The sequence below is a fragment of the Vicia villosa genome, linkage group LG1 (assembly GCF_029867415.1).
Source record: "Vicia villosa cultivar HV-30 ecotype Madison, WI linkage group LG1, Vvil1.0, whole genome shotgun sequence".
Taxonomy (NCBI): Eukaryota; Viridiplantae; Streptophyta; class Magnoliopsida; order Fabales; family Fabaceae; genus Vicia; species Vicia villosa.
In genome coordinates, this window is record NC_081180.1 from 63,634,927 (window position 1) to 63,707,015 (window position 72,089).

The 72,089-nt window shown below is 33.9% G+C and overlaps 8 protein-coding genes and 1 non-coding gene across 9 annotated transcripts; 4 read left to right on the forward strand and 5 right to left on the reverse strand.

Moving 5' to 3' along the window:
• Positions 1-7,346: 7,346 nt before the first annotated feature.
• On the reverse strand, positions 7,347-9,895 carry LOC131607854 (phosphoglycerate mutase-like protein 4). The gene is made up of 7 exons (XM_058879811.1): positions 9,684-9,895; positions 9,511-9,589; positions 9,307-9,357; positions 9,099-9,209; positions 8,779-8,910; positions 8,031-8,106; positions 7,347-7,806 (listed from the first exon to the last, which is right to left on the reverse strand). The coding sequence occupies exons 1-7, from the start codon at positions 9,719-9,721 to the stop codon at positions 7,583-7,585; spliced, it is 711 nt and encodes a 236-aa protein (XP_058735794.1). The 5' UTR covers positions 9,722-9,895; the 3' UTR covers positions 7,347-7,582.
• Positions 9,896-14,471: 4,576 nt separating this feature from the next.
• LOC131607864 (phosphoglycerate mutase-like protein 4) lies at positions 14,472-16,084 on the reverse strand. Its single transcript, XM_058879821.1, has 6 exons — positions 15,899-16,084; positions 15,682-15,760; positions 15,537-15,587; positions 15,316-15,426; positions 15,019-15,150; positions 14,472-14,943 (listed from the first exon to the last, which is right to left on the reverse strand). The coding sequence occupies exons 1-6, from the start codon at positions 15,931-15,933 to the stop codon at positions 14,683-14,685; spliced, it is 669 nt and encodes a 222-aa protein (XP_058735804.1). The 5' UTR covers positions 15,934-16,084; the 3' UTR covers positions 14,472-14,682.
• Positions 16,085-19,615: 3,531 nt separating this feature from the next.
• On the reverse strand, positions 19,616-21,487 carry LOC131607874 (phosphoglycerate mutase-like protein 4). Its single transcript, XM_058879830.1, has 6 exons — positions 21,280-21,487; positions 21,098-21,176; positions 20,881-20,931; positions 20,621-20,731; positions 20,217-20,348; positions 19,616-20,138 (listed from the first exon to the last, which is right to left on the reverse strand). Exons 1-6 carry the CDS (start codon positions 21,312-21,314, stop codon positions 19,881-19,883), a joined length of 666 nt encoding a protein of 221 aa, XP_058735813.1. The 5' UTR covers positions 21,315-21,487; the 3' UTR covers positions 19,616-19,880.
• Positions 21,488-25,504: 4,017 nt separating this feature from the next.
• LOC131644217 (glutathione S-transferase T3-like) lies at positions 25,505-26,338 on the forward strand. The gene has a single exon (XM_058914664.1). It carries the CDS (start codon positions 25,505-25,507, stop codon positions 26,336-26,338), a length of 834 nt encoding a protein of 277 aa, XP_058770647.1.
• Positions 26,339-26,673: 335 nt separating this feature from the next.
• LOC131644228 (uncharacterized) lies at positions 26,674-27,498 on the forward strand. Its single transcript, XM_058914673.1, has one exon. The coding sequence runs from the start codon at positions 26,674-26,676 to the stop codon at positions 27,496-27,498; it is 825 nt and encodes a 274-aa protein (XP_058770656.1).
• Position 27,499: 1 nt separating this feature from the next.
• LOC131644237 (uncharacterized) lies at positions 27,500-27,913 on the forward strand. The gene has a single exon (XM_058914683.1). The coding sequence runs from the start codon at positions 27,500-27,502 to the stop codon at positions 27,911-27,913; it is 414 nt and encodes a 137-aa protein (XP_058770666.1).
• A 2,567-nt stretch (positions 27,914-30,480) lies between these two features.
• Positions 30,481-34,633, reverse strand: LOC131639618 (peptidyl-prolyl cis-trans isomerase CYP40-like). Its single transcript, XM_058910105.1, has 7 exons — positions 33,755-34,633; positions 33,216-33,303; positions 33,042-33,094; positions 32,292-32,393; positions 31,496-31,571; positions 30,922-30,959; positions 30,481-30,821 (listed from the first exon to the last, which is right to left on the reverse strand). The coding sequence occupies exons 1-7, from the start codon at positions 34,424-34,426 to the stop codon at positions 30,768-30,770; spliced, it is 1,083 nt and encodes a 360-aa protein (XP_058766088.1). The 5' UTR covers positions 34,427-34,633; the 3' UTR covers positions 30,481-30,767.
• A 4,563-nt stretch (positions 34,634-39,196) lies between these two features.
• On the reverse strand, positions 39,197-41,541 carry LOC131639627 (uncharacterized). Its single transcript, XM_058910117.1, has 3 exons — positions 41,109-41,541; positions 40,892-41,021; positions 39,197-39,774 (listed from the first exon to the last, which is right to left on the reverse strand). Exons 1-3 carry the CDS (start codon positions 41,490-41,492, stop codon positions 39,503-39,505), a joined length of 786 nt encoding a protein of 261 aa, XP_058766100.1. The 5' UTR covers positions 41,493-41,541; the 3' UTR covers positions 39,197-39,502.
• A 13,425-nt stretch (positions 41,542-54,966) lies between these two features.
• Positions 54,967-55,040, forward strand: TRNAN-GUU (transfer RNA asparagine (anticodon GUU)). Its single transcript has one exon. It is a non-coding gene; the product is annotated as a tRNA-Asn (tRNA).
• The last annotated feature ends 17,049 nt before the right edge of the window (positions 55,041-72,089 follow it).

Consider the following 72,089-nt stretch of genomic DNA (forward strand, 5'->3'; position numbering starts at 1 on the left):
AATGAAGGTTGCAGCTGTTACCACTTCCTCACTAAGAGTAGTCCCAGACAGTTTAGAAAAAAACCATATAAAGCACGACTTTACCGTGAAAACTTCGTCTTTGCTAATGTGCCATTTGTAAGAATCCTTGATACCCCGCCGAGGAATAACCTGCTCGATCATCTCCCTGAGGTCCTGCTGCTGCCTGGCAGCGCTGCCACTGCTGCTGCCAGCCGTGAGGAAGTTTAGATCCCACTGCCAGCCAGAATCAGTAAAGGCTCCCGCTGCTGCCACCGTCTTTCCATCATCTCTGTCCATCGCAAATAATTCAGGAAAAAGCACCATCAAGGGCCGGGAATCAGCCCAACAACCGTACCTGAACGGTACGTGCTGCCCGTCACCTAAGTTGCACATAACAGCACCTGTGAAATTTTGAAAAAGCAAAAGTTCAAAGTTATCGGAAATAATTAGATCTCGCCACCATATTGAGTCCGAGTTCTTGATAACGGAAATGTCGCCAATTAACACCTTCCTCCTCACATTTTCGTATCTAGCCTCTAGAATACTCCTCCAAACAACATTATCTTCCGTAAGGATCCGCCACTTCCACTTACTAAGAAGCGCAACGTTCAAAACCTCCACATTTTTCACTCCAAGGCCTCCCTCATCTTTTGGCTTACAAACTATCTCCCAACTCACCCAATTTATGGATCTTTTGAATTCACTTCCACTCCAAAGGAATTTTCTTTGGATGGCGGTAATTTCACTAATAACCTTCGATGGAGCTTTGTAAAAAGAAAGAGAGTAGATCGGTAAGGCATTTAGCACGGCATTAATCAAACACACCCGACCGGCCAAATTTAAGTGAATTCCCTTCCAAGACGCCAATCTATTCTTCAAGGCCTTGATCACCTCCCTCCACATAGAGTACTTCCTCGGGCTATCGCCCACTCTAACGCCGAGGAACTTGAAGGGTAACTTATCTACCTTGCATGAGAGAAAAGTGGAAGCCGCTTCAAGATACCCTTCTCCGACATTCACTCCGTAAAGGCTACTCTTGAAAAAATTGATTCTCATTCCCGGCATAGTTTCAAACCCCCTTAGAATCGATTTCATACTCCATAAGTTTGAAGTGTCTCCCTCTCCAATGATAATGGTGTCATCCGCGAATTGAAGCATGCTAACCTCCTCCGTTTCATTAAATCTGAAGGCTTGGAAATCACCTAAAGAGATAGCCTTGTTCATCAAAGCCGTGAGAACCTCCATCACCAAAACGAACAAAAAAGGAGATAAAGGATCTCCTTGGCGCAATCCTTTCTCCACTATGAATTCCTTCGTTGTGCTTCCGTTGATGAGAACGGACATTGCGCTAGAAAAAACGGTTCCTTCCATCCATCTTAACCAAGAGGTGCCAAAACCCATTTTTGATAAAACATAAGCTAAGAACTTCCAACTTACACGATCATAGGCTTTTTCAAAATCCACCTTTAACACCACACAATCCCTTTTGCTTCTTTTAGCTAGATCAAGAACCTCATTCACAACCAAGACCCCATCCGCTATACTTCTACGCGGCACAAAGGCCGTTTGATTACAAGAAACCAACTTCCCTACAACATTCCTCAATCTAATAGCTAGAATTTTCGTTAATATCTTATACATTTTATATGTAATTCAACCCATACTAATTTCTGATTGTTTTATTATATTATACACCCTCTTGTTTCTATTATTTACAAATTTCACTTTTTTTTTCTTCATTATTTGCATTATATATATAGAGACTAAATACATAAAGACTAAGTTCATTAATTAAATGAGTGAATTTGAACTATACATAGTTCGACTCGTTAGGTTCATGAGTCAACTCAATTATATATGAGATTAATTATATTGTTTTGAGTAGGTTTAAAGACTCACTCGAAATCTTAATTAGCCCTATATTTTCTTTTAATCTAACAGTTTTAAATGATAATTTATATTTTCAAGTGAGCAAAATATTTTTAAAAATTATTATACAAATAAAATCAACATCGTATAAATTCCAATCTTATTACTTTTATTTTATTTCTATATTTTTTATTTAAAAAAATATTAATTTAAAAAGTCAAATATATAAAAAAAACAGACTTTTAAAAATAACTTTTAAGTTGTAAATCAAGCGAGTTGAACCTAACGAGTCAAACCGAGTTATTAGTGAACTTCTAACGAGTCAAGTTTGAGCTGAAAAAGAGTTCGTAACGAACTCGAACCGATATTTGAGCTAAATTAAATTTAAAGTTTCTTTATTTAATTGAATGTGGATTGATAGTATTATTGTTGTACAAATCGATAAATTAGGACAAGAATGAGAAATAAAATCATCATCTAGATGCATTAAAAAGAGTGACATACTTGGTCACAAATCTTAAAGATACCATCAGAATACAATTAGATCATGACCCAAAGCGTGTAGATCTTTCTTATCTTTCACCAAAGTGTATTAGAGATGTGGTGTTGGGTATTGAGCGGATGGACCTGTCTGTACTTTCATTTTGATGCACCTTTAAAAAATTTAAAATGATCTCAATTTATATTTATTATTCTTCATTGCTTCTTCTCTTCTCGAGTATAGGCATCCATCAATAGGTGAGTGCCAATGAGACCTTTTAAACGTTAACTTCATCTTGAGGAACGACTCCTTCGGGATAACCCATGTCTTTAGCGAAACTTATCATCAGTTTCCTCATATACATCTCTTCTTAAGAAAGGTCATCATCTTTGTAAGCATACAACTCATTTTCCATCAGGAAGTGACTCTCGTTCCAGTACTTGGAAAACAATCTCTACTACAGAAAACACATAACACAACGCCCATTTTGCCAAGGACTTTGAAGGACCATGGTGACATTTTCAAAATAACGTGTCATAATTTTTGTTTATTTTTTTAATTAAAACTAGTTAACATATCACCACGATTGTATAAAACAACCATTGTTACACTACGTAAAGTTCATGGATTTAAATTTCAGCGCCAGTTGCCTTTTTTTAATATTATAGTGGCCGCTTTCTTTTTTATTTATTTTTAAACTCAATATAAACCAAATTTTAATATGGTTGCTTCAACCAACCGTGGTGATATATTTTACCTATCTATTTTTTATTTTTATAGTCCATGGTTGTTGGTATGGAGGCACGGGAAATATGGTTGCTTGTACTACGCATCTGCCACATATGGATACTGGTAGTATGACATAAACTGTGGTTGGTAGGATTGCGGGTTCTAAGATCCTCTGTCACCAGTTGTGAAAGCATTAGTTCCTCCCTCTTTTTTCTTCAGGAAATTTCCATGGAATTTTTTTGCATTGTTGTTGTTGGGTGATCCAGCAACACTGGCAATTTTACCATTCTTCAAACCTTGTTCAACTCGCTCTTCGATGGTAACCAAATTAACAAATCCTGAAGATATGATTTCGACCATCTTCTCATAAATGACCGGCTACAGCATGTCCATGAACATGCTTGTGAGCTCCTTCTCAGCAAGAGAAGGTTCAACCTAGACAGCTAGTTCTCTCAAGCGTTAAGCATACTCCTTGAATGTGTTCTTTTTTGTTCATGGTCATGGCCTACAGTTTCCTACAGTCATAAGCCACATCCATGTTGTACTTGTACTATTTTATGAATGGCTCATCTAAGTCCCACCAAGATTTGAAATAGTCCTTTGTCAAGCAATTATACCACTTCAAAGACGCTCAAGTAAAACTGTCTTGAAAGTAATGAATCAACAGCATGTCATTATTTGCATGGGAAGCCATTTTGTGGAAGTAAATATTTAGATGATCCTTTGGACAAGTATGCCCCTTATATTTCTCGAATTTAGGGCTTTTGAACTTTGCGAGAATAGTCAAGTCAGAGACCAAGCACGGGTTCAAGGTGTCAAAGCCAAAGATGGAATTTCCTTCCACAACCTTCAACCTCTTTTCAAGGACATTATATTTCTATTTCACCTCCCCAAATTTATTAGTCTTCTCTTGATCGCCATTATGGAAGCCATCAGCATGGTACACAAAGCGGTGATCATCGAAAAGAGTCTGAACCAGAGTGTGGGCAATTAGCTGTTGCCAAATATTACAAGCATTTACACAGTATGCTAAGTGGATAGCCCTACCCCATGAGCATTCTCATATGGAGGAGAGTAGTAGGGAGGTTGTTGAATAGTATATTCAAGGCAAATATTTTTAAATCGTATCCACAGAGATTGGGTGATATTACCGCCGTTCTATAGTTACTATCGCTTTAAGTTTAAGTTGTAACAAAGTTGATAGTACCCGCCGTTCTATAGTTACTATCGCTTTTCAAGAAGTGTTCACCCTCTATGAATGTTGGGGTTCTACAATAAAAACACTAATCGATGAGATCATTATTCTCTGGTGTTGATCCTCTTTGGCAGACATTGCCTGCAACATATCCATGATTCTATCTGGCAGACATTGCCTGCAAACCGTAGAATTACTAGTAGGAGCAATAATAGCTAAGAAAGTAGCTTGTTGTGTTTCCTTCAATCCCAAATACTCCTTATACTCGTCTGTAGAGATAGTAGTTTTGAATTCACCCTTTGATTCACAGTTTGCAGTGGTTTTAGTAACAATAGCAGTTTTGTGGGTAGCCATGTAAGTCAAAGCACCGATCTTGAGTGTGCCCATCTTTCCTACAATGAGTGCAATAAAAGTTACCTCTACCTACTCTATCACGTCCTCGACCATGTCCACGTCCACGATATCCATTACTAAAGTTAGAAACAAAAGCAGAGGACTCTGGAGTACTTGTATGAGTATCATCACTTGGTAAAGATACACGGTTGAGACAATCTATTAGTTCTTCTAGTGTAAGGATGATAGTATTTGTTAACACATGCTCTTTAATCAAACTAAATTCTTTAAAGAGGTCGTGAAGAACAAACACCGTGAAGATATTTTCAAGCTTTCCCAATACCTTTGTAATATTATCACTGACTAGCATAAGTTTGAGACCATCAATAGTAGACTGAGCACGGGTGAGATTTTCTGATAAGTCTTGATCATTGATCTGAATAGTAGCCAAGTTGCGGACCGACGCATAAATTCTTTGAAAATCGTTGGCATAAAGGCTCAATAGAATTCCAGAACAATGATATAAGTTGATAATCAGTGGCTTCCCAATCATATTTTATCTCTTTATCAATTTCTGAAACATTTTTAGTAAGATGGTTTGACAGACGTTGTCCTAAAAACCATAACTCAACCGAAGCATACCAATTAAAATATTTCTTATTACCATTTAATTTATTCATGGTAATAACGGGTGTTCCTTGAAACACAAATGAACTAAGACTCTTTTTGGGAGGATTCTCCTTAACAACACTTTCCTTTGGACTTAAAATTTCAATCATGATTTCAACACCAACAAATAACAAACTCTGGATCGCAAAAAAAAACACACAATCGACGGGTTGTATGTAAATATAGAGAAATAATAATGCACCAATATGTTGGAGGCAAAGAACTTGTCGAAATGTACCTTAAACGTGAGACCCACAAGCTGAAAGTGGTTCTAGTGCATACAGAAGACAAAACCAAGCAGGAAGCAACAAGTGTCGGAAGAAACAGGCGGCCAAAGGGTGGCGCATATATCACACGCGCCGGCGAGTGGGGCGCGTGAGAGATGCTATTGACGGTGCATGACTTCGTAAATTTGGCAGGTTGTAGATCAGGGAATTTTAACCACTGTAAGCGACTACGAGGCACTATTTGTAGACAACGGTAGATTTTAATAATAGTGACTATTGTACACCCAAGGGAAAAAATAGAAAAAAAAATAGGGTTTAAAACCTAGCTTTATATAAGGAAAGATTTGATACAATAATATCTTAATTGATACTACTCATAAAATTAATAGATATTGAATAATAATAAAACAATATCTCAACAACTTCTAACTCCTTCTGGGGTTTCCCTAGGTCAGCTTCCTAGTAGTCTACCATCATCTCCAATGCCTCATCTCTGTTAATCTGCCATGGTCTAACAGTCCCTCTTGAATTTTAAAGCATCGCGGTCCTCTAGAAAAATAAATCATCGCCATAAACTTCTTATATTATAACAAACATAATTTACAAAGAATGAATTCAACTAAATTTTACATCTCCGTCCCAGGCATGTTTGGAAGTATGGTTCGGGTAAAGAGGCATTTGTTACAAGTTCGACGGGCATCCTTCAAACTCCACGAGTGCTTTGGTGCCTCCTATGTCTGGGGCACCTCATGTGCCTGGGGTGCCTCTTGAGCCTATGGTGCCTCTGATGCATTTGGTGCCTCGTGTACCTCTAGTGCCTCAATTAGTTAAACTTGTCTCCTAAGGAAAGATGGAAGCAGAGATGCATGAATAGGTGACACTCGTCTCTTACAGAAATATGAAGGCAGAGATGCATGAGCCTCAAAAGGTGACGCCTCTGCATCAACCAGGCTAGAAACATCTGGAGATATCCATCTTCGTAATGTTCTGTAACTCAAAATGATGTGAATGGCGAAAATACACAATCCCTCTAAACATCCAAAATAATGCATTGATCATTAAAGCTACCTATCAAATGAATTGATCATGTAAATAACATGTATAAACTACCTATTACAAAACCTAATCCTCAATTTCTACAAATGTATATAGAAAATTATAAAAGTTTAGAAAAATAAAAAATTTACAAAATGTGAGTTTAGTTGGTGTTGAGTGAGCTCTTTGATCCACTTGATGTTGATGGAAGAAGCTTTGAAATTCGATAAATGATTTTGAGAGAGTATGAGTTGAGAAAGTTTGAGAAACTAGAGGTTTAGAGTGTATTTTCAAAAGTGATGAAGGAAAAGGGTTTGGCACCCTTTTTGATTAAACATAGTCCGAAAATGTGTTTCCCAAATATATACAGAAATGCATTTTCATCATTTTTTTTATATAGCCTTAGCCCTTAGGGCCTAATTCAATGACGTGTTTGGGGTGCATCTGAAAATGTATCTCCAAATTCTAAGTATATTATTGGTTTTTCACAAAGGTGGGAAAGTAATCTCTAGAATGTGTCAATCAATTCCCTTATTCTTTCCCCTTCAAGTGTTGACTAAAAGCACGGATCAATTTCTAAACCAGTTCGAAAGGATATTAACTCCGAATTTTCTAAGGCTACTAGAAACTTTTTTCAGCAACATCCAAAATGAGATATATTGAGTTCTACCCTGTCGGGTGTTTCTTACATAGTAACTCAGAAGATTATATGTACTCTTCGAATTTTGCAGAGCTTACAAATCTAACATTTCTTATGATAAAAATAGAGGAACACATATCTTTTAATCTATCACTTAGAATCAAACAATTTTGTAATAAAGATTGATACCCCATTGCCAGAAAACTAATAGTGTACAAACATTACACAGTGACAATAGATTTGCATGATAAGATACAAAAAATAAAAAAATCCCATTTTGGGAGCCAAATTCTTATTTATGATCGATCTCTGCTTAATATCCCTTTCCACTCTTTATCCAAACCTTAGTTTTACTATGATTGGGAAACAACCAAACTGTTGGATGGGAAACAATGGTGAATTGTCTATCCAGAAGTTTTATCACCCCCAAAACCAGACTGTAGAAATCCAGTTTGGCTCAAATGGCTAACATCACCCCACATTTTTAAGCTCCATTTATCCTCAACATCTAAGTGAAAAACACTGACAGATGTGTTGAGTACCTTCCCAGCAAACCCTCCATCCGGGCAGGCCCGCTTGTATAGGGATCTGATGAATCCTCCGTGAGTGACAACGGCTACTCTCTCCCCTACAATTAATACAGATAACATCGTAAAATCTGAATACTTTATGATTTAAAATGTTATACAGACACACCCATATACAAGTAACTAGCATTTTAAGAATCTAGCCTGGCAAGTAAGGATGTAATGTGGGGCACTGAATTTATTGCATAAACTATAAATAAGATAACAGATCCCAACAGTGACTATTTGGAAATCGTAAGGCAAAAGGACTTTCACATTAGCATACCTATATGCTTCGTGCCAATTCTAAGCAATGCAGATGTGGAGCGATCATAAAGTTGAACAAGACTTTCGCCGCCTCCCTGCACATAATGGTACATGGATCAAGGTTTTGAAAATGCAAAATTATAGGCATAAGCCATTCATTGTAATAATTATATAATTCATAAATCATACATCAGCTGAGTGACAAACACCAACATTAAACTTTTATGTACATGTACCCTCATTTACACGGTAAGAAGCAGGTATTAACCTTGACTTTTATAATCCCAAACCTGTTCTTAGTCATAACTCATGTGAGATTATGCCACAGGATCAGAAACACTTTAGAGTAGAAAGGTGATTCCAAGATACAAGCAAGACTACTTGACAAAGCTTACTAAATAAAGCAAATAAGACAACTACAACATGGATTAACTAAACAAGTACATAATCAAAATAAAGCTGGCTGCATGAGATTGGCTAGAGTGGATTGACAGGTCATTCTCAGTGAAAAGTGGATGATCATCTTATATAACTGATCTTAAAATAATTATATTGAGATCTCGGACCATGAAATTCCAGGATGAGTTTAACTGATCTAATTTCTAAATCTTCTTATTTATATTATACTATGTCATATGGTATGACATCTGCTAGCTGCTTCTTCAGGTAATGACAATGATAAATTCTCTGGACATGCCCATTGAAATTGAAGAATTTTCAAGTTGGCAGCCTAATTCAAACTAATATTCTTCACGTATGGTACTTACTGGTATTTCCATATCTTCGTTCTTAGACACAAATGCCTTGTATGCTTTGGGAGTAGTTTTTGGCAGTTCACTATAAACCAGGCCTTGAAGATCCCCTAGGTGTCTTTCCCGTAGGTCAGCATCCTTGATAACCTAATGTTTCAATTGAAGGAAAATATTGTTCAGAAAAAGAATAGGTAATAGATCACTTGTGCTACATAGTTAAGTACTTACGTTACGGAAAAAATATTGCAGGCATAATTTTACTTAATCATGAACACAAAGAAACAATGTTCTAGAACTGATATGCAACTTGTAGAAAAATGATTCTAGTTGCTAACCTCCACCCCTCCACATTTGGATGCAATTATCTGCGCTGTTTCAAAAGCTCTTTCGAGGTCCGAAGAATATATAACTGAGAGCTTGGGTTCCTTGGAGAGTCTATCAGCCACCTCAATTGTAAATTTTACACTAATTAGAACCATGAGAGCATAAATCAAGAAAATAAATAGAAATTAGAAAACAAATAAACAAAGAAACACAACTTACTGCAGCTGCTTGCTGTCTTCCAGTTTCATTTAATTCAACATCCAGCTGTCCCTGTTTACATGTATTAGTGAAATATGAATATGATCAGATCAGGGCCAGAAAACTCAAAAGGAACAACGAATATAAAAAGAAATACAGCATTCAATTGACACAATTCAAGATTCTGAACAGAAGGTGAAAAGATAAAAAGAAAACAAAAAGTACCTGGATTTTACTGATTGCGTTCCAAGCTGTTTCACCGTGACGTACCACAACAATCTCGGCGTAATTTGGACGAGGAGAGCTGTAACAGGCATAATAATACGAATTAGTTTGAGAATGATAGAGGAAATTTGAGTAAGAAATGTGGATAGGAATGATTTGATTTTGATAAGAACCTGGAATTGGTGGAATCGTTGATGGAAAAGTCGGCCATTGTGAGGGAGCGAGGTAGAGTGAAAGAGTGAAATGTGCGTGGTTTTGGTGATTGGAGGCGCAATGAAGAATAATAAAGAGGTGCGTAGAGGTTTTCTTCGTTTGCTTCCTCCTAGTGCGTTTCGCAACTGAACGCTTGCTAAACACGCCGGCTATATCACAAGTTCTCATTGGTCCCAAGAAAATCCATGGAATAAATAATGGTTGAAAAATAATTTACTTTGTTAATGTTTTCCATATATTGAATTTCATTTATTAGAACGCTTTTCTTAATATTTTTTTACCACAATAAGGTTTTTTTAAATATATATCCTGTTTTGCTATTAAAAAAAGGCCAAAATACATGGAGAACTACATAGGGAGAATACATGCATCTAGAACTACTTCAACCTTCTCATATAGCAGGATCTACTCTAGTGCCTCCGATCAGACCTTTGATATCATTGTCAGTTTCACAACCTAAAACATTGTTTGATTTCTAACTGTTACAAGCCAATCTAAGAATATAAATTGTCAATGAATTGTTGAACAGTGTGTATAACATCGTTTGACAATAGAATTTACGGGCGACAGAAGAGAGATTGTTTCGCTTTGAAGAGAGTATACACAACGCGCCTCCAAGGGGAAACACCGGAAAGGAAGCCCTTTCAAAGAAAAGCCAAGTTGTCGTCCTGAGCTAACCACGCTGAGAACAGACGAGACACCGAAATTGCAGAATCAACAAAAGAGCAAGAAACGTCAAACTACTCCTCGAAGCCCAAAGGGAGACCGAGGCAGCCATGCTCTTCTATAGGATCAGGTAGAGAAACCATCAGCAAAGAATTCGAACAAACATCCTTTATGCGTCTGCATTTTTTACAATAAGATATCGAAGTCATTGGAAAAGCCTCATAAGTTGAGTGAATCCAACGGAAAATGAGATCCTAACGAGCATGTGCAACCCTACAATGATCATTTGAACTATTCCCACCTTGACGAAGCTTTCAAGTGTAAACTATTTAGGCTAACTTTGACAAGATCGTCCAGACTATGGTTCAACGCTCTTCTAGACGGTATCATCGAGCATTGGAACAACCTATGTGAGAGCTCATCAGCTCATTTCATGTCCAAGAAAAGGCCGCCAATGACGGTAGCATAATGTAGGGAAGGAAGGAGAATTTGTGATCTTACATCGATCGTTTCCCGCAAGTGGCCGTGGAAGTTGAAAGGGCTGAGGAAAGTCTCAAATGATTGGTATTTAATAATGGCCTGATCTGAGATAACCCCATTAGACATAAGCGGGAAGAATGGAATGTCGTATCGTGAAGTAATTGTGGAACATGGCTCAATCTTTCCTCAACCTAAAGGAGAAGCTTAACGCCTGGTTCGACAACCCGATAACGGCTAACACTAATTGTGGTCTTTCAATTGGGAAAGTTTCTCACCAATGAAAAGATGAATCAGACCAAAGAATGTATGGTCGGTATGATAAATACATTCCTTTGAATGCATCACGGAAAATTTTGATTAGGACTGCACCAACAAAGAGTTCCAAAAAGGAAGAGTCTAAAACCCCTTTCCTGTAAGAGATTCATCTCGAACACACAAGAAAAAATAATGTCGCTTCCGCAAGGCAATGAACATAACACCGATGACTGCTTCCAATTGAAAGATGTCAAGGGTTGATAAAATGGGTCCATTATTTAAATAAGTGAAGGGAGGTAAGAGACAGACAGAGATAGAGAGAGGATTAGACAGACATAGAGAGAGAGAGAGAGATAGTGTGTGTGTGTGTGTGTGTGAGAGAGCGAGTGAACAAACGAAAGAGGGAGTGAAAGAGAGCGAGTGAGAGAGAGGGAGAGAGAGAGAGGGCGAGAAGGAGAGAGAGAAGTTACCAAAGGGCAAGTCCCCCTTGAAAGATGGGGATGTTTAGATTAGTGGAGAAAGAACTAGTGGTGAAGATAAGGGAGCTAGAAAAGGGAAGTTTAAATATTGCCGCTATCATTGTAGCGGCACCCCGGGAAAATATCATGTCCAAGGGGACGATGAAGAGAAAGATTATTGAGATGATGGTCATCCATAAGAATGAAGGAGGCACGTCAACCAAAACCCCTAACATGTCAACGGTGGTAGTTTGTGTGGTAGTATTATATACTCTAGAGTGTTTGAGAAGATGGGCCTCGAGAGGGGGAATTTTTGGATGTGCGAAAGGGAAGATTTGCATATGTTTAACTATATAACAACCCATTCCATAGGGGTATGTCGAGATGATGATATTTGTTGGCGAGGGAAGGGACGTCTAAACCGTCAGCTAGTAGTTTCTTGTGGTCCCATGCAAAAGTGTTTACAACTTCATTCTATGTAGACCCTTCACTGTCAACTTGGACGTTGTGGCCTCACTAGTCCACTTCAAGCTCGAACCGGTCATAGTCAATACTGATTTTGAATGGGTTAAAAGGATATATCAAGCATTCCAACAAGACTAAAGTGAGCCTATGCCCATGAAGATCAATATAGCATACCTAATCGGCCAACTCAAAAGCATGAAAATTCAACCACCTAGAAATGGCTGATTCAGCAAGATGAAGGACAACAAGAATAAATGACGGCTAGTCCACCTGGTTATATTTTGAAATTTTCATTTGATGTTATCCTTCGAATAATCAATTTGGCAACGACTTTGAAATTATATTAAATGTTGTTTTTTAGGATAATCAGTATTCTCACAACTTTATAATGAACTCCAATGTTAATGATGATTTGCATTGGGCAAAGTTCGCCTGAAAAATGATGTGAAGGTGTCGGAGTAATGGCCTTTAGAAGATGGTTAACGAAAACAAAGGGCAACTACTGCAAAAAAAGAAAAAAATCTCTTAGAGTTCTGCAAATTGAGAAAAGGGTAATAGTTACCCCGAAACTCTTATATATTCTTCAAGCAATTGTTCGTTACTCGACAACATGCGTGGGAAAATGTGATTACCAACGGTTCTGATCTCGCATCAAATTCTTCAAAATGCTCGAGTGTCCTAAGATAAAAAGGCATCATTATTTTTTCTAATGACAAAATATGATATATATATATATATATATATATATATATATATATATATATATATATATATATATTTGTGTGTGTGTTTGTGTGAGAGAGAGAAAGAGGGGATTAACTTAAAAAATAATTAAAGCAATAGTCATCGACACGAGAAATGCCTAGAAACCAGAAGAAAAATAGCTAGCCTAAATCAATGGGAAAAAATACAAAAAAAAAACAAATAAAAAACTACCCACCACATCTACGAGAGAGGTCTCGAACACAAGCGAACTTCAGCCACTCTACGAAGCCCCAACCAAAAGAAATTTTGATAAGAGTTCGGATCGCCATCCCAGCCATTAACAGCTCAAAAAACCACATGCAACACCGAGAATCACTTAATAACTCATAATAAGGTTAGAACTCTTGATCGACTATAGGTTTAGACACGAGATTAGGTCATTACTAACACTTCTAGAGCCACATGTCGCAACCCTCTAGTGAGGCGTTAGTAGTTACATTGAAGACATTTAATGTGCATGTTCTCAATACTAATGGCCTCACATATATGTCATACCCTCTTCGACCAAAGGCCGGACAAAAAGCCCACACAGCCAAAACCTTTATACCAACAAACAGGAACAAAAGCGTGGGGACAACTTTTTTTTATCGCTCAAAAGGCCCACATGTCAAGGCCCAAAACTAAGCACTACGAAGAAAAAATCAGAGCACCCAATTTACAGCTCCTGCCAATCTCCTATTGTCAGATATATAATCAAGAGTTGATCCGGCAAGACGTCAAATCAGGCAAGAGCGATTTTAACCGCCCTCTCTCTATGTAAAGGCCTTCACACGCCATGACTCATGTATTCTTCTCATTTCACATCTATACTACTTATCATTTATTCACTGACTTAGACGTTGAAGTGTTAACCTTACTAGTACACTCTGCTCCCCTCACTAGAAGCTCGCTCTACCGCACTCGAATCCTACTTCTTGATCAACTTTTTTTCCCTAAATGTAACATATACAAATCATTTTAGGATCTTATGATAATGTGTAATATGTTAAGTTAGAAACGTAATTTTAAAATTAAATAAATCATTTTTAAATTAATTTTAATTAAAATAAAAATAATTTGTATAAATTTTTATTAGCATGTTGATTTTGTGAATGATGCTATGAATGAAATTCATTAATTATTTATATATCTATAACATTTTTTTATGGGTCATGCTAACATGTGCCCTAAGGGCACATGTTAAGGATATTATAATTAGAAAAAGTTAAATATAATTAAATGCAATAAAGTCAATCTTAAAGTTTCGAAACATTGAATGCACAAGTTCCAAAAAAAAAATTCTATAAATATCTCATTAACTTGTGTCATTGGGGCACATGTTAGCTTTTCCCTTTTTTTTATAAGTAATTGGATTAAATGAATAAAAGAAAAAAAAAACTTATTGATACTATTATTTTATGGATAACATTACTTTTAAGTTTAAAACAACATGAAAATGTGTTTACAAAAGTTTAATGTAAAAAAAAAAGTTAAATATATTAATAGAGATTAATAAAAAAGAAAGAGAAAAAAAAAAGAGTTAGTGATAATAATAGTATCTGAAGAGGATAAAATATTGTAGATACTAAGAACCATAAAATATTTATTTTAAACTCAAAAGTTATAGAAAAAAATATATTAGAAATACTAAAGACACAATAGTTATATAATAGTAAATATATAAATAGATAATAAAATTCAGGCCGCACCTGAACTTAATTGAAACTATATATGAATAATGGGAACCTTGGTCATATTTGGTAAAACCACTATAAAAAAATTATATTTTGTGTCTTCCCCCATTCCTTATTAACTTTGGATGGAAATCAACACACATTACATCCCAATTGAAAAATCTATTACCCTCGACATTATACTTATTGTAGAGAAGTTATTTTTTGCTCAAATGACTAACATCAGCCCACACCTTCAAGTTCCATTTGTCCTCATCATACAGATGAAAAACACTAATAGATGCATTGTGTATTTTCCCTTCATAATCATATCCATTTACACAAGCCCACTTGTAAAGTATTTCGATGGATGCTCCATGTGAGACAACAACAACTCTCTCCCCTTTATATTTTTTCCCAATTCTCAACAATGCAGATTTGCAACGTTCTAGCAGTTGAGTAATACTTTCTCCACCACCCTACACATAATTGGTAATTATGAATCATGTGTGCTATGTATAAAGCATTCATAGTTGTGTATCCATAGTACTTACCGGAATTTCTTGTTCTTCATTCTTGGACATCAAAGCCTTGTAACTAATGGGATTAGTCTTTGCTATTTCAAGATGAGAAAGTCCTTGAAGATCTCCCTTGTGTCTTTCTCGTAGGTCAAAGTCCTTGACAACCTGAAATTCACGTAATACTTTCAGGCACCAATAAGTGAGATATGTTACATGAATCAAATTCCGCCATAATATTTCATTTCACACAACTGACAAAACTATATTATTTATATGGCATAATTTTGGTAAACTATATTAACTTTTACATATAAAAGTTATCTATCACACCTCTAGTACTCCACATTTTGAAGCAATGATCTGTGCAGTTTCGAAAGCACGTTGCAAGTCAGAAGAATATATTGCAGAGATCTTTGGTCCTCTGGATAGTTTATCAGCCACCTCCATTGCATAAATTACAAGAATTGGAGTCAGTGAAATAATTAAACAAATCTAAAGAGTCAATTTGGTTTGTATATAAAGAAATGAGTGATTTCAACAGAAACACTTACTGCACGTGCTTGATCTCTTCCAATTTCATTCAATTCAACATCCAAGTGTCCCTGTTAAATTTACATATATATATAGATGTATTATATATGAATTGAAAATTGAAAATTGAAAAATGAAAACAAAATTTCATGATGTGACTCATACCTGAACTTTTCTTTCAGCGTTCCAAATTGTTTGACCGTGACGAACCACAACTATTTCAGCATAATCTGGATGAGGATAGCTATAACAAACATCCTTTTACAGTTTAGTTTGATGACTAATTAGTTGAAGAATTAGGAAAGCAAAAAAAAAAAATTTAATACTAGTTGCATATTATCATCACAAGTGAAACTTGACCAAATTGTGAAATGAAAAAGACCTGGAAAGGGATTCGGTGATGAAAGACTCGGCCATTCTGAGTGGAGTGACGAGTTGAACTAAGGTCGTGCTTTGTTTACAGAAACTAGTTAATGATATGAAGCGCAAGAAAGGACAATGAATTGTGATGCACAAGAGAGGAAGAGCAGGTTATGGTACAGTATGATTTCCTTGTTGTTTCGCTTTTTTGTATTTTTAATAACATACAGCTCACTGCAGTGTATTCTATATTTTTTCGGTTGACCATATATTTTAGTATAGAAGACTTGTGGCTATATATAACAACTCCTTTATTAAATGAAAAAAGAAATACATGTTAAAAGACTATAACAAATGTTTCACTGAGGTCAAGTATGGTAGTTGGAAAATTATTATTATTTCTGGGAATGGAAAATTATTATTATTTCTGGGAATCAATATGTGTCGTGGGTAGTCCTTGTCCGCCTCATTTTATTCATTGTTGGTCTAATAGTCTTTTCAAGGCACACCCGAAGGAATTATGCTATGGTCTCGAGAAATTTTATTAAGAGAACTTAGCTTCGTATAGTAAGATCCAACATTATTCTGAATTTTTTGTTGTAATTTGTGGTGATCGTTTCCTTTTATACTACTTACTTGATTATTTCTTATGCTAACGATGTAACACTCCATACATATAGATCTAGAATAATATGCAGCAACATTATAATATGGTACATGAAAACATCCAAAAGCGGAAAAATGACATAATAGATCGTATACAGTACAACTCTAAGCTCATAATATATACAAAATAGATGTCTTCAAGCAATGCACAACAATAAAATAAGATTTGATATGGTCTTCCTTCCATTTTTCCGTCAACAGTATGCATCACAATTGAGAATCCCTTGACTACCTAATATAAAAGAATCAATCACACAACAAAAAAAAAACAAGTACGCAGACTCGTGCCCGCGTACGAGGAATCCAGAAGTAGTATCTGCCTATCAACCTAGGTTGCACAATCACATCCTTAGTGAGACGCGAGTGCCTAGCGCCAACAGACTTGCACAAAACTACTACACGATGAGTCAGATGAAGTGATTGACACCTACTTGGCTACACAATCTCATCCGTGACGAGTTAACGAAGTGACTTCCTATGTGGCATCACGACCCCGTCAATCATCTTTACGTAGGTGGGTATCTCAAGTGCGAAAACGCCTACATGACTGCACAAGCCCATTGAGCGAAAGCCTAGTGATATTACCTATGTGGCATCATTATAGGTGAGTTGGAAGTGATGTGGCCTACATGGCATCATAACCCACCATCCTAAGCACGCTGATGTGTTAACGTCAAGTGGTAAATTCCCTTGAAGACCCTCACAAACACATCGCAATGGTAGCTCGGGTGTGTACAACATACCGATAATGCCGATGTGTTAACGTCAAGTGGAAAACGCCCTTTAAGACCCTCACAAGAAAATCACAACGGTAGTCTAGCAGAAACTAAGTCCATTAATACTAGTGCCTTACCACCTAGTAGCTTAGGTCTACTTCGATTCAAGCATACATCACAATCCACATCCGAGCGTTCAATCGAAACAAACGGGAATCAAGCAAATCAATATCACATCACATCATGTATCAATATAATGCATCATACTAAGCACACATACAAGTGAGGCATAACAGTGATCACATTATAGCATTTATCAACTCACAATACATCACATTAGTTGTATTAGACAAATGAGGCATTTGGTTTGCATCACGGAAAAGGAGTTGCACTTAAGAGAATGAATTAGAAAATTCTGGTTAGGGGAGTTCGTTAAGCGAGATATAGAGAAGTCTCAATGAACTCAAATAGAAGCAAACCCAGTTCTAGAACTGGGAAGTTTGCTAAGCGAAATAATTTTGCTAAGAAAAAGTCATGAAACTCAAAAAAACATGAACTTTCAAATATACACGATAACTAACTAAACCACAGCCATGCATCCATTTTTTTTTGATATTTTTTAACATGCTTTTAGGATACAAGTTAGCATTACTTTTAAATTATTTTCCATTTAATTAAATTTTATTTAATTAAATAATTAAAGAATTTAAGTATCTATACTTTTATAAGATAGATATTAAATTTTGATATAACATATTTTTTTCTAATTTTACTCTTCAATAAAAAAAATTCAATTTTGTCCTTTCTTAACAATCAAATAAGGATGTGTTTGTTTCAAGTTATGAAATAACATTCCTTTGGAATCATATTCTAAGGATTCTTATTCATTCTTATTCCTATGAATAATATTCCTATTCATGTGTTTGGCTAAAAACAAAAATTTTGGGAAACATTTACATATTTTATTTTAAAATTATAAAAAATAAAAATAAATATCAATGTGAATACTAGTGGGAAGTTGTAGTTAGTTAACTTTATTCCCATGAGAATGTTGGATTCCCACCCTTTATACATAGGAATAAGGGTCTGTTTGGTAAAAATAGCGGTTGACTGATAAGTTAGTTGATAGCTTATAGTTTATAAGTGATGGCTGATGACTGATAGCTTATAGCTTATGGCTGATGGTTGAGACTGAAAACTGATAAACTAATTGAAGTGTTTGGTAAAATTAGCGGTTCAAGTAACTTATGAATGTAAAATGACATAAAAGATATTTAATACGTAATTATTTAATTTGAAATTAAAATAAATTATAAAGGATAAAAATGAGTTTATGCTAAAATAATAAGGATAAAAAAAAGAAGAAAAAATGATAAGCTATAAGGTAAAATGATATTTGAAATAGCGTCTGGAAAATAAGCTATAAGTTTGTTAAATATGCTTGGATCTCAACCCCAAAAGCTAGCTCAAGAGGTGAGGTTGCTCTCACATATTTATACACCCAACAGTTCGGGAACTTTAGCAATGTGGCACTTCAAACAAACTCTAACAAACACAAATACCAACTTCAACACCCACCCTCACGCCTAGCATGTAGGCCTGGGTCAAATGCCCACATTGCTATTCTTAACCCGGCTTTGATACCATGTTAAATATGTTTGGATCTCAACCCCAAAAGCTAGCTCAAGAGGTGAGGTTGTCCTCACATATTTATACACCCAACAGTCCGGAAACCTTAACAATGTGGGACTTCAAACAAACTCTAACAAACACAAATACCAACTTCAACAAAGTTAGTGATGAAAAGACTGTTATCAAACAAGTTTAAATTATCATATGAACTTATAAACTATAAGTTATAAGACATAAGTTCAAGATTATATTTTATCAAAAAGAGCATAAGTATGATAAAAGTCATGTATAAAATAATTTCTAAAAATAAAAGGTACCTGAAAATAATTTTAAAAAACTTAAAACAAACATAAAATTATTGTATTTCCTATGTCATATTCGTAAGAATATATATATATATATATATATATATATATATATATATATATATATATATATATATATATATATATATATATATATATATATGTATATATATATATAGGGGATGTATCAAGTAGGAGGAATTTTTAAATAAGAGATAAGAGGATGCAATCCTAATCATTGAATTAATCAAGAGAGAGAAATTAAATTATTTATTAAAATATTAATATAATTATTATTTATCTCTCTTGATTAATTCAATGGTTAGCATTGAATCCTCTTATCTCTTATTTAAAAACTCTCCTACTTGATATATTCCATATATATATTCTATCCACAAAACAAACACGTCATAACTTAATTTTTAAATAATTGAGTTTTTCTTCCAACAACTATTCTGTTTATTGATAAAAATAAAAAGACAGCTACATGTCCATCTCGAAGCTAGTTCTTTAAATAATGACAATAGTTTTACTTTTAAGCATAAAGATACAAAATGCAAACAATTTCACATGATGCAGGTGAATATATAATTAATTATTGACACCTTCTAGATATTAGTAATATTTTTGTCTCTTCCTTCTTGTTGTTACTAATCTCACCCTCCAAGTGTTTGGAGTGCAGAAGTCAACATGAGCTCAGATGACTAATATCAGCCCACAATTTCACAACCCATTTGTCATCACCATATAAGTGAAAAACAGTGACAGATGCATTGCGTATATTCCCTACATACTTTCCATCTGCACATGCCCATTTGTAAAGTACTTCAATCGATGCTCCATGAGAAACCACAACAACACGCTCTCCTTTATGTTTTCTGCCAATTCTCAGCAACGCAGATTTGCAACGTTCATACACTTGTTCAAGACTTTCTCCACCACCCTACACATAATTATACTATGCATCAATCATCAAAATTTTCAAACAATGTGAAACTTTTTGTTTTAGCTAACTACTTACTGGTATTTCTTGATTTTCATTCCTAGATTTCACAATATTGTAACTTATGGGATTAGATTTTTCTGATTCAGTGAAAACAAGTCCTTGCAGATTGCCCATGTGTCTTTCTCGCAGGTCCAAATCCTTCACAACCTAAAGGAAATTCAATCAAAATTATACACTATTATTGAAACCAAATATTATTCTAGCCATATGACATAAACTTTAATGAGTAACAAAGATGCGTGAATAAGTGGGATGTTGTGGATTCAAACTCGCATCTTTGCACTACGATGTCCTGTACACTTACCAATCGAGTGACAATTTTTATGCAGTTCTTTTAATGAAAGAAACTACACCATTACATATTTTGAATTCATGAAAATAAACATGAAGATGAAAGATTCAATTTTTTTTGTTCAAACCTCTAGACCTCCACATCTGGATGCAATTGTTTGTGCTGTTTCTAAAGCTCTTTTCAAATCAGATGAATACACGGCTGAGATCTTCGGTTCCCTCGATAGTCTATCAGCAACCTTCATGGTAAAATTTAAAACAATATCATTATAGTAAAAAGTTTTACTCGTTGGTTCATAACAATCATCGATAAATATAAATTTTAACTTTATAAAAATTAAAATCAAACCTAATTTGGTTTTAATTATAGCTAGACGGAAGTACTTACAGCAGCTGCTTGCTGTTTTCCCACTTCATTCAATTCAATATCCAATTGTCCCTGTTAATTTATATTATACAAAAATGGAATAACTTAATCTAGAAGAAAACTTTAAAAACAAATAATAAAATATATTTACATAAGAAACAAATACATAGATAACCTATTTCATATTAATTGGTTTATATTATGAAGCAGATTTTCAAAAATAAAATAAAAAATGTACCTGGCATTTTCCTTCAAGATTCCAAACTGTTTGACCATGACGCACCACAACAATCTCAGCAAAATCTGTATCGGAATAGCTATAACCAACATCATCTTTCAATTAGTTTCATGACTAAGAAATTTAATTTGCAAAACATATAGTGATGATGATATATGAAGAACACAAAGGGAAGAAGAAACCTCGAAAGAGAATCGGTGATGGATGAGTCAGCCATATTTTGAGTGAGTTATTGGAATGACGAGTTGAACTAAGATGCTAAAGAAAATTATGTTGGAGAAGCCTAAGAGGAAGAAAAACCAGTATATATATGTAAGTTGTGAATTTTAATATTATTGTTGTTGTTTCATCTTCATTTCCTAGTTGCTTCTCTTTCTTTCATTTTTAACAACAATGGAACAATCATTACTATAATCTATATTTTTTGGGTTGACATTATTTTATAATTTCTTAGGAAACTTCAATTATATACCAAAGTCCAATAAAATAATAAGTAATTATGTAGGTCAATATTAAATGGTTGTTAAAATTTAGAAAGTGGGATAGATGTTATATATTTCTTGGCAAATCATAGTTGTTAAGAATTTAAATAATAAAATATTAAATGAGATGTAAATTTTCTTCTTCTGCTCAAATAATTTAATTGTTGATTTTTTAATTGTTTTTTCCTTTCTTATTTTTTATTTATTAATTAGCAAGCTGTCAAGCTCTACCATATTAATTGCCGATAATGAGTTTTTGAGTTTGTTTCGCGGTAAGTTTGAAGTTTGTTTCGTGGTTGGAGCAAGAGATAAATGATGAAATCACAAGGAAAGAAAAATGTAATGAAGAGAAATTTCTCATTGACGTAAGATGAATTTTACACATTACTTGATTACATTAGAGAAAATTCTCATGAATTTTACACATTATTTGATTGCGTTGCTTATTGATAAAAAAAATCTTAATCCTCTAATGGTGATGAGGATGACAATGATGAATTTCTTTACGATGAAAGTTATTTGTTTAATTTAGATGTGGAGAGTACATCTATCAACACTATGGCGATCAAATCAGTAGAAGTCATTAGTACGAGATTTAGGATGTTAAAATAGTGTAATTTTGCCCTTTTGATCATATGTTAGACTATATAGTGACATTTTAAAGTCTAGAGATCATAGAATCTTTTGTGGAGACAATTGTCTCAGGAGACGCGTGTCATATAATCTCATTGATTTTATTATCTGGTGGCCTCTAGATATCGACCAACTCTAATTTATTGTACTTCTAAAGAGTGGTCGTCTCCTATTTTAGAAGCCCCAAAATACCTTTCTGACAATTGTCTCAAGGGAAACATGTTAGAGGATTTGTTATCATGGTTTCTAAGGCCATCTCCAACGGCTTTTTTGTTGGGTGTCGTACGCCAGGTATCTAAAACATTGAAAATTAAATTCTAACACGTAAGCGGGCCGTGCAAGTGCAAAGCATATTAAAATAATAATAAATTTTGTAGCTGTTACTCAATGTTCCAATGAAATTTAATATATAAAGTAAAATTGTGAGACCAATATGAGTTCTTTAGAATTGTACCATTGGAGTGGAAATTGAATGAATTATTTTAAGATGATGTGGCTTAATAGGTCCCACAAAAAATCTAAAAATGGGTTGCACCATTGAAGATGCTCAAAGAGTCAATTTGTAGTGTAACCATCTTTTGGTCTATTTTGCTTTAAAGACTTGAGTGACTTAGTTTCTTAAAGATTGGGCTTGGTTTTGTTTAAAACATGTGTTATCTTACTTATACTATATGAAATAGGCATTTCTTTCTCCACCTTTATACTTTTTTAGGAATCTCGGGCGTAATTTCTTTTTTATCCTCAAAATTCAAAGATGCATCTTCGAACGTACTATATTTTGTATTTTTTAGAGGTGTTTTCGAATATGCATCTCCGAATTTACCAAATTCACTTTTTTTTCAAAAAATTGTGTTTTCGAACATGCATTTTCAAAATATTCCAATATTTTATCTTATGATTTTTGAAGATGTATTTATGAAATAACTCAATATTTATTTAAAAATTATTACATTAAAAACATTATATAAATAAATAAATTATTAATTAATGGAATAAATACAAACCGCAACTAAAAAATGGTTGAATCAGAATGCATTAATTGTAAAAAAATTATTTGATTTAATTGATAATTTCGGAATAGAAAATTTGATTTAATAGATAATTCTATTCGTTGCAATTTTTGAATTCTTTCATTGTGATTAAAAAAATTATTAGATTATTTTAATATATTTTTATTATCAGTAGCAAAATAGTGTGGAAATTGTGGAGTTATTTTTGTACGACTCTGTTTTGGGAGGCGAGATGGTGTGATGAAGTTTCTTTGAAAGATAAATATTTGGAGTTATTTTTGATTTCTTGTTTGAAAAAGGTGTCGGTGGCGGATATATATGGATGGATGGGGAAATGGTATTTGGAAGTGGGGAAATTGTGGTATTAATTCTCTTCTTATAACCGACTCTTTCCTTAGATCGGTTTTTGTATCTTTCCATAATTTCGTTGATGGGTGCAGGATGGATTTAGAGTTGAAGGATGGCATTTTTTGGGATCAAACGACGGATGAATCCTTTTCGGTTGCTTCTTGTTATAGCAATTATGCGAGTAGAAATATTCTGTATGGTCCGCCAAATAAAAATGATATTGCTTTAGCCTTGATTTGGAAGATGGATGTACCTTTCAAATTAAAGCTTTTGGTTGGAGGCTTTTTGTGAATAGGCTAGGCTACCAACGAAGGATTTATTGGTAAATAGGAAAATTGCTTTGTCTTTGAAAAATACTAAATGTGTTTTTTGTGGTATTGATCCGGAAAGTAGAGATCATTCTTTCTTCGGGTGTAACTCGGTGGAGTTGGTGGGGAGGGAGGTGGCGGTTTATCAAGTTTCATGATTTGCTCCCATTTTTGTAAAAAAAAAAAAAAAAAAAGTGAAAGAAGGAAAAATATGAGTGATTTGGTTAGCTAATATTTTGTTCCTTTGATTAACTAGGAATGGTATATGCTTTAGAGATGAAGGTTGGAATGTGAATAATACGGTATGGGGTATAAAATCTTTGGTTTAGAAATGGAGTTTTATAGGAGAAATTACTCATTCCATTTGTAGTTTTTACGAATTTAACAAAGATCCTTTGTTATACCTTTCGTAATTCTAATTGATTTGTAATTTCTCTTTTTGACGGAATTTTCTCGTTCTTGTGTAAACAGGTTTTGAGAACCCTTAGTTCTCTACTATAATATATCCTTACTTACACAAAAAAAAAAATCAGTAGCAAAATAGATTAAACTTAAAAACATATTTAATTTTCTATTCATTGCAATTTTTGAATTCTTTCATTTTAAAGAAAATTTGAATTATAAAGAAAAATCTTAATCAAGCTTGAGAACTATCACCTGAACCCGTTTGTTTTACATTTTCTTTTTAAATAATTTTGTTGTGTTATACGTTTTCATGTAAAAAAATTCTAAAGAAATTTTTTTTGTAAATGTTTCAAATGTAATTTTGATTTAAACAATTATTTTTAAAATATTATTTTAAGTATTTTATCATTTTATCAAAAAAAATTTGAAAATCAAAATTTCAAAGTAACACTTATTTCTGAAGCTATTCAAATAGTTTTTCATAAAAATCATTTATAAAATACAATTTTTTTTTTAAAATCACAATTTCGACTATATTTTAATCTTTAATGGTATGTTTATGTTATAGAATAGAAAAATTATTCTTTCAAAATAGAAAATATAAATATAAAAAAAATTATAATATTTTGAAAAACATTTTTATATAAATCATTTTTTGAAAATAGAAAAAAAAAATCTATTCTTTTATAATTAAAACAAACAAAAGCACTTTATCTTTCTCTTTTCTCCTTTTTATGCAAACTCAACTCCTTTTCTCCAAACGTCCAACTAAGACCACCTCCAGCGGTGGTTCTTCATGTGAGTTTGCTAGCATGGCAAAGATTTGAAGTCAACTTTCTCTTTGCAGCAGAGCTCCACCTGGCCATCGGTGTAGAAACATACAACGGTTCTTCAATTTTTTTTTATTTTAATATTAAAAGTAGCCGTTGTTAACGGCTAGTTGCTTTTTTTTTCTTTTTTTTTTAGTTATTTTTTAGTTATAAATATAGTTTTGTGAAAAAAATTAACCAACACAAATTTTACCAACACTTTTATTTTCTCTTCAATTTCAATTTTCTCTCTCACAATTTCATCATTTTAATTCAAATTTTCATTTTTTTTACTTCAAATTACAATTGTTTAGGTCAAATGGATCCTAATCATTTTCATTATCAACAAGCTATGTTCAATTTCATGCAAAATCATCAAAATCCTAATCCTTAAAATTCTCAAATTCCACCGATGCCACCATTTTCTACTCAAGTTCCACCATTTTCTACTCAAGTTCCACCATTTTCTACTCAAGTTGGTACTGAAAATGAAGAAAGGGTTGTTGTTAAAAAAAAATCTCGAGAGCAATTTACAAGGGATGAGGATATACTACTTATCCAATCATGGCTCAATGTTTCAAAGGATCCAATTGTGGGAGTTGATCAAAAGGCTGAGAGTTTTTGGGTAAGAGTCACTGCCAATTATAACCAGTATCGTGGGCAATCGCGGGAAAAGTTAAAGGGACAATTAAAATGTCGATGGCATCGAATAAATGGCTTGGTTCAAAAATTTGTTGGGTGTTACAAACAAGCTGTTAATGGAAAGGAAAGTGGGACATCGGAGAACGATGTCATGGCCGCTGCAAATGCATTTTTTGCTCAGGATCAAGGTACAACATTCAACCTTGAGTACGCATGGAGATTGTTAAAAGATGAACCTAAATGGATGGGAGAATCGATTGAAAGTTCTTCAAAAATAACAAAGACTTATGCTAGTGAGGCATCATTGGAGAACCCAAATACACCTTCGAGTTATGAGTTTAACTCATCATCACCAATGGAGCGTCCAATGGGACAAAAAGCAGCAAAAAGGAAGGGTAAGGCAAAGGAAATTCCAAATGAAACGCAAGATGCAAGGAATAAAAGAGCAATGTTAATGGAAAGACTAGCGCAAAGTAAGGAGGACGAGATAGAATTAAAGGTAGTGCAACTAATGATGAAAGACACTTCTACTATGAGCGATAGTCAACGAGATATTCATGAAAAATATTGTAATAAGATGAAAAAAAATATGGAATGTAGTTAGTATCTACACCTATGTAACATGGTAATTAGTACCACTTTAATTTATCAACACTTATGTAACATGGTCATTAGTACCACTTTAATTTATCAACACCTATGTAACATGGTCATTAGTACCACTTTAAATTATAATAAATATTATGTTATTCAAACAAGCCGTTATTCAAACTAGCAGTTATTCAAACTAGCCGTTATTCAAACTAGCCGTTATTCAAACTAACTGTTATTCAAACTAGCCGTTATTCAAACTAGCCGTTATTCAAACTATTATATATACTACCACTTATGTCATTATTTTCTCATTCTTATCTTATTCTTCTCTCATTATTTACTAAAATGGATTCAGACGATTTAGATAATTACGATCAAGAATTTTGGGAGTTGGTTGAAGAAGAATTTATGGACGACAGTGATGAAGAACAAGAGCTTCAGAATGAACTTCAATCTGGAAGTTCCTTTAGGCCAAAGAAAAGAACAACGATAGATCGAGGTCGTGAAGAAGGGCATAATCGATTGTTCAATGACTACTTCTCGGAAAATCCAGTATACACAGATGTTCAATTCCGAAGAAGGTTCAGAATGCATAGGCATGTATTTCTTCGAATTGTAGATGCCCTTGGAAATCATGATGAATATTTCCAAATGAGGGTCGATGCAACTGGTAAAATGGGTCTTTCACCATTGCAGAAATGTACATCTGCTATTCGTATGTTGGCGTATGGGTCTGCTGCTGACATTGTAGACGAGTATGTTCGAATCGGTGAAAGCACTTCAATTGAGTGCTTACAAAGATTCGTTCAGGGCGTGAATGCTGTATTTGGGGCTGAGTATTTGAGAAAGCCTAACAACACTGATGTTGAACATATTTTACAAATGGGAGAGTCACGTGGCTTTCCAGGTATGTTGGGTTCTATTGATTGTATGCATTGGGAATGGAAAAATTGTCCTGTTGCATGGAAAGGACAGTTTTGTCGAGGTGATCATGGTAAGCCCACAATCATGCTTGAAGCAGTGGCATCACAAGACTTATGGATTTGGCATGCTTTTTTTGGTATTGCAGGTTCAAACAATGATATTAATGTGTTAAACCAATCTAATGTGTTTAACGATATTTTGGAAGGACATGCTCCCAATGTGCAATATACGTGGGACACCATATAATATGGGGTATTATTTAGCAGATGGTATATATCCTGAGTGGGCTACATTTGTCAAAACCATTTCAATGCCACAGGGAGAAAAGAAAAAGTTATTTGCTCAACATCAAGAATCAGCTAGAAAAGATGTGGAGCGGGCATTTGGAGTGCTTCAATCTCGATTTGCAATTATACGTGGCCCAGCACGTGCTTGGCACATGGACACCCTCAAGCATACCATATATGCATGCATCATATTGCACAACATGATTGTTGAAGACGAACGACATACATATGGAGGTAATTTTGATTACTCTTATGATAATGTGGATGACAACAACTCAACAACCGAAACATTTAGCGGTCCTCATCCGAATCTTGCAACAAGACTACAAAGAAGAGCAAGTATTCGAGAAAAACAAGTTCATCGTCAACTTTAAAGAAATTTAGTCGAGTATATTTGGGAACGTTTTGGACATGTAGATGATGAAGTTTAAGTTTAATTTATTATGTGATGTTATTTATTATTGTTTTTAATTATATGTCATGTATTTGAGATTAATATTAATTATCATTTTAAATTATAAGTTCAATTTGAATTTTATTTATTTTATATCAATTTTAATTTAAATAATTTAAATTATTATTTTAATTACTATAAAATTTAATATGAATAAAATATTAATAAATAAAGTAAAATTGTGGGACCCAATATGAATTCTTCAGAGTTGCATCATTGGAGAGAAAAATTAGTTGAGTTGCTTCAAGCTGACGTGGCTTAATAGGTCCCACAAGGAACCCAAAAATAGGTTTACGGTTGGAGATGCTCTAAGCATTTTCGTTTTATCTGCATTTTTTTACAAAACGGATAAAGATTCACACTCTTTAATGCACATGTTTATCCTATCCTTTTCTTTTTTTTTTCAAACTTTTGTAGAAGCGAATATTAATTTAGATTTTAGAATTTTTAAACTTAAAAATTACAATATCCACAGACCAACTCTTACAATTACAATGTCTGCACACCAACTCTGCTCTCACTTTCTCACTTTTTTACAAAACAAAATAAGATTTTAAATCTGTATTCTCAATTATGTCAGCCTCACCTCATTCTTTTTTTTTATTTTACAAATTTTTATAAGGGTTTAATAGATATGCACTGTCAGTGTAAAATTCTTTACACAGTCAAAACATCACAATCATTCACATATATTATTTTATAAATAATTAAAATAAAAGTCAAAATTTAATAAATATTTAACGGCTACAATTTACTGAAAGTGTAAAACTATTTTACACTTAATGTATTTTCATTAAATTTTTTTATAATATAGATTTAAACATAGCACATATACCCGTTTGCCACACCTTTGCCACACCCAACTCGCGATCATCCTTGTATAAATTCAGATGAGTATTCCTCGTGTTTACGTAACATACTTACTTTAAGTAATGTAACCTGGCTCATCCGGATTATGGAAAGCATATTGACCAAAAAACAGCTAAGATAAGTAAACTCGCCCACGAGTCTGAGTCGCATAGTACATGCCATGACCAAGTATTTACATATATAAAAGACAAAGGAAAGCGGTGGAAACTATTGCATCATAGGAATCTCAAATATTTAACTTAAAATGACCATTATCCTTTGGAAATCTCTAACTAAAATGCTACTTGTCACCGCTTTATATTGAACTACTCACAGCAGCATTACAAAAGAAACAATACACAATCATAGGTACCAACTTAAATGCACACAATGCATTATTAGATTTGAACAAAATGCAGTCAACACAAGGAAGTTTGGAGAAATTCGTCTACAATGGAGAGGTTGACGAGAAGAATAGAATTATACTAGAGGCAGCAAAAGCAGAACGCGATGAGACAAAGAAAGAGCTTGATAGAGCTAAAGAGAAAGCCGTGCAATCCTGGCTTGACTCCGAGCCACTCATAGATGAACTCGAAAAGCAGAAACTCAATCTAGCTAATGCTCAACAAAATTCAAAAACACCAAAAACTGCCATCTTGGAGTTGGAATCTCAACTAGAGATTACCCAAATGAGCATCAAATCCAAAAGGGAGAACCATCTCAAGACAGAAAAGAGGATATATGAAATCAATCATGTGTTGGATCAAGCACGCAGTGAAATTGAAAGGCTCAAGCTCAACATAAAGAAAGAAAGGCAGACAAGGGCAAAACTGAAGCAAACCCTGCATCTAAGGAGGCGGACAGTTCAAACCTTGCAGCTCACGCTTCAAGCTGCACTACTTGAGTCAGATGCAGTGGAAGTGTCCAAAGCTGAAGCTTTTCAACAGATCAGTCATTCAGAAAATCACAAATCTGTTGTCCAGCTTAATCACAAAGACTACTATGCCCTGAGAAGAAGGGCTGAAGAAAGAATATCACAGGCAAACTGGCGTGTCTCTATTTCAGCGGAACAAAAGCTTGCAGCAGAGGCCACCCATGAATTAGCATTATCCAAATTGAACCACTTTTATTCCAGTAGAACATTGAGTAGGAAGAGAAGAAATATAACAGGCCAATTGCACAAGGATATGGATGCAAAAATACAAGATGCAAATGTTCAAAAGGAAACAACTAACGTAAACAGTGCTTTACCCAACAAATCACACGCTAGATCATTAGTCAAGTCTGAAGGGGGGGAATCACAACACTCAAGAAGAACACCAAGTAACATAAAAACAACAAAGAAGTCATCCATTTTGCACAAAATGAGAAAATGTCTTCAACAGATGATGGGGAAAACGAGTGTATGACTTAACATATTAGATAAATCTACAACACAATAATCATGTTAGAGAAAATGACTTGTTTAATTTTATTTTACTTTTGTATTTAATAATATTGATAACAGTTAAATCCATATCAATAGAAGTTGGTTTTAGTTTTACTGATTTGTACAAGCCTAATACCATTGACTTTATTTTAAAAAAAAATTGCAAGTACTGAACCAAATACCATTGAAGGAAACACATAACATCAGGATAAAAAAGTTAACAATTCTCATTCTGTTGTCTTAATCTGTCTATCTCTGTTAGAAAATCACTGGTTGATGCTCAAAGAGTTTGACAAAAAGATGATAAGAATATCTCTCTATCACAAATTCAGTCTAGAAGGCATAAATTAAAAAACATACACTATATCTGATATTTTTAGACTATCACTAAAGGAAAATCAGAAATTGTTGACTATGTATGTAATCAGAAATGCTCCCCACAAAAATCTGATTTTTTTCAGACCATAGAGCCACAACCATCATAACCGCGTGATCGCTATTTGAACATCTTAGAATAAGCTTTTTTCTCTTGATCACGCCTATCAGCAACCTGTAATCAAAAGCAGTAAACAGAATAAACCCACTTCACTTCAATGAACTAAACAGCATTTGAAATGGTAAAGGAATAAAAAAAAAGGTGAACTATTGACCTTCTTCCTGACAATTGCATACTCTTTTTTTATGCCTCCTGAAGAACAGAGCAAGGTATGTGTTAATTTACCAGAAATATCAAGTTAACTACAAAAATCCAATAAAACATAAATATATACTCACGCCTGTTTCATATGCAAAGAAAATTTGTGTTTTAAAAGCAACTAATGGCACTTTACACTTTGAGGTATCAATATCATACTTAAAGATTTCGTGTTGAAGGGTTGTAGAAAGCATGTGATAAAAAAGGATAGGCGATTAAAGACAAAATAACAAAAGAGAGAAGACCCTTTCTTAGCCAGAATAAACACAACACTTTTTTTTTGTTTCAGCTTTGTCTTTTCATGAATAGGCCACTATAACCCTGGTAAGTCAAACATATATTTCTATATGAAAAAATATCCACAGTTTCATAAAGAACTCGGGTAATTCACTATTCAACAACAGCCTCCCACAAGATCCCAGAGTTATAAGAAAGTGATCGTCTTTAAGAAAGGAAATTTCTGAAAAGCAACTATGAACATAGGCAAGGAATGAAATAAAAATAAGTCAAGAATCTAAATAGTCGCCAACCATCATTTGGCTCCAACTCTAATGCTTTTTTGAAGCTTTCAAGAGCGGCATCTAGGTCATTGAGTATCATATACACCTGAAATTAAGCAGACCAAAACACAACAAATTATTATTACTTTATATTAATACATATGTTTCAGCTTACAAAGTGCAGGAAGTTATCTTTTGCATAGTCTCTGAGTTCTATAAAAAAAAAGGGGGGAATGGCATATAATTTATAAATTTTTAAAATAACCTTTAAAATACTTCTCTTGTGCATTTTCAGAGTTCCCATAAATTTGATGGTTTAGGAGGAAAAATAAAGTATTTTACTAGTTTACCCTATTTCAAGTTGCAAATTACAATTTCGTACTTTAGAATGAAAAGGTGTAAGTTTTTTTATTAACAATCAAAATTAAACTAACTCTAAATTTCCTTTCCTTTGGTCCTTTGTCAATTCGTAACATGCTAACAAGAATAGGGTTTTACCCTTCTTTTCCATACCCTCTCCTGCCCTGATCCCTTCCAGTTACGTTCCCTCCAAATTCCCAAATAATCATAAAGGTATTCCACAATTTACATAAGCATACAGCATGAGGAAGTAAATACAGGTATCAATATGATACCTACTGGCATAGGATATGACAAATAAAAATAATCATAAAACAAAACAGAATTATAAGAAGTGGGAAGCACTGCCTCAAATTCAAAAGCACATTGACAGAATGAAAAGGCAGGCAGATAGATGACATGCTTTACTACCCATTATCAATCACATTCATCATTAATTATACTATCTTTATTGAAAGATGCCAACCTGGCCTTTGCGAAACAGAGCTTTCGCATTATCTCCATCATGCATTGCAAAGTCTGAATCAAGTAAAGCTCCATTAAGGTCACCTAACTTTAGTTTACAGGCCTGAAAATTCAAATCAAATTTAAGAGAACTGATTGAAGAAAATAAAATCATTATAGAATGTGACAAATTATAACAAGCAATAAAAACAAAAAAGCTTCTATGTTGAAGCTATCAGACCTTGTCAGAGGAGGGCAGTGACTAATATTCTGTATCATGATTGTATACATTATTGGGTAGAGCAAACAGGTCACATAGATAAAATAATCACTGGAGAAAACAATTATAGAACAAGAGCGCAGGAACGCCAACTAAATTCACAAAAACATGGGCCAATCACAAATGTGCACTCTGGGCATAATTTAGATTTAAAAAAAAAAAAAAACAGGTAATCATTGTTCAATTTCAAAAACAGGGATTTTCAGGCAGCTAAGCATTCTAAATGCTGATAGCTGGATGCTCAATTTAGCAATTAATTATTGAAAATAGGCTGGTTACCGATTCTTCAAAAGTAAAATTTTGTGAGAGTTTTAAACATAATAAAAGCACTCTTACTTTCCTAGGCCTATATCAAAACAAGTCAAGCTAGTAGCAAAGTTAATCTGTGACAACAAACAATGATGCTTAGTCTCAACTCTCTAATCGTAATAGTTAAAAGGACAAGTGAGCTCTAGTCCTAGTCACATAAAAAGTTGACGACGTGATACTTACTGAACTGTTGGTAAAGATTTGAGATTTTGTCTTCCTTAAAGCAGTGCTCTTATCTGCAAAGTCAGGAAATAAACCCAGAATTGAGATACTAAAGAAGCAAAGCAGTAACTAACCACAGCAACGACCAAAAACTGAACAGCAAAGATTACGAGCAACAAACTAATTAGAACCAACCTTCGTCTACACCATCCTTCTCCCAACACATGTCCAAATAGCGCAAAGCTTTGCGATACTTTTTGATAGCCATCTTATAATCTTGCTTCTGTTTCACAGAACACCACAAATTAGGATACCACAAAGTTAATCATCAGATCAGAAGAATGGCCAAAACTAACCACTAAACTCCTAAATAAAAGTAAAACATTTAGCTTTCAGGATCAAATCATGAATCAGATAACCTATTTTCTGATCGTGAATCCAATCTTATTATGAATCTAAGATACATCACGATAAAAATGACATTTTTAAATAAAAATAAGTAACATATAGAATTGATAAAAGCAATTACATCATTTATATACAAACGTCAAAATAAATCAAAAACACAGGCAAAAATCAAAGACAGATACACACCAGAGATTTGAATTGATTGGGTTCAGTTATGTATCCAATCGATACATAGTATCGATACTAATAGCCATGTATGCCTAATATATAAATTACTGAAAACTATCACTGGAAAGAACAAAAGTTAAATCTTTTATTGTATTCACCTTATAATGTTCATTCCCAAAACTTTTGATAGAGTCAACAGCACTCATCCACCACTCAAGCTCCTCCGGTTTCGTCTCAAGATCAACCGGCCAATCAGCAAAAGTATCCCCATCTTTAAAAAAGTTAATAACCCCCTCATCCTCCCCTTCCGCAATCTCACCACAATCAACAATAACAACATCTTGCTCCGGCCGATCATTCTCACCCGTAACACCAAGCTCCACAGAACGAACCACACCAATCCCTTTCACAACCTTCCCAAAAACCACATGCTTTCCATCCAAATGAGGAGTACGAGTAGTAGTAATAAAGAACTGAGAGCCATTAGTGTTGGGACCGGTATTCGCCATGGATAAAATCCCTTTCCGCTCGTGTTTTAGGTCAAAGTTCTCATCATCGAAATACGTACCGTAGATTGATTCACCACCAGTTCCATCGCCGGCGGAAATGTCGCCGCCTTGGATCATGAAGCCTTTCACGACGCGATGAAAAGATGAACCCTTGAAATGGAGAGGAACGCCGGTGTTGGGACCGATTCCCTTTTCGCCGGTGCATAGAGCTCGGAAATTTTCGGCGGTTCTGGGAACGACGTCGTTGAAGAGCTCAATGACGATTCTACCCTCTAACTCGCCTCCGATGCTAACGTCGAAGAAGACCTTTGGGTTCGCCATTTTGAGAAGAAAGAAGAGAAAAGAACAGTGAGAGTGAAAGAGCGAAGAAGATGAAAAATGAAGAGGCGGAGGGAATTAAACTACGCTCCAAAACCCTAATCCCGCTTTTTTTGCTTTCAAAAACGTTTTATTTTTAATGTGGTGCGACGAAACGTTTGCGATTACCTGTCTTTTGGTCTGAGAAACCGAAATATAGAAACAAGAAATAATTGTTTGCACTTCTACTTGAAAAGGAAAACATAATATATAAGAAAAATTATTGTGAAATTAGATATCTGAATTTGGCACTAATATGTGTTTTTATTGAAAGGATACCGGATATCCATTATCAATAATGGATCTTAAATTTTTAATCATATGAATGTTCATAATAATTGACTTCTATTCACTAGAAAAAGTGTAAAAGAAATGTATTAAGTCTAAAATGTAGTCTATAATATGCTTATTTTTTTTAGCTTTGAGCGAATACACTTTTTTGAGCTCCTTGATCAATCAACTATCTTGTGAAATAAGCAAACACAATGTTTTTATATATTATTTGGTTAGCAAATGATGCATGAATGATTATGTATGATGATAATGATGATCACACCCTTTGAGATACAATGCAAATGAGGTTCTATGATGATCACCTTGAGCCATAGCACCATATTTTGGCCAAAAGTCAACTTTTCAGAGAGTTAGGTCAAAACCCTATTTGTGTACCAGATGAATTTGAAAATTGTTTGATCTTGATTTAAACCACACTTGGGCTTGGATATTGATGGGGGAAATCACTTGAGCATAGGAGAAGGTTTGAGAAGTGGTGTGTCATCAATTGTCTATAGCCCTGGGAGTAAAATCGATCACTTAGAGAAGATAGAAATAAGGAAAAGAAAAGAGAATGGTTGTGGCTAAGGAGGTAAATAAGCTTCTTGAATTTAGGTTCATCCAAAAGATCAAGTACACTACTTGGTGGCAAACTTGGCGATGATGAAGAAGAACTCAAGAAAATAGAGAATGTGCATAGACTTTACCAACCTCAACAAGGTGTGTACTAAGGATCCATATCCATTGTCGAGCATCAGCAAACTCATCGATGGGGCATTCAAATTCAAAATACTAAGTTACATGGATGCCTACTCGGGGTATAATCAAATTAAAATAAGCCCAATGGACGCCCTAGATACATCCTTCATTACAAACATAAACTACTACTATTATGACGTGATATTGTTCGGACGTTAAAATGTGGGAGCCACAAACCAAAGACTCATGGATACGGTATTCTCCATCCATATTGGCTAGAGCTTTGAAGTCTATATCGACGATATGGACAAATGCCAGGCGATTATTGACATGAGAAGTCATATCTTGCTTAAAGAGGTTCAACATTGATCGGGACGGTAGCAGCGCTCTTGAGGTTCCTCTCATGTGCAGGTGACAAGTCCATTCACTTATTCGCCATGCTAAAAAAGGAGAAAAGTTTCCAATGGACAGGTGACTATGAAAGGGCCTTTCAGGAGTTGAAGGTTTTCATATCATCCCTGCCTATTCTTACGCGTCCTAAGGAAGGGGCGGTCTTAATATTATATTTGTCGGTCACGGAGAAAGCTTTGAGTTCAATTTCGATCCAAGACGATGAAGAAGGTGAAAGATCAATCTATTTCATTAGCAGAGTATTAAAAGGAGCTCAGTTGCGATATCGTATATAGAACATTTAGCCTTGGTCGTCGTGATTACTTCCAGAAAGTTGGAACCATATTTCCAAGGGTTGTCGATCGAGGTTATAACTAATTATTCGATCAAGGAAGTACTAAAGAAGACATATCTGGCTAGGAGGATGGTGGACTGGTCAGTTGCGTTATTCGAGTATCACGTCAGAAGTCCTGGCAGATTTTCTAGTCAAAATCAGCATAATTGTAGAGACAAATTTATTACGCCTTTGGTTTTTATCAGTGGATGGATCCTCTAATTTGAAAGGCAGTGGTGTGGATATCGTGTTTGATATGGTTTTGGAACAGTCTTTATGTTTTAACTTCCGAGTCCCAATTATGTGCTTTTGGAACAATCTGTGTTTAAACTTCCAAGCCAACAAAAATCTGGCAGAATATGAAGCTCTCTTAGCTGGAATGAGGCATTTTTGTGAGGTAGGAGCTACCCACTTAAGAGTCATGAATGACTCTCAATTAGTGATAAACTAGGTGTGGGGGACTATCAAGCAAAGGAATCACTACTAGTTAAGTACCTACAACAAATCTGGAAGATGTCAAAAGAGTTCAAGACCTTTGAAATCATGCATGTACCCCTCGAGGGAAATGTCTGGCCATACCTGTTGTTGAAGCTTGCCAATACCAAAAGGTTGGGTTTAAACTAGACGATGATATAGGAGAACCTCGACACCCCCAATACGAAAGTTAAAGAAGTCGTGATGATTAAAAGAGGAGAAAGTTGGATGACCCTGATCATTGAATACTTAACCAAGGAACATTTTCCCGATGAAGAGGTTAAGGCTAAGAGAACACACCGGCTCGCCACCCCTTATGTCATGTTGGCAGGTAAACTATATAAGATGGGTAGAGAAAATTGATGCTACGATGTATTGTTGAAGACGAAATGACTTTGGTTTTAGTCGAGGTACACAAAGGTATTTGTGGGAGCCACGTAGGAGAAATAGCCCTTAACGAGCAAAATTTTAAGGGTCGATACTACTAGGAAAAAAAGGCTTAGGGAAATTGCAAGGTTCATTAGCCAGTATGACAAATGCCAATAACACACACCCTTCATCCATATTCTAGTCGAATTGATGCACTTGGTCATCATGCCATAACCATTTTACAAGTGAGGTGGATATAATGGGCCCATTCTTGCTAGCACCAAAGCAAACAAATTTTATATTGGTGAAAGTAGATTACTTTACTAAATGGATCGAGGCAAAAGTGATGGCGAAGATAACGATAGAGAGAGTCCGACGTTTTTATTGGAGAAACATCATATGCTACTTTGGTCTATCAAAAACAATTGTATCAAATAATGGTAAGATGGCATATAAAAACAATTGTATCAAATAATGGTAAGATGTAAATTTAAGTTTGATATTCTTTTTTATTATTTAGACATTACCACATTTATCGCATGTAAAATTAATAGTAAATTTCTTTATAATTGGTTTTTCTCCCAAACACTTAGAATACTTTTCATTAATTTATTACAGGAAAATATTAACATGTACTTACTAAATGTTAGGAACACTTAATATATAGAAAGAGGTTAAATGTATTTTATTTTCAGTGTAAACTAGTTTTACACCACCATCTAATAGAATTAATATGCAATCATGTCATATCAGTATTTTAAAATTAAAAGCGTAACATGACAGAATACATATTCGTGATTGGTGTACAGTCAGTGCATACTCTTTTTTCTTATATAAAAAATTTATACATTATTAAAAAAATTAGAAAGTGAAAAAATTTAAAAAGTTTTACAACTATATAGATTAATCGGTATTATAACTTTATACTATATGTCAAATTAGACATTAATTTATCTCCATCCTAAATTATAAATATTTTAACAATTTCATCCAAATTAAAAAATATAATTATTTTATGAGAAAAAAATGATCGGTAGGAGAGAAAATAGGTTAAGCTAGATTTTGGAAGATCTGAGTTTGGATTACGATAAATTTAAAAGGCTTGAGTCTGGCGTATGACCTATTATAGGCTCATTATTTTGGCTTAACCTGGCCTTTTTAAAAGCTGGCTTGACCTAAAAACATAATTAAAGATCTGTTTCTCATTAAAGTTTTCAATTAATTCATATTACTTAAAAAAATTATCGGTCAGCTTATATATGCATATATAGTCCGACCTATTTAGCCTTTATTCTATTCTATTCTAATATATAGGCCAACCTATTTAGCCTATATATATATATATATATATATGAGAAGGGTTATATTTACTCCAGGTGTAAGTTATTATAACTTACTCCAAATTTAGACCATTGATTCTTTTCAATCGAGTGGTTGTAATTAAATATGGAGAGAGAAAACTATTACTTATTATTTTTAACCATTAGATTGAGAAGAATCAATGGTTTAGATTTGGAGTAAATTATAATAACTTACTCCTTGAATAAATATAACCCTCCTCTATATCTATATATATATATATATATATATATATATATATATATATATATATATATATATATATATATATATATATATATATATATATATATATATATATGACTTCATAAGTTTTTTTTAATAGCTTAAGACTGCCTTATTTAATTAAATAGACTTTTTAAAAAAAAAAACATAAATTTGGCCTTTTTATTAAATTGATCTAGCGTGACCTCCAGCCTATTCTCACCCTAATAACAGGTGACTCTACACAATTACCTTTCATTAATAGTATATGAAAAATAAATAAGATATAGAGACTAATAAATAATAATAAAAAGCACCAAGTGACAAAAGTCTAGATCAATACACGACATTTCAGGGTTTGTACTTACATGAGATTTTATGTCCGGTTAACATAAAGCACCAAGTGGTATGAACTGATTCACCAATATTTTGAGAAATCGATTTTAGCCTCTAGAATCAATTTGACTTTTAAAAGTCAAACATGATCTTTATGATGGTATTGGTTTGTCATTGTTGTAAAAGTGCAACCAAACAGGCAAATGTTTTAAATTAAAAAATAAAGAATAAAGAATGAGATTTTCAATTCTTAAACGCGCTATAAATTAAAATAGATTTTTAATCAATAAATAATCCTGAGAAATATGACATTTTCTACATCATTGATCTATAGTTAAATTTTATTCATGTTTAATCCTTCAAGCATAACATGCTAAAACCATCAGAAAATAAAGATACACTACTTTCTGAATAGAGATTAAACAACAACGCGACAAACATCTCTATGCCATCAAAGATTTTGAATCAACAGATCAATCCATTATAAATCAATAGCCACCTACCTATACTCATGCACCAAAATAGTCCAATACAAAACAGTTCTAACATCTTAGGTGTTTGTGCTCGTCGTCCCTGCCAACATACCTCTTCAAATCTGAGAGTTAACCCTCCGTTTTGGAAGTCTCTGCATTTCTTTCCTCAAATGCACTTTCAACAACTGGTTCTTGGTTTCCAACACTTGTTGAAACTATTTTACAAATGGGCATGTTTTCATTCTTACTCAGAAGCTTCAAAGATGGATGAACCTCAATATCACGCATGAATATCCTATCTTCAATATCTAAATTGCTGATATCCACCTCAATTTTTGAAGGAATGTTCTCAGAAGGACAAAGATAAGTTAGACTAGGTCTGATCTTATTCAAAACACCACCTGTAATAATGACATGTAAAGTTTAGACTCTATTAGCAAGCAGTAGAACCACATTAAATTCCCACAAATAGTCTAGTAGTATTAAATTTGTATACACTCAAACAAAATCAAGTGGCTTGAATTATGAATTTTGATATTTAACAGCAGTCCTCCTAACTAAGGCATATAACAAGCACTGTCGAAATATCTTCAATATAGATAAATAGTAAAAAAAACACCTCAAAAAATATTGTAATTAATAAGGAATTTGTTGTTTAGTTACTTTTTTGCATTTTTTCCTAGTATTCTTAATTGAAATTACTTATTGTTGATTTCTTGAGTTATCAATAGCTAAAACAGAAGAGCAAGACAAAAAGAGAATGTAAAAATTTAGACAAGATACACACTACTCAAGACAATCAATCGATAATGTCTTTCAAGTCTATTCCACAACTATGACACACCAATAATCACACAGTTAGGTTTTACCAACACAGAAGAGAGGAGAATAACACAGAGATGCCATAAATGAGATAATGCCATAAATGCTGACCAGTGAGGAGGAGTATTAACAAAAAGAACGTAGGAATTTAGGGAATGGCGTCACTATGCACGGACGAGACCTGGAAGGAAAAATGGCTTGTCCAAAACTACAATGGCAAGCAGTGGATTCAATGGATTTTTAGTCCAAACAAAGGTAAGAGGTGCTCTTTATCTTCCATATAAATTTAGAGGCAATAAACGAACCCATTACAATGTCAATGAGGCAGTAACCTCAAAGGCAAATTTTGTATCTGAAAAGATGTCCACATGCGTAACATGAGGATTTCAGCATAGTAGCCATCCTGCTAAAGAGGTTTTGGGTTCATCTACCTATGCTTATCTGGGGTTGATAACTGTGAAAACTTATATAAGAAATGAATGCTAATGTGCAAGCGACTCCCAAATAGATACATTTCATACAAACTTAAACCATATATATTCAGCAAAGCGAGAATCACACTGCTCAGAAATATCCATTATAAAGCATACACATGATTAATACTATTGATAGTTTGAGAGCTTCAGAAAAGTATTTACCTTTTATCCATTAGACATTTCATTAACAAATTCAAATTCAAAGTAAAAATAGAGTTACCTTTCTGAAGACCAGGGCAAGCATCTTCACCTTTGAAAACAACCGGAACATCAACCTTCAAATTCGTGCCATCTTCAGCCCAAACAAACACCAAGTTCAAAATATTTCCACTCTCTTTGTCCTTATGAATCTACACACCAAACACACAAAATCAAAAAACCATAATTACCAAAAATTCAAACAAAATATATACAATAAACACAAAAAAAACATAAACCTTGATGGGTAACACAGTTCCGCTTTCAAGCAAATGAGTGGATCCGGATCCAGCACGAATCTGGAGCGGAAAACGGGTGGAACAGAAGAACGGATCTTCAACGGAATTGAGCACTGCCTTAATCTGCTTCTTCTCGACGGTGAGTAGATGTTTCCTTGACGTAGATCGTGAGTCGGGGGTTTTGTCAAGAAGGTTCTGGAAGAAAACGACGGCCGGTATTCGACCTTGCTTTCTGTCTCTGGCTGCGACTTTACTGCCCGTGCTTTCTCTTGGGATTGCTTGGATTGTGTGGTAATGACTACGGCGGAGTGATGATAAAGAGGACGTACGGTTTGCTTCCGCTGATCGGAGATGGCCGGCGGCGGAGCGCCACCATTGCGCCATGATTGTTTTCTCTGTTCGTCTTGTTGCAACGCGAAAATGGGGTTTTGAGATTAGAGGTTTTAGGTTCTGGACCTATTTGGGCTTTTTCGTTTCTTACTGTTGGGCCAAGCTTTAGGCTCATTTTGAAAGATTTTATCCTGAAAATTATACCCCATACCCCTACGTTTATCCGAATACCCCTACAAAAAAAAAATTCGGATAAATTTACCCCTGTATAAATAGTAGAAATTACAAAATTTTTAACTTTTTCCCTCATTCTTACCGTTCCGGTTGCTGTAGGGAAAAGAAAAAAAATTTCAGCCAAAACCGGATAACCCAGGGTCTGCATTTCCGGTTCTCAGTTCAAGCAAAAAGTAAGTTTTGCCAAAATTTTTCTCAGCCGGATAACCCAGCGTTGGGGTTTCCGGTTCATGTCGTTACCAGCCGGATAACCCAGTGATGGGGTTTCCGGTTCATGTAGTTACCAGCCGGATAACCCAGTGAAGGGGTTTCCGGTTCTTGTTTCCCTCAGCCGGATAAACCCCCCTTGGGGTTTCCGGTTCCTTTTTTTTTTCGTTTTTTTTTTTGATATTATATTTTTTTTTAATTGTTAACTTTTTTTTTAGTGGTTCGAAGAAGAGGAGGTGCGATCGACGGAATGCGTCAAAGAGGAAGACAACGTCGAAAGGCTGATGGCGAGGGACAGCAGGGAGGTGCACCTGAGGTTGGTCCGCAGCATCCGACATTTCCTGGAGGACCTAGTGATACATCTTTATTGGTTAGATATCAGAGTCATGTTGCCTATCATTTATGGTTGGGCGAGGTATGTAAATGTTTTCTTAAATGTTATTTTTTAAATTACATGTACTTATATATTAACATATATTACAAATTATTTTCAGGAGAGACGACCAAAGCCAGCCTTAAAGGTTGCTGCACATGGCAGCAAATTATCATATATATCTCATGAGCTTCATCATTATTTACAGCGTCAGCGTCATCAGGCTGTTCCTGAAGACGAACAGTTTCTAGAGATATTTAGAGCACTCAGACTTGCACAGGGCGGACCATTACCTAGGGAAGGTCCAATTACCTATGACAATGAATCTGATTGATGTCACATTTTATGTTTATATTTCTGTTTTAGTTTGAGACTTATGTATTACTATGACTTATAGTTTGAGATTGATGTCACATTTTATGTTTATATTTATGTTTTAATTTGAGACTTATGTATTATTATGACTTATAGTTTGAGATTAACTATTTATAATCCATTTGTCAACATATTAAAATCCAATATCATAAAATCATACTAAATAGTACCAATGTTTTAATATCATAAAATCAATCTAAGCTGACATATTTTGGTAGTATAGGCATTAGCCGTTGCCAATATTGTAACCGCCCGGCAAATCCTACCATCCAAGAAGTTGCATCTTTTGTGCGATATTTCGTCCAATCAGTTGTGACAGGTGGCAACGGGAATCCTTCATTCATGTTTACCTGCACACAAAATAAATATCAGAAAAACTCGAATAGGGATTGAATGTACCAAAATTGTGTTTCTAATTACCTGAACCCAATGATTTCCATTGACAAATCCGATGCAGTAAATGGATGCATTAGGTGAATGTGCACTCGTCATAGGAAAGTAACTCAAACTAAGGTGACCTAAAGAGACGAAAACAACGTTACACCGATTAGCTATTACATAGCCCAACTCAGGTAACGTCATCCATTTATTTGGTGGTTGTTGACCTAAAGTTTCTATCACCAACGATGATCTCACTGTTGGAAGGCGTTTACCAAATAAATCCTCATACAACTTACTTCTAGGACCTATAATTTCTTTATCCAAATCCCGACGAACCATTGACCATCCATTTGTGCCATAACCATGCAAAGATGCAATGGCTCTAAACCCACAATTTCCATCATCTCTTACATCAACAATGTCATCAATAAATGGTCTGATGTAATCTGGAAATTGTACAATGTATTTATCAAATTCTCTATTTTTTGAGGTTTGGGATAGTTGTGAATATAACCTCTTTGAAGATTTTTGAGAACTCGAATGTGCTTGATCAACATACTCATATCCTGAAGGATCACGATAAACATCATATCCCACAGGTCTCTTCCCTTTCTTCTTAACCCCTCCTTTGGTTTTAATTTTTTCAGGCGGTGGACACATCTTTGTTTTAGTCGGATAACCAATCTCACACACTCTGCTTTTTAATGCTCTTTTTCCTACAACATCTAATGACTTCCACCTTTTCCAAATTTCGTCGATTGCATTTGTCATGTCTATTTCTGATCCATCATCTGCATTTATATCTTGATTTCCTTCCATACTTAGTTTCCTCCAATGAATATGAATAGCCTCAATTGGTATAGCATCACCACTCAATGTATATCTCCCTAACTCACAAGCACATGGTAACCCAAATACTTTTCTATGAGTACATCCGCACTTTTGCGTATCGGTACCTACCATGTCAATCCTCAACCACTCTTCAGCAATCTGCCTCAATGCAGCTCTTGATACTGAACCACGCAAATTTGAATAAAAAGGACTAGTGTGTGCATGCTCAACTTCATAAAAACTCTTCTAAAATGAAGCTCTAATGTTGCCCACTTGTATCTTGATATTGTCATTCATAGCCTCCCAACATTTGCATAAATCACCTAAGATATTCTCTAACATTTGCTTAAGTTTCCAATGCGCAGACTTCACCCTTTAAATAAAACAAAACAACCAATTATCTGTAATATTAATATAAAGAAACAATGTCTATAAAATCACATAAACATGCCTATTTGTTGTGGTGTTTCCCAAATGTAACACTTGATTGATCCATGCTTCGACAAATCGATGTTTGTGAGGTGTCAACCATGTTTCATTCACATAATCAATAAAACCTTTGGAGTCAACACATGCATCCTCAAGTTGTTTCAACCTTTGATGATACTCCATCTCATCACTAGCCCTTGTAAGTTCAAACCACATTTTCTCCACATTTTCTCGCATATCATCCACAACATGTTCCTTACACTTTGATTTCACGTTTTTGTTGATGTGAAATCGGCAAAGCAAATTAGTTGTCTTTGGAAATACTGTTTCAATGGCTTTCATTAAAGCAAGATCTCTATCAGTCAAGATTACCTGAGGACAATCATCCTGCTTGATAAACAATTGTTTCAACTTATCCAATACCCAACAAAAAGTCTCTGTCTGCTCAGATTCCATATAGGCAAATGCAACAGCAAATGTTAATTTAGTTGATGTCATACCAACTATTTCAAACAACGGTTGTCTGTACTTGTTTGTCTTGTATGTGCAGTCCATAATCAATACAATAAGAAACATATTCAACAGCTTCACAGATTCTGGATGAGCCCAGAAAATATCTCTCATAACTTCTGACTCATCCTTTTTCCTACTCCAGTAAACATAACCCGATTCTTCAACCAACTTGAGCAATTGTTCCATTTCTGTTCTGGGACCCCTTATGTCTTTTTGTATCTTACTCTTATGTTTGTATATTTGCGTGATCCGAGTGACATTCTCCGGGTCACGCTCTTGCAATGACAATAATATGTGTCTTGGTGGAACATGGCGTTTTGTCAAATCAACAATATGTTGCTTATCATCTGTATTTAGTCGACTTACGAAAGCATGACCTTCAAATCTATCAGGTAAGCCGTGGTTGTGTACTCCGCATTTTACATCGATCTTCCATCCAGAACCATCTTTCGACGGTGTTGACCTAATTTTGAAAGGACAACCACATCTCTTACTAGCACTTTGGGTTTCGCTATCTATTTTTTTGTATTTTCCACCTCTATCACAACCAAATACTAATTTATCACTTCTTCCTCTCTTGCCTATTTTGGTATCTGAACGAGTTATTATAACTGTCACTTTATTCCTAATTCCAACCTCCTTAATCCAACTTATCGCCTCTTCTCTTGTAGCAAATTTTTGACCAGTTACAAAAACATCAGTTGTATCCACACATGTTTGAGTTACATCGCATTTCATCAAAGGAGGATCCGCACCTAAATATATAAAATTAATTTAGTTTAATATATAATTAAAAAAATTAAAAAAAAAACGGAAAAAAAATTGAAAAAAAAAAGGAACCCGAACACCCAATTCTGGGATATCCGGTTCAGTAAAATTGAAAAAAAAAAAAGGAGCCGGAACACCCACCCCTGGGTTGTCCGGTTTTGGATTTTACTCACCAGAATTCTCCATCTTTTCGTCCGTACATACAGTAAAAATGTAAAAATAAAAAATAAAAAAGAAAAGTTAAAAATTTAATAAGGACAAAATTGGGATTTTTTTAAAATTGTAGGGGTATTGGGATAAATGTAGGGGTACGGGGTATAATTTTCTTTTATCCTCCCACCCCTAAAAATGAGGGAATTTTTTAATACACCCTATAAGGGTGAAATAAATCTTTAAAAACTCGAAAATATTTTTAGGATATGCATCTCCAAACGCATCATAAATCAAATTTTAAGGTGTTTCTAAAATTTATATCCGAAAACACTCATGTTTACACGTTATTATTATTTGAATGTTGGATTTAATTATTCAGTGGTATTTTCGGATATGCGTATCCGAAAATATTGTTGCTATACCATCTTGTTGCATGATCACCCCTACCACTATTTCATTCTCTTCATTTTCCCCATAACCAAAACCTACCACAAAACTTCAATCATTCTCAATCAACTTTTCGTCACCAAACCAAGTTTCAAGTGTTTTGTCATATAATAAAGCATAGAAAGAACTTGTTTTAGATTTAAGCGGTGACAATTTATTCGGTGTATTTTTAAATGTATTGCCGCGTACAATGTAACTTATATACGATTCAATACATATATAGTATATCTATTCAACATTTTACCGCTGTTTATTTTTACCGATTTAATTTTTTTTTTCATGTTTCTATGGTACTGATTCTGCTAAAACAAAATTTATTTTTGATTCTGCATAATTCGAATATGCATATCCAAGATAACCTTCATTTTTGAAAAACTGAAATGTGGTGAGTTTGGATATGTGTCAGTGTTTATATCAAATATGTGTGTCCAAAAGCTACCATTTGGTGCCTTCGAATATGTGTCTCCGAACCTATTCAATAAAAAACTGAAATATGGTGAATTCGAATTAAGGGGAAACTATGGGAATTTCGCCAAGGGCCCCTAAGAACCCATAAGGGTGTATTAAGAAACTCCCAAATCTAATCTTACATCCAACATGAGTATTGCTATTACCATTGTGCCTTACTTAATAATTCTAAATTTTTAAAAGTACTGTAAAATACTGATTTTACTTGTTATTATCGGAGATTTTATCCTGTCACCTCCACACTTTGACTTGGCACCCCGACATTTTTCCATAATATCTATATTATCCTTGTCGAAATTTTATCAAAAAGTTCGGACAAAAAATCTGGTAGAAGAAGCAAAAAATCTGGTACAAATAAAAAAATTCAGTAGCGTATATAAAAAATCCGGTATTCTGGATATTTTAAAATTTTGACATTTCGAGTTTCATATCAGTTTTTTTAAAAGTACCCATTTGAAGGTAGAGAAAAACACAAGAAATGAGTGGTTTGAATTGGGTTTTTTTCTTAAAAACTTTTCCCTTAAAAAATTATATTCATTCAAATGATGACCAATATGGAGTGCTATGAAGATAAACATGATAGGTTCAATTTATACATATTCACCTTCAACAAGGTTACTCATGTCTACCCGCCAATGTGATTTTGCCTTAGACAAAGACTTAATCCACTATAACCAAAATGATTACAAATGCACAGGCTACCCGTTGGTGACTAACAATCAAAGCAATGATCAATTTTTCAATGATCTTCTTAATAATTCTGACCTACTCAGTTCCCTAAGAGATTTAATGATCATTGACTCCTTAAGGAATCTGACCTATCCGGTCCCATGAAGGAGATTTCTCCATAATGAAAACCTGTCAAAGTCTTCTTAAGTCTACCGACTAACACTTAGTCACTCAAGGAACATTCGAATTTCAGTTGATTAATAGTTTGTATTTACATGATTCCTTCTTACAAGCGGATTACACAAATGTTAATTATAATAGATATTAACACAAAAGTGTTAAGCAAGTTATGAACAACAACCTCATGCTTTTACATAATTCTACAAAGATGTATTTGATTAGAATTTGGGTAGCATCTTGTAGTGTTCTTCTTTTTCTTCTTTCTTTTCTTTTCTTTTTATATTCTTTATCTCTCTTTCATAGTGTTTTGCTTCAACTGGCATAACTTCCGCCACTTGAATTGAATTCTTAGATCTTCTTTTATAACCTTCAAAGGAGACGTTGTGAGGATAGAAAAGTGCTTTCTATTATCAATAGTTACTTCCCAACGGATAGTATCAAATGTAGGTCTTGGATAGTATGAAACATCATTTTCCTTTGCCTACAACTTGCTACATTATCATGAGATCATGGGAGACAACTTCTTTGAATAGTACAAACGTCTTTGTCATAGCGGAATGTCTAGCATATTGTTGTATTGTAATCTTCTTGAGAAAGTTTCTTGATCTTATCTTCAAATGATGTAATTCTGATTTGACGTAATGAGCTTTGAAGAGATCAACTTATTGTCTTTGTTCTTCTGATGAATTTTTTGATGAGTAGTTCATAAACAACTTTGTCATGATAGCATAAGAAAATCAGAGTTGTTAGAATCAGAACCTTGTCTTTCAGAAATGGTAACAACAACTTTTATGAAATACGAAGCTTGTCTTATGATTTGGAACTGAACTTTATCTGGAAGTTATATAAGATATCTAATATGAGAAATGAGAATGAGTCCAGATGATGTTTCATGCATTAGTTTCAGAGTCTTTCAGAATTGGAACATTGTCTTCAGATATACAAAGCAACAACTTATTTGAGGAACAAGTCTTTGTCTACACGTGAAAGCTTTTGTAATTCACAAGTCTTAAAATCTGAGCTTTGAGTCTTGACTTATGATCTGGATATCTAATGTCTGATATCTTGATTTCATCTTCATAGTTAAAGGCAACAACTTCTTTGACAAACAAATCTTAGCTTGAAGCAAAAGCTTATTTCTGGTGCAATCTTGTTTTTTGGTCTTGGAGAAAAAGCTCTAACATACTTCTTTTTATTAGAGACACTTGTGACTTCTGAAGCAGCAACTTATTGAGAAATACATAGGAGATCCTTTTTCCAGTGAACATTCAACATTCTTCAGAACAACCGATGTTACTTCAGAAGTGGGTGTGAATAGTCTTTGTGGTGTGCTAAGCATATTTCTGATGATTCTTCAAACAACATTCCTGAATCAATTATAACTTCTAATCTTCACACTCAAGAAACTATTAGAAACAAAATTGTTGCATAAAAAATATATGTATTGTTATCATCAAAACTTGAGGATTGGATGCAGGACCAAATCTTGTTCTAACACCATATTTATTGGACTATTTAAAAAGGTACCGGTTTTTCAAAATCATGTTATGTGTGTGATTCGAATCATGATTTGAGAAATTTCAAAATAATGTGTTGTAATTCGAATCACATTGTGACTGTGACTCGAATCAATCTTCTCATCGCAAAATCTCAAAATTTTCAAATCTTATGGCTCGAATCATGAAGGAAAAAATTGAAAAATTTTAATGCATGTAAAAATTGTTTTAATGGGATGCAAAATTTTGAATGATGATTTTAATGTAAAATGTTTTTTATGCAAATTCCAAAATAGTTTTAGTGCTAGAAATTAAATGGTGATGCATGAATGATGCACATGTAAATACTATGAGGCCGGCGGAATAAAATTAAATCGATGAATGAGACAATTAAATGATTAAAATATGAAATGAAAAAACATGTCACACACATATATTTCAAAATAAAAATACATCTATGCAAGCAAATAATCACAAACATGTATACACAAAAAGAATAAAGAAGGTCTGGAACGATCATACCAATTTAGACGATCTGGGCTTAACTCGTTGCACACGAAAACAATTAATGATCAACAACAAGAATATCATAAGCTAAAATATGACCGGTCATACACTAAAATCGGATAAAAATCCTCTTGCATGTCTGAAGATCACTATTAGACTCTCCTTCATAAGACTTCAGATGAACATGAATGAGGATTGTTCTGATTATTATTGATTGGCATTTATTGACAGTCTCAATTAATTGATTCAACTCTTTAAAGATCATTATCCCTTCAAGTAATATATTTCTAACCTTGAATATTTTGTAATTGTTGAAAACTCAGGGAATATTGCCAGTAGTCATAAACCGCCTTCATCTTCTTTTCACGATATAACCTTTGAAGAATAGGTCACTAGTTTATGCTTTTAGCTTCTTTATTTTATCTCTCAAAAACTTCAAATACGTAATCATATGAAAGCATGACCATCTTTAAGTAGGATCAATCAAGAAAAAACTTTAAGACAAAGTGTCAAGTTTCCGGTTACCCTGCACATACTTCAAATTATTGTCAGTTCAATCCTTGATGAACAAAAACTTAAAGAATATCTTAAGTATAATTAATGTTTGAAGAATACATTAGTAAGACTTTACTTTAAGTTAATCTATGTAATGCATGCAATGAATGATTAGACATTAGGAAACTAATGTAATATTATTGGACTTAATTGAATTGCATAAACTTCCAAACCTATAGAAAAACTCGTTTGGGATCTAAGAAGCCATATCCTTAATTTTTGGAGTCGCAAGACTTTGATTAAAAACCAAGTTCTGATACTAATTGTAGGGTGAGAATACAGATACAAAAGGTTTAGAAGGGGGTTAAATAGACCTATCCCCCAAAAGAAAATTTTAAAAACAATTTAGGTCCCATAAACGAAATCAGAGATTTTAAGATATGTGGAAGTAAAACACAAAGAAAGCTTTGAAGCATCTCAGTGAATTAGACCAACTGAATTATTACAAGAGTCGTACTGGATTATTAGAAGATATCCGTAAGGATTTAATTCTTTCTAATGCAAATCAATTACAAGATAACCAAAGCTGCTTTAAACAAATTTATTTAAAAACACTTTATGTAGTTGTCCATTCAATACATAATCTGATTTATGATGATCCAATGAGTTTGATGCATGGTAGACCTAAGCTTACACATTAAATCTCTATAAGAAAGGTCTAACCTAAATGACATACAAACGATGAAATTATGCACTAATGCAATATCCATAGCAATAAATGCTGGAACACTAAGAAGGTAAGGGAAGATAGAAAAGATACATATAGATATATAGTTGTTCGGCGCTTGTCCCCCTTTTTTACTCCCCCACTCTTCATTGGTATTAAAGAACCATCGGGAAATAATCACGATCTTCCACTATTTTGATAAGTTTGATACATGCATTTCGATTATAATGAAATATCACACGATAGTTCCCTCTGCTGATGCATATACTCAAACTGCTAACAAACACAAGATCCCCAAAGATCTTGATCCAATAACCTTGATATCCATAATAACCTACTCTAAGTATTCGTGTGTGGCAATCTACCTTGTTCCCACCGGTTTCTTGTCTGAGAGATTACCATTAGCTAAGCGTTAATTGAACAACTCCCAACTTTGTCTATGAACAGTCTTTACGTGATCTCACAAAAGTTGGACAACTTCTAACTCCGACTTACAAACAATTTGTACCCGACTTTGCCAAAATCTTCCATGGAGTATAGTGAAACTCTCTTCTTGATAGATACAAGTAAGAACCAAATTGCATTCAAGAAATGATCCTCGCAACTGTAACAAACAACAATCTCCATATAAAAATATTAGATACCCTAATGTATCACTAGTCTCCCTCAAATACTCAATCTTTAGAAATGAAGGTCCACAACAATGGAAAAGGACTAAGGTTGAAGATGATGAACAATGCCAAAGGAATCTCACACACACTTTAATTCACAAGGTGTTAGTTAAGGAATTAGAATTAGGTGAAAGTAGAATACACACAAAAGTTCTCTATAATTTGTGGATAAATGGGTCTAGGATCTTGATGGTTATCATGAGATTAATCAACCATGAATCACTACAAGATTGATCAACTCACTTTTTCTATTTTCCCTCAAAATAACAACAAATTACACAAGATAAATATGTAACAAAAAAAAAGTGAATCTGACATGGATTAGCACTCAAGAATTTGTTCTTCAAACAAGTGAAAGATTCAAAAGTGCTTGGAATAGACACCCTAGAGAAGAGAACACAAATTGATATTTTTTGTGTTAGGGTTTCACCTGAGATTCCATCATGAAGAAGATTCACTCTCAAGATTTTTTTCTTCATGACTAATGTCTCGAAAAAATTATTTTTGGATCAAAAGAAACAACTATTTAAATCTAAGGTGGAAAATTGAATTTGGGAAACTATGATTTGATTCAAGTAATAGTCATGATTCGAGCCATTTGGTGTTGTGATTCGAGTCTATTTCACTTCATGATTCGAGTCAAATTAAGCAGAGTCTAATTCTAGCTCTCATAGAGAGCAATATTTCAAATTAGGTTCAAACCATGATTCAAATCAAATCATCCATAGGCCAAATCCAATTTTCACAATAAGCATGATTTGAGTTGCACATTATACATGATTCAAATTAAATTACTAGGCACCTTGATTTAAGTATTCTAAATTGCGATTCAAGAAACACTTGATGAAACGACAAAAACACATTTGCTAGGCAAAAAAATGAACATTATCATGGATAAACACTTCTAGTTTATTGAATAATAAGGGGTATTAATGGTACGATCTAAATAGCCGAAGCAAACATAATATAATTCAAATGGTAATGAATTACTATCTTGCGAATACTAAAATAATGAACACATTACAAACACACTAATAATCAAATAATACATACATGCAAATTGACAAAACATTAAAACTAAACGCGATACCAAACAATAACGTGACTGCAATTTCAAATCTCACTTCTTATTTTCAATATAAAAAATTGTGTTTTATTTTAAGGATCATTATATTCTAAATAAATCTTCTTGAATTAACCTATCTAAACTTGTTAATACTTAAACATAAATAATCATTAGAAGAATCAATTAATCTTAAACAAATTAGTTTGTTATCTTCAAAATATTTTAGAGTAAATTTCAACAATCATAACCCTTGAATGAAGTGTTCTTGGGATTCTTTGGTCAATCATGTTGGTTTTCTAAATAAAGAGGAAGGGATGTCATTTTGTATTCAATTATTATTCATCTATCTTATATTCATAGTATTAAACAAAATTAAGAAAAAATTCATAACTTTTTTTGTTCATAGGAGGACAAATTGAAATTCTCTTTTTTTTTTCTCATTGTCATAATGTTTTTATCTAATTGTTTTATTGCTTCTTTGAAGATAAATTAATTTCTCAATCATTGTTTCTTCATTATTTTCAATGAGGTTTTTCCATTATTTACCCACTTAATAACGAGGGGATATTTTTTTTCTGGGGGATAATGTCTTTCTTGACCTTCCTTTTATAAACTTCTAGGTTAAATCAATGAGGTCTACTCCTATAGAAGAAGCCTCCTACTATATAGCACCTCAAAACTCACAATAATTTTTTGCGAAGAGTCTACAAAGGTTATGGATGATGGAGTCTAAGTAGGAGGAACTTGAGAGCTTGTGTGAGTCTTTTCCAACTTCTATTTCATCAATAGGCTTCTAGATAACATCATGGCTTCAAAATTAAATAAAGGTTAGAATAGATAAACATTATAGTAATTAAAAGATACAAGGAAATAGATAGGCCAAGAAGAGAATTTGCTTCGTTAGAGTTGGTGGCCAAAAATAGGGTCCGGGTATAAAATAGTTAGTCCTTTATTTTTGTTTCACCAGTTTTCTAATATACACAAGACACCTTATCGAAAGAACAAATGAACTATCTGATTTAAGTTACATAACCCTAGTCATGGTCAGACAATTCTTCATCCTCAATCAACAAAATTTTGGGGTGCCCATATAGTTGGTACCTCGAGACTTATTTTGGGTTGAAATCCCTTTAGAGGATTTTGGGGTGTCATGATGACAAACCTCACCATGGAGCTCCTCCATAAGAAGGTTGATAATGAAATGTTGATATTTGAAAATTTTGAGGTTATGGGTAAAAGGCTAAAAAAAATCTTTGAAGATTGATTAAAAGAGACGAGGCCTTAGTGATCATTAGGGTTAAAAGCCTCCCATAGGATGCTAAAGAAGACAAATATATGGCGTGAAATTCTCATATAAGCATAGGGAATTTGAAATGTGTGTAAATAGCCCTAATAATTGAGATGTAGCTGAAATGGCACTGCAAAATGATTTAGTAGCCTTAATTAAAAAAATCCTTAGAAGGAAGGAGAAACCTCATCTCATGAAATGATATTTAATATACAGAAAAAAGTGCCTTAGGTATTGGTTGCAAATCTGATCCCCATCAGAAGGAAGTTCTACGACTGAATCTTCAAATCTGATACTTCTGGAAAAAGACAAAATAACGTTAGCCCCAGTTCACAAAATATAAAGGGTTTCCCCAAATGTTTGATTATTGATGTACTAGTCAATGGTGATTGTCCTTGAGTCAATGATCAGACTAGTGCTAGGATATATGTTTGTTTTCCCCATCTTTGACCTACTTTACGATAAGAAAGAGTGAGTATTAAGAGAAAACTTATCCACCCACCCTGAGTGAAAGGGCGAAAGGTTTTCCATAAAAAATAAATCATAATAAAATGGAGAATTTCAAAAGTTTCATATGATTATAAAATGTGTAGATAATAGTACCACCACTCATTATATTCTAGGGTAGACCACTCTTTGCATAGAGAAATATGTGTATTAAGAATAAAGGTTTCTTATACTACTTATATAAAAAAACCATGATTTTTTTCAAAATATTTCACATTATAGCAACAATGGTTTATTCGTTGTAACAATTAAAAACAAGTATGACCGATTTCATGAATTCATTCATGTTATATCAATAAAAAAGTTCAATATAGATATATACTTAAAAATATGGTTTAATAATTTATTTACAACAATGCATTTTTTCTTTTTACTTTTAGATGTAAATTATCATAATCACATGCGATTGATGTTACATTTGTATTTTTAGATCAAATCTTGTGCAACTATCCAATATGAAACTACATTATTTACTTTAACGAGAATATATACGAAAACAACCTTATTAAATAAATAATAAATTAATGATAAAATATTATATGTAAAAATAAATATTAGCAAGCAAATCAACCATCATATGTGCAGTAAAATTACTTACGAGACTACTTATGTTTTTTAATTTGTAATAGCTTAATTAATATTTATATTACTTTTAGTGATAAAGGTCTTTCTAACTAAATATTATATGAACTTATATAAATTGTTTCAATAATATACAATTATTTTTAATTTTTTTCAAGTTAGCTGGAATAGTTCAGTTGGTTAGAGCGTGTGGCTGTTAACCACAAGGTCGGAGGTTCAACCCCTCCTTCTAGCGAATTTTTGTATATCCATTTTAAAATATGAGTCTTCCAAAAATATTTGTATATTAATTAAAGCATTAAATTATAAATAATAACAGAGTATCTTTCTAAAACTATAACATATTTTTTATTAATCCTAAAAAAGTTATCTGATAACGAAACACTTGGACTCCAGTAGTAAAGGAGCTCCTTGTCATACCCCAATTTTTGACCCTAAGATCCTGTATCATTCATATCCCAATCATTAATCAAGAGCTTCACTTGGAAGTTTTGTTTGTGGTGTTGCACTCACCTCATCAATAAGAGGGACCATTAAGCACCAATGATTGTTTACCTTGTATGCATATTATACTAACCCAAATACCAAAAATATTTCTTTGTTTCTTTGTAGGCTTTTGTTTTGTAGGTACCAAGCCAAGACATGCAATAAACAAGGCATTTTTCACATTTTTGACTGATGAAATCGATTTCCCTACTGGGTAAATCGATTTCCCTGCAGCAATCTTCAACAAAATCACATTCTGGACAGCATGAAATCGATTTCCCTCCTGGGTAAATCGATTTCCCTAGTGTATTTTGCGCCAAATTCTCTTCTGGAACAGAGTGAAATCGATTTCACTCCTGGGGAAATCGATTTCCTTAAGGCGAAATTCAAAAAATATAAGGAAGGAAGCTTGACATTATTTTGGCACCTTTTTCTTTGATTATTTTTGATCATTTTACCAATTTTCCACCTCATCAAAATAATTCTCTTCATTAAACCCACTTAAACCCCATTTTACCACTTTTTACCATTTAATTGCCACTTTAATCACCAATTAAACACAAGCTAATTACCAAATGCAAAAAGACCAAACTACCACTACTCTTGCTCTCATCCTATAAATAGAGCCCACTACTCTCTCATTTCTCAAGCTTTGAGAGCCAAAAAACCCCTTGCAATTTCTCTCCTCATCCTTACCAAATTCACCAAAGCTCTTTTTCTTTCATAAAGTTTGTGAGTCACATCTTGAACCTCACAAACTTTGAGCTAAACCACCATCCATTTCACTCTTTTTTTCTTCAATTGTTGAGAGATCAAGATTTGTGTTGGTGATTCTTAAAGTAGATCTAAGTTTTGTTCAAGATTTGGTAATTTTCTTCATCTTTATTCATCCATCATGATGTGATTCTTTTGTGTTTGTGTGTGATGCATCTTTGATGCTATATTGGTCCTATTTGATGGTGAATTGATGGAAAATTCGTGCTCCAATTGATGTGTGATCATAAGGTGTTTGTATGTTTGCTTAAGTCAAGTTTTATGCCTCCTAATGCTGATTTTTTGAATGCTGTGTGCAGGAAATCGATTCCCCTCTGTAGGAAATCGATTTCCACCTTAGTTTTTTTCAAAATTTGAACTCCGCACTCAGGAAATCGATTTCCTACAGAGGTAAATCGATTTCCTGCTGGCAGAATGTGTTTTTTGCCTTTTTTATGCTTGTTTTGGCTTCCTTCTTCCTCCACTTCATTAATATCATTGGATCTAGGGTGTTGATAGGTTTGAAATGGCCTAATCCACCAAAATGGATGAATGATATTAATGATAGTGTGAGTTGATTATCTTTTGTGTTTTCATTCTTATTTTCATCTTATCTTTCTTTTGATCGATGAAAGTCTTAACATCTTGAGAATTCTATGGATTCTTGATAAAGACTAGATCAATTTGTTTTCATTCTTATCTTCTCATCTTATTTTCTTTTGATCGATGAAAGTCTTAATATCTTGAGAATTCTATGGATTCTTGATAAAGACTAGATCAATTTATGTTTTCATTCTTATTTTCATCTTATTTTTCTTTTGATCGATGAAAGTCTTGACATCTTGAGGATTCTATGGATTCTTGATAAAGACTAGATCATTTCTTCTTCTCCTTCTTATTTTCTTTTGATTGATGATCTTGATACATGGAGAATTCTCCTACATTTGTCCCGACTCGATAAAAGATCAAATATGGAAGAGAATTGTATGCGGTGATTTAAGACTTGTGGAGGTATTTTTCGTGTAGTCGCTATGATTTTTATCAAGCTTCTGATAAACCTCCATTGAATTTAAATCCGAGTACATCATTCACTCACCATCGATCTTCATTACTAACTTTGATAACATACTTGACAAGTTTCAAGATGGTTATCTTTAACATTTAACCACTAACTTTAATTTCCGCCGTTTATGATACCGCTCTTTATATTTCTCGCTTTATCGCTTTATTTTATCATTTCATCATATTTACATTCCGCCATTTTCTCTTTGTCCATTTGGACGTTTACAATTCCGCTATTTTCTCTTTGTCCACTTGGACATATGTTTATGCTTCCGCTATTTTCCTTTTGTCCACTTGGACCATACTTTACTTTTATGCTAAAACACTAATAAACAACCAAAAATCTAAAAAACACATAAGGCTCTCTTTGGACTATTGGTTACTATCCCTAGCATTTTGGAGATTCAGACTTATGGACTTAGTGCCTCTGGACCCTTATTCTGTTGTTACTCTGCTGTTATTCTGTCTGTCTGGCATTGGATTGTTGTCTGTTTGTTTGTGCAGGTATTTCCTTGAAAGCCCTTGATGGTTAATTCCAAGGCATTGATATAAGGATTTTACCCAAAAACAGCCGTTACTCTGCCCGATTTTCGTCAGAATTTTAATGTGCTTAATGCAAAGTGGTGCTAAGATAATAAATTCATCTGGATCCCCAAGTGATAATGTTGGTTTAGTATTTGATATTCCAAAGGATGAGAAATCTACCTTGACTCACAATGTCAAGTGTTGGCTTCTTGTTTCGGTTAGACCGTTTCTTTCCTTAGCTTTTATTTTACGCAATAGGATAGCCTCTTCATCTCCTCCCATTCTTAAATTTTCAAAATCTTCTCCCTTTTTCCAAAACATTCTTATGTTTGCAAACCTTTTCAAAACTTTTCTTTAAAAAATATCTTTTGCCCTTAGTGGCCTTTTTCTTCAAAGTTTAGACACCGTTAATTGTCGAAACGAGTGGTTATACCCCACGATTTTGAAATTGATTGATATAATGAGATCTTTTCCGCGTGAGAGAGCTAGTGGCATACTCGTTGATTTTATCCGAGTTGGAGCCCTTCTTTCATTAGCGATGCAAAGAACTCATTTGTTCTCATGCTCAAGATCAATGGCTGAGTATTTCTCTCCAACGACGATAAAGTGTTTATTCGTTTTTAAAACGTTTTTCCCTTTAAGCGGAACTACATTAGCTCTGACTTCTCCATTGCACCGAGGAGGTATGTAGGCCCAAAGCTAAACGCTTTGCCGAGCTTATTTTAAAAATAAAACAAACCCTTTTTTTAGCACACACGACACAGATTTTCAAAAAGGTTCCTGTGGAATACCACAGATATGAGGGGTGCTTTAAACCTTCCCCTCATATAATCAACACCCGTACCTGAGATCTCTTTCTTGTTTTAAAAACAAAACTTTGGGTTTTACGTTCTTTTCCCTTTTCCTTTGAAAAAATAAAGCGCGGTGGCGATTTCAAACGGAATATTGATTCGAGTCAATCCCATGGCTTCGATATCAGATTTTCCCCGCTACACTCCTGCTAAGGATGTAGTTCAAGGAATACCGGTTTCGATTCTTAGGTGGGAACAATGTTTGGCCAATGCTCATACCTCTCGGCACAAGCTCTGGATTACTAGGGTCCATTTCCCCTAGGAACCGGAGTGTGAAAGCCAAAAAGAAGAAAAAAAGTTATATGGTAAGCTACTAAGTATTACATATAATATTTTCATTTAAAAGTATAAGTCTTCAAAAAATATCCATATATTAAATTAAAGTATTAAATTATAAATAATAAAAAAGTATTTTTGTAAAAGTTTAAGAGAGATGATTCCTTATCTCCAAAAGGGCTCGGCCTTCTAAAAATGTGTTTCAAAAAATATATTGGATACACTCGCAATTTATTGCGACTTTCCAAGAAGTTGACTTCTTTAGTCACACACCGCAAAGTAAGCAATGAAGATTATTGAATTGATTAGTCTCCAAACTTGTTAAGAATAATTAAGTGTTCCTTACCTAAATACATATTAATTTGAAGAACATGGAACTTTAACTACCCTTAGAAACTTTGACCCAGAGGTGTTCAATCACTTAAAAGTTTGTCCTTTTTTGCTTCATCTAAAATGTCAAGCCGACACCAAAGCTTCCTTATAGTTCCATCCATTTTTCTCGCATTCTACAACATTTTTGATTTTATTTAAGATTCATAGATCCCCCAATGGCCCACAAGGTTTAAAGTCTTTCAAACATGAAAATAAGGTATTTGAGGCCTTTATGAAATAGCTGAGTAATTCTAAATACAATTTTTGTTGTATACGATCCAAAACCAAGGAGTCTCGCATCTATATTTGTCACTATACTATTGAAAATGATTGTATTGAAGAATTTTTCTTGAATGGAAATGGGAAAAAACTTATGTATGCTTCCCTAAGTTTCCCATAACTTGTAATATAATCACTTCAAAAAGGGTTTTAAAAAATGTTGTATTAGGCAAAAAAACCTGCAAAGGGCATATGCCTCTTTCATTGAGAAGATTTGATCCCATTTTGATGTATTTGAGAATGAGGACAATAAGAACAAACAAGGATAGGTGGAATTGAGATCAAAATACTAGTGATATATTTGCATGCAAACTCAAGAAGAGGCAAATTACCTCCTTAATGAATTGTTGTAGTCATTTTTTAATTGTCTATTTTTCTAAGAGGCATTACGACATCTATAAAAATCTTGAAGAAATGCATGCAAGAAAGAGTTATTAGGAGTTCAAAGACTCATTTTCCTTATAACCAATATTTATCGGCCTCAAGAAATATAAAGTGTTTTCGTGTGTCCTCTTAAAAGACAATGTTGGTGATCTTCCATCAAAGGTCTTATTCAACACATTCTTTATTGAACAAGTGACTTAAAATACATAAGGAGTGAAGTGTTCCCTTTAAAAACGATAAATTAAGCGCTTTAAAAAATAGTTTGAAATTCACGAACAATAAATAAATTGAAATAAACAAATAAGGTGATAGTTTAAATTGCAGAAATTAAATAATTGAAAAAATAAAACACAATAAAAGTAAAGGAGATAAAAGGAAAAAAAATAAAACATACAAGATTTATCTTGGTTCGACACAAAAAACTCACTAGTGGCCTACATCCAGTCCCAAGGTAAACTATGGGATCTAACATTAGCCTAATTTTTTTAAACCAACTTTACACAATATCTTTAGAATTAAATTCTCTCATGCTCTTTTAGTTCAACAATGTATTATTTCCCTAATCCAATGATTGAAAGTCAAACAAAGATAAAATGATGATACGCGAGAGAGAGAGAGAGAGAGAGAGAGAGAGAGAGAGAGAGAGAGAGATTGTGTGTGTGTGAGTGTGTGAGATTGTGTGTGTGTGTGTGTGTGTGAGAGAGAGAGAGAGAGAGAGAGAGAGAGAGAGAGGATGAATCATTGGTTGATATTAGCGTGTGACAGAAACGCGAGAGAAAATACTTGAAAGGATCCAAATCCAAAATCTTTAGAGTTCATTTGGCGTGCATGATAAAAGATAGAATATGATTACTTTATCATAGTTGAGTACTTTTCATACAAATAATGGAATATCTTACCCCTTGTGCAAGAGACTCAAAACCAATATATATCATCTCTCTTGGATATCTTGGGATCACACCTAAAAATTACAAATGAAAGTTAAAACCACTAAACTATTACATGAAATGTGTAGATATAAAACAAATTTAAGCACAAGATACACAAACTATGTGAAATAAAATCTCCCCTAAAAGTTATTAGCAACTGTATAAAAATGGGAATAAAATCTCCCCTAAAAGTTATTAGTGCTAAATGATTTGTGAAAAGAGCTACTTGAAGATCCTTATTGATATGGAATATGGAATGAGGTACATTAAAAAAAACCAATCGTCGTACAAACATAAACATACTCATAACCAATTATTAAAATAACCAAAGTCGATTATACTAAGATTTAAAAACACGTTCATATAGATTTGTATTGGATTTAAGTATATTTGTAGTCATGAACTTGTAAGTTTAGCTCCTACTGAATTTTAAATAAAATGCTAGTTCTATATAATATTGCATTCCGTAAAAAGAAATTACAAAAAATATATACTTTTAACCCTCAAAATAGTTCCAATAAATTATAAATAGGGATTAAAATGTATTTTTTTTTGAACTAAATTAAATAAAAGTGATTTTATAACCTAAATCATTTCTTGGTCTCAACTTCCAAAAACCAAAAACGTTAAATGCCTCCGACTTTTTGGCCTTCAACACCACCATAAATGTTTTTGACCTTTCCTAACATTAGTAAAAACATTGATTCTTTGTTGCAAAGATACTCATATTTATTTCCTTCTAAATAACTCATCATTCATATAACTTGAGAGCATTTACTCACCATTTAGATGATTTCCAAATAATAATAATAATAATAATAATAATAATAATAATAATAATAATAATAATAATAATAATAATAATAATAATAATAATAATAATAAATCTTTAGAGTTGTGGTTTACACAATACTAGGACTAAAGATCTATTCTTTTTCTACTATTACGTCCATAAATCATTCAAAGAGATGATATTAATACTATAAAATAAGTCTCTTTTTAAAATTAAAAAAAAAGTGCTTTGGACTAACAACCGCCTTATTTCCATGGTTGACAAATGACAAAGTCCATTAAGTACACATGTCATAAATAGTCTTAAAATGATTTTTATGTGTAAGCCATCTTGCTTAATCTTATATGTCAAACTAGTGGCCCGTGCATTTAAATGGGTAGTGGTGTGGTACGTAGAATTGTCACAAATTGTTTTCATATTGAAGAAAAAAATAACAAATTGAATTAAAAATTTAGGGAAAAGTGTTATACATAGATTTAAGGAATGAGATATGTTAAAAATAATTTTAAAAAGTAAAGTTAAAAATTAGTTATTGATAAAAAGACAATCAAAAGGTATTTTTAAAATAATTAGTTATATAAATAATTAATTGAAAATAATATAATAGGATAATATGGAAAAAGGAGTTATAATATTTAATACAGATATGAATGAGAAAAAAATATAATAATTGAATTTATTGTTGGTAAGTATGAAATACTAACAAATTGTAACTTTGGCAAATTGGAATTATATCACACGTGTTAAAAAAAAAAACAACATTCTTTGTGTACCTCAACTGGGTCATGCATTTTAGAAGCATTTTAGAAAATAAACTGGGCCTAGAATTTTATTGTATAAAAAAGGTTAGGGATTTTTACGTGGGTAATTTTTTTGCATTTACAAACATTTTGGAAATGAAAGTGACTTCTCTTCTGCCAACAATGGCCTCCCACAAAAATATTGCACCAGACAACAAATATTAAAACTTATATTCATATTAGGTTTGCAAGAGGTTTTATCACATGCATATATCAATATGATCTTGCAAGTATATTTCCAAAAGTTTAAATTATTTTTGGTGATGTTGAATGATGTTGTTTGTTGTTGCAAAACATCATCCGATTCGAAAAGGTCGTGCAGAAGGGGTCCAACGTAAACTTGACCCATTATATGCGCAAGCTCAAAATATGAACATGAAGAATAGTCAAAGGGGCTGAAAAAGTGAGAATCAAAGCGCTTGAGAGATTCCACCCGGTATAGATGAATGTTTTCATGAAGAAGAAGCACGGCATGCCGTGCTTTCGCAAAAAAGGAAAAGTAAAATGAAAACATAGTCGCATATTTCCATTTCATTTGACAATAGCAGGTAAAATAACATTGTTTGTATTGACAAAAGATGTTTTGGTCAGAAAAAAGTTTCATGTATTTAGTATGCATGGTAAAGAACATAGATTATTCACTTGTTGAGAAACTCTTTTCCTCTTTGTTTATTGAAAAGCACTGAGTTCATAAAATAATTATGTTTGAAAGAAGCTATTGGATATTTTTCGTTGGTAGTTTTTAGATTAGTGAAACATGTAAATGGTTAATTTTAAGTTGGTTCTTCATATGAATGCAACTCTGAGGATTTAATCGAAGGAGAGATTGAAGAGATTAATTGTATTATTTGGAAACTAAGGGAGGAATTCAATGATTCAGTCACAAATGATGAAGATGAGGAAGCTGAAGAGGAGAAGTATAATTGGGAAAGAGAAATAAGTTTCAGATTTAAGGCTCGGAAGAATGTTTTGTAGGAGAAAAATAAAAATATTTGAAACATAGTTGCAATTTTATTATCCAGTTATGTTTCCTTGACTTTCTTTTTGTTGGTGGATCTTTTCCCCGAGATTTTGACTAAGAAATGCTTGTATTTGAACCAGAAAGCAATCAAGCTTATTGATGCATAAAATGGTGATATATATCATGCAAACGTGTCCAGAGAAACAAAAAGGTTGTGAAAAATTAGAAGTTCATAGAGAAAGGTTGGTATGAGTATGTGAAAAAAGATAGGCTTAGAAGAGGCAACATCCTTGGTTTTACCATCTGTTATCCTCTAGAACGACTGTTTGTTTCTTTGTAAAACCTTTGAGTTAGGTTGAACATGATGGAAAATATCTACGGACAACTGATGTTGGTGCTGAAAAATAGATCGGTTTAGTTGTATAAGTTGTGTTTGATGGGTGGGTGCTAGGTTTCAGTGTATGGCTCTGATATTTGGTTTAATGTCCTGGTGTTGTTGTTGATGAACTTGTTATGAAGTAGTATTAAAATTTTGCTGAATGATGTTGGTTGAAAGTGATGACGCGCAATCCATATAATAATGTATTTGAATGAACAAAGTTGGTTTGTGTTAAAAAAATTGGATCTCCCTATTTAGACCCAAAAATGTTAGTAATAGTATGTTTTGAATTGTATTGTTAGACTGGCTTGGAAGTAGTCTTTGTTTTTAAAAGTATTTTTATTATGTAGTATTTCATAGTCAGATAAAAACTAAACAACTTAAATTTGACAGCAATTCACATAACAAATGCAGTTCAATCATATAAATGAATAAGGAAAGAATAATCAATTACATTTTATAAACCATACATTAAAAATATGTATTCCGGAATACTAAAATATTGCTTGAATTTTTTTATAGCATATAACTATTATAAAGAGATTTACATTATAAAATGTTATAAGTAATTATTCAATTAAATAATTAAGAAATTGAACCGGCAATGCAATAAATAGAGTGAGAAAGCTATTGGTAATTTCCTTGATAATAAAATAAAGAGATTGAACAGTCTTTCCACTGGTTAATTTCAATTATAGTAAAGCCAACATTTCAACAACATGCTTTATTACATTTCAAACATCAAATTTTGTATATTAATGTTAAGATGAAATATAAGTAATATTATTTACCTTATTGCTAAAAGTAATATTATTGCTACATTTAAGATTTTAATAAATGACTTGCGAAACATTTTCCTATGCTACAAGTAATATTATGAAAATTAAACCTAATTACATATCCATCTTGGAATCTATTTTGTTTAAGAAATTTACTCCAACTTTCAAAAATTTCAGCAAATTGACACAATAATATGTTTGCCATGTCAACATACGTGTAATTGTCGGTTCAATGGGTCCTTGTAGTATAAGGGATACATAATGGTAACTCCTAATCAATCTTCCACGCCCTTCATTTTTATACTTCAATGTATTGAGCACATTGAAAGTAACTTTTTGTTTATTTACTTTTATAGTAAATTTTCACTTTTCATCATAAATAACGTTACATTCTAGTGGGAAGGAATGATCTTTCCAATATGAAAAAGTTTATTCATAAATAATAAAGTTCATGATGATGAGTTCAACTGGAAAAATAAACTTGCCCGACTTTATTAACACATCTTAAATATATCTATAACGGTCTGTTTGAGAGTTGGTTTAAATATATCTATAACATCTTAAATGTCTATATATTAAAAAGTAAAAAAATAATATAATACATTAGCAAATAAAATCATACTGTTTTTTAAAATCATATTATTTTTCAATATCAAACACATTTTAAGATATAAACGCAACCCTCAAAGCCCCCCCTCTAAAACCCTTCAAAAATTGTTGTGAAAAACGATACCAATAACAAAGTATAATAGGGAATTAGGGAAGAGAATAAGAACACAAGAATTGGTTATAACTGTTATTCTTTTACTTTCTCTTAAAACAAGATTACAAGTTTACAAGAATAACAAATAACCTCTCTCACCCTAAATTGGGATTTGCAGCTTAGCAATGATGAGAGACTAGTATGCTATTTATAATAAAACCTAACATACTAACTAATGGGCTTTTTCCACAAGGCCCATTACACAAGTCAACTTAATAAACAAGCTAACTTAACAAATTAGGGTTTAAACACTAAAACCTAATTTAACATGCTAACAACCCTAGCATCTTCGACACAAGCATGTGAACAAACTTCGACTTCATGCTTAACCCTGTCGAACCAAGAAGCTACCCTTCGGCCATACTAGAGTTCGATCCAAAATCTCACAAATCTCCACCTTGGATCTAACTCTACAACATCAAGGGAACAAACTAGCTTTCTTCATGCAGCTTTATCAACTGCATACAGTGGAAAAACTTGCAACTCGACAATGTCTTGGTGATCATATCAGCAGCATTGTCTTCAGTCGAAACCTTCAGCACTTGGACTTCTCCACGCTCGATTACTCCTCTGACGAAATGCAGCCTCACATCAATGTGCTTAGTTCGCTCATGATAGGCTGAATTCTTCGACAGGTGTATTGCACTTTGACTATCACATTTAACAGTGATACCTCGACCTTGAAGTTTCAGCTCCTTCGCAAAACCTTCAAGCCACAATGCTTCTTTCACAGCTTCAGTTAATGCAATGTACTCCGCTTCAGTGGTTGATAGAGCAACAACCTTCTGAAGTGTTGCTTTCCAACTAATTGCTGTGCCAAACATAGTGAAAACATATCCAGAAATAGATTTCCTGGAATCCATACAACCTGCATAATCAGAGTCGACATATCCTTCGATTACTGCTTTACCATCTTCACCCAAGGCTCCACCATAAATTAGGACTCTATTCAGAGACCCATTTATGTACCTTAAAATCCACTTCAATGCTTGCCAGTGAGCCTTTCCAGGATTCGCCATGTACCTGCTTACAAGACTTACTGCGTATGCTATGTCGGGTCTAGTACAGACCATAGCATACATCAAAGAACCAACTATATTAGCATATGGGATGCTATTCATATAGGCTCTTTCGACATCAGTACTGGGACACTGATCAATACTCAGCTTGAATTGAGGGTTTGTTGGAGTCACAACTGGCTTCGAATTCGACATACCAAACTTTTCAAGAATCTTCCGTAGATATGCCTCTTGAGATAGGCATAACTTCGACTTTTTTCTATCTCTTCGAATGTCAATTCCAAGAATCCTGGAAGCAGCTCCCAGATCCTTCATATCGAACTCCTTATTGAGTTCAGCCTTCACCCTCATCACATCTTCGACACTGTTGCTTGCTATGAGAATATCATCCACATAAAGCAACAAAATAACAAATGAATTACCAGGTCGAAATCTGAAGTAAACGCAGTGGTCGAACTGACTTCTAATGAAACTTATGCGTGCCATGAACTTGTCGAATCTCCTATTCCACTGTCGAGGAGATTGTTTCAGCCCATACAAAGATCTCTTTAACTTGCACACATAATCTTCCTTCCCCTTTTCGACATACCCTTCAGGTTGCCTCATCAGGATCGTTTCATCTAGATCACCATACAAGAACGCAGTCTTCACATCCATCTGTTCCAGTTCAAGATCGAACTGTGCCACCATGGCAAGCAACATTCGAATGGACCTATGCTTCACAACAGGAGAAAACACATCATTGAAGTCGACACCTTCTTTTTGAGTGAAACCCCTTGCAACTAACCTTGCCTTGTATCTTTTCGACGTCACCCTTCAATTCCTTCCTTAACTTTGAAAATCCATTTACAGCTGACTAACCTTGCCCCAACAGGTTTCTTGATCAGTTCCCAAGTATGATTATCATGAAGAGATTTCATCTCATCATCCATGGCCTTCAGCCATTCAGTCTTATTTCGACTCCTCATAACTTCCTTATAGTCTTTAGGTTCTTCGTCTAGAACCTCACTTGCAGAGATTAAGGCATAAGCTATAAGATCTGCATATCCAAGTCTCTGAGGTGGCTTGATGACTCTTCTCGACCTATCTCTCGACAATAGGTAGTCATCGTCAGTTTCCTCAACTTCAGCATCTTCTGCTTCTTCTTCGACTTCATCTGGGATATGCAATTCAGCATCAACATGCTCCACCTCAACAGGAATCTCTACCTGTTCCAGCTCTTCGTCAGATGTTTCTGTACTTCGACCAACATCATCAGTTTTCTTAAAAGCCATTTCAGCTTCATTGAAAACTACATCTCGACTGGTGATACACCTCCTGTGACCTGGCTCTAGACACCATAGCCTATAAGCTTTGACTCCTTCAGGGTATCCCATGAACATGCATTTCAGAGCTCTAGGTTCGACCTTGTCTTGCCTAATGTGAGCATAGGCTACGCAGCCAAATACTCTCAGTTTGTCGAGATCTGGTGGATGTCTCGACCAAACTTCTTCATATCTAACGCTGTCGAAGGACATCTGTTTATCAGATATGTTGCTGTCGAAACAGCCTCAGCCCAGAACACCTTCTTTAACCCCGCACTAGTCAACATGCATCTGACTCTCTCCAAAATAGTTCGATTAAATTTTTCAGCCAAACCATTTTGTTGTGGAGTACCTGCAGTAGTTCTATGCCTTGCAATACCAGAGGCAGCACAAAAACTGTCGAATGCCTCATTGCAAAATTCAAGGCCATTGTCGGTTCTCAACCTCTTGACCTTTCTGCCAGTCTGATTTTCAACCAGAGTCTTCCAACTTTTGAAATTCTCAAAAGTTTCATCCTTAGTCTTCTGGATGAATACCCATAATTTTCTGGAATAATCATCTACTATGGATAGAAAATACCTTGCTCCTGAATGTGATGGACACCTTGCAGGCCCCCAAAGATCAGCATGGATGTAATCAATGGATCCATGTGTTCTTTGTTTGCCTTTGTTGAACTTCACTCTGCAAGATTTTCCAAGTACACAGGGTTCACAAAACTTCAGCTTTTCGACTTTGTCTCCACCAAGCAGATTTTGTTTCCCTAATTCGACCAGACCCCTTTCACTGACATGGCCCAATCTCATGTGCCAGATTTCTGTTTTCGACAAAGGTTTCGTGGATGCAACATTTGTCGAACCACTTACAACTTCAGCCTCAAGGGTATACAAGCCTTGTTTCTTCACGCCTCTCAAGACTTCCTTTGAACCCTTCATGACTCTTAGGATACTTTTCTCTCCTTGGAAAACATATCCTTTCTTGTCGAATTCACCAAGAGAAAGCAGATTTCTCTTCAAATCAGGAACATACCTGACTTCAGTCAACAACCTTATTGACTCATCATGGAGCTTGAATCTCACAGATCCAACACCTGCAATCTTGCAAGCCTTGTTGTTTCCCAGCAATACTGATCCACCATCTTGATCACATAATTCCTCGAACAAGTCTTTGTTTGGAGTCATGTGCCAAGTGCAACCTGAATCCATAATCCACTCCTTCTTAGAGTCACTGCTTGAAACCACAAGAACATCAGATGATTCGAAATCATCTTGAACAATGGCAGCGTTGCCATTATCCTTACCTCCATGATATTTCAAGCGTTCAGGGCACACCTTTCTTGTGTGACCCTCCTTCTTACAATGGTAGCATCGAATGCCAGATGCTTCGCCACTGTAAGTCTTCGATTGGCTTTTGCCTTTCTTCTTGTCGAACTTACCATCCTTTCGTAAGAGTTTTCCTTTAACGGCCAAACCTTCGCCAACAGTCGAAGGTTTATGCTCCTTTCGTTCATTCAAGTCCTTAGAGTACAAGGCTGATTGAACTTCTTCAAACGTCAGGGACTCCCTTCCATACAAGAGAGTTTCTTTGAAGTGAGCATGTGATCGAGGCAAAGAACACAATAGTAACAGCGCTTGATCTTCATCATCGATCTTCACATCAATATTTTCAAGATCAAGAATCAGCTTGTTGAACATATCCAACTGCTCAGCCAATACTTTGTCTTCAATCATCTTGAATGAATACAAAGCTTGCTACAGGTAGAGTCGATTTACCAGCGATTTGGTCATATACAAACTTTCAAGTTTCACCCATAACCCTGATGCCGTCGTCTCCTTTGATACCTGCCGGAGAACCTTATCACCAAGGCTCAACAAAATTGCGCTGTGTGCTTTCTCGATCATATTTGTCTTCTCCGCTGCCGTCAATTCTGCATTCATGGCTGTCTCTCCCTTCAACGCTTCCAAACAACCCTGCTGAACCAGTAGGGCTTTCATCTTCAAGCGCCACAGACCGAAATCATTCACTCCGGTGAACTTTTCAATCTCATACTTTGTTGAAGGCATCTTCTCCACGCTCACCGCACCAATTTGTTGTGAAAAACGATACCAATAACAAAGTATAATAGGGAATTAGGGAAGAGAATAAGAACACAAGAATTGGTTATAACTGTTATTCTTTTACTTTCTCTTAAAACAAGATTACAAGTTTACAAGAATAACAAATAACCTCTCTCACCCTAAATTGGGATTTGCAGCTTAGCAATGATGAGAGACTAGTATGCTATTTATAATAAAACCTAACATACTAACTAATGGGCTTTTTCCACAAGGCCCATTACACAAGTCAACTTAATAAACAAGCTAACTTAACAAATTAGGGTTTAAACACTAAAACCTAATTTAACATGCTAACAACCCTAGCATCTTCGACACAAGCATGTGAACAACCTTCGACTTCATGCTTAACCCTGTCGAACCAAGAAGCTACCCTTCGGCCATACTAGAGTTCGATCCAAAATCTCACAAAAATAAACTCTAATAGTAGAAGATAAAACTACCAGTAAGTTGTAAGATTATGGTTCTTTGCAACTCTAATGTCAAGCCTATTGAATATGGTTTTCTATAGATTAATACTTGCACCAATATCACAAAGTGCCTTTTCTTAAAGTCTTTCTCCAATAGAGCAAAAATAGTAAAAATCTTTGCGTTCTTCAAGTTAAGGAGGATCTTTCCTTAAGTATTTTGATTCCCAACTTGGTTTATAGAAATAGTTTTAAACTCACTAATTGCGTTCCTCTTGGTAAATATATTTTACATGAATTTGACATAATTTGATATTTGTTGAATAACCTCTATGAGGAATATTAATGTGGAGCTATTTTAGAATCACCATGAATTTTCCAAATTGATTGTCTTCCTTGACTTTTCTACGTATTTATGGAAAAGGTGGATGTGTCCTTTCATATATAAACTTTGTTGGGTTTTCGGGTTCTGCATAAGTAGTTTTGGATGTTGCAACACCCGACTATTGTTTATGTACTTCATTAGTAGTGATAATGTTTCCTTATGTAAGGTTTATGGGATTTTCTCCACTTGAGTTGGGGCTACACTCTCTAAAACTTCACATTAAGAACTAAACAATTCTCCACTATGTATTTCCCTAGCTCATGGTAAGAACTTCATATTGCCTACCACTCATTAGTGATATGACCTTGTAGATCTCTTTCCTTAAGTATTAGGACTTAGGACTCATCCCGGATACTCGAATGATTCTAGGAAAAGATCCACTAGGTTGAAAATCAAAATGGAAACATAGAAAAAGTTAGGATAAAAAAAGAGAATTTTTTTTTAAAAAAAAAATGATATTAAAACTAGTTAGGTCAAATATTTGAAAAGACGGACTAGGAAACAAGCAAGGATATGTGAATTTCTTTAAAAAAAGATGTGTTAATAAATCCTTCTAGATTGAAAATTGATGACACTTTGTCATTGCGTAATATTTGCGAGTATTTTCGATAGAATCATGAGCGAAAGGCAAGCAAAGATGTTGAAGAAGTTAGCAAATTTGCAAAAGAGAAAGAAAAGGGGACTTAGAAAAAATTAAGAAGAAAAAGGAAAAAAACAATGATGCAACCTTGGATTTCTCGGGACTGTGATGTTGCCATCATGGGCGCGATTCATCAGTATCACGGTCGCGATACAAACCAATGTGGCCGTGATGATGCTTTTTCCTAACACAAAATTACAACTTTAAAAGGAGATTTTTGTTATATTTTTAAAGGTTTTGAAATTTAGGCGAGAAAGTGACGACAAAGAGTACTTTGTGACCATTTTGGAGAGCTTTGGAGCCACTGGAGACCTTGTTTTCCATTGATTTTCATGAATTCTTCTTATCAACTCATGGTAATTCTTTGTTTAACTATGAGTAGATAATCTAATAGGGATTAGGTCTTTAGAGATGAACTTAATTGTACTCTGTTGGATCATATGATTGTTTGATATTATTTGAATGATTTTATTTTATTTATTATTCAATTATTTTTGTTTTAACTGCTCTTTGCGTGTTGACGTGCACACAGAGTGATTTTAGATGAGTAGGGATTATTGGCCGTAAGTCTACCGATCTGAATTAACGCAATTGTTCAACTTAGTAATTAACTATGAATATGTAATTATAAGTTATGGTTATAGAATTAAGAAACATATAAATGCCTAGTTTTACTTCGAATTTATCTAAAAAATTAGGAAGTTGTAGTCTAAATTAGTGAGTTGTATTCCAAGGAATTGAGTGTAGTGGTTTTGTTAATTTGCCGTATAATTATAGGGTAATTGTTCTTTTAGTAATTCACATTCAACAACAAGCAATAATTAGGGGATTCAAATAAAGATCTAATCTCCCTTTGTTATTGAAACTTTAATCCAAGTTATTCTCGTACTTATTTTCTGTACCAATTATTATTGAAAACCTACATTTGTTTGTTTTAAATCGCACGTTTATCGCCTTGTTGGATTTGAAATTCTTGTGGAGACAAATTTATTTTATTACTTCGACTATATTAATACACTTGCTACG

Bases quoted from the DNA above. Each gene is read 5' to 3' on its own strand.
- LOC131607854 (XM_058879811.1), bottom strand. From the start codon at position 9,721: ATGGCCGACTTTTCCATCAACGATTCCACCAATTCCAG. The intron at 9,590-9,683 runs GTTCTTATCAAA...TGCCTGTTACAG, and splicing joins AACGATTCCACCAATTCCAG to CTCTCCTCGTCCAAATTACG. The intron at 7,807-8,030 runs GTATGCTAATGT...TATTAATTGTAG, and splicing joins AATTGGCACGAAGCATATAG to GGGAGAGAGTAGCCGTTGTC.
- LOC131607864 (XM_058879821.1), bottom strand. From the start codon at position 15,933: ATGGCCGAGTCTTTCATCACCGAATCCCTTTCCAG. The intron at 15,761-15,898 runs GTCTTTTTCATT...TGTTTGTTATAG, and splicing joins ATCACCGAATCCCTTTCCAG to CTATCCTCATCCAGATTATG. The intron at 15,427-15,536 runs GTAAGTGTTTCT...TATGCAATGGAG, and splicing joins GAAGAGATCAAGCACGTGCA to GTGGCTGATAAACTATCCAG.
- LOC131607874 (XM_058879830.1), bottom strand. From the start codon at position 21,314: ATGGCTGACTCATCCATCACCGATTCTCTTTCGAG. The intron at 21,177-21,279 runs GTTTCTTCTTCC...TGTTGGTTATAG, and splicing joins ATCACCGATTCTCTTTCGAG to CTATTCCGATACAGATTTTG. The intron at 20,932-21,097 runs GTACATTTTTTA...ATAAATTAACAG, and splicing joins ATCTTGAAGGAAAATGCCAG to GGACAATTGGATATTGAATT.
- LOC131644217 (XM_058914664.1), top strand. From the start codon at position 25,505: ATGCCACCATTTTCTACTCAAGTTCCACCATTTTCTACTCAAGTTCCA.
- LOC131644228 (XM_058914673.1), top strand. From the start codon at position 26,674: ATGGATTCAGACGATTTAGATAATTACGATCAAGAATTTTGGGAGTTG.
- LOC131644237 (XM_058914683.1), top strand. From the start codon at position 27,500: ATGGGGTATTATTTAGCAGATGGTATATATCCTGAGTGGGCTACATTT.
- LOC131639618 (XM_058910105.1), bottom strand. From the start codon at position 34,426: ATGGCGAACCCAAAGGTCTTCTTCGACGTTAGCATCGGAGGCGAGTTA. The intron at 33,304-33,754 runs GTGAATACAATA...TCTGTGAAACAG, and splicing joins TTGGGAATGAACATTATAAG to AAGCAAGATTATAAGATGGC. The intron at 31,572-32,291 runs GTTGGCATCTTT...GCTTAATTTCAG, and splicing joins CTCTGTTTCGCAAAGGCCAG to GTGTATATGATACTCAATGA.
- LOC131639627 (XM_058910117.1), bottom strand. From the start codon at position 41,492: ATGGCGCAATGGTGGCGCTCCGCCGCCGGCCATCTCCGATCAGCGGAA. The intron at 41,022-41,108 runs GTTTATGTTTTT...TTTGGTGTGTAG, and splicing joins GAACTGTGTTACCCATCAAG to ATTCATAAGGACAAAGAGAG. The intron at 39,775-40,891 runs GTAACTCTATTT...TCATTATTACAG, and splicing joins TTGCCCTGGTCTTCAGAAAG to GTGGTGTTTTGAATAAGATC.